Source organism: Neophocaena asiaeorientalis, unplaced genomic scaffold (genome assembly GCF_003031525.2).
Source record: "Neophocaena asiaeorientalis asiaeorientalis breed wild unplaced genomic scaffold, Neophocaena_asiaeorientalis_V1.1 scaffold99, whole genome shotgun sequence".
Classification (NCBI taxonomy): Eukaryota; Metazoa; Chordata; class Mammalia; order Artiodactyla; family Phocoenidae; genus Neophocaena; species Neophocaena asiaeorientalis.
The window spans coordinates 1168059-1240147 of NW_020173022.1; the positions used below are offsets into that span (position 1 = coordinate 1168059).

Genomic DNA, 72089 nt, shown 5'->3' on the forward strand with positions numbered 1-72089 from the left:
ATTAGAGAAGGAACAGCCTCAGAGCGGGTAAGGGGTCTGTACCAGATCTCACCAGCCGAGGGCGCTAGCTCTTGCTTGAAAGCTCGTGCTTTGCCTTATCTCTGGAGGCCTGTGGCCAGTTTGTTCAGACAGCTCCAGTCCGGACACCTCGGCAGCTTGTGGGTGATCCCGCCTTCCAGGATCTTCCAGACTGAAATTTTCCTTCTGCCGCCTTACCCTTTGGTTGCTTCCCTACTTGTTTTTGTCTGCCGGCCTTGTAGGAGTAAGAAATCCATTTCAAATATGCTGAAAGCTGTTACCAAGCAACTGTGCTGGTTAAAAGCAACCTCGTGGGTGAGATGACGAGTGGAGAGTTAGGGTTTTAGGTCCTGTGGTCGGTCGTGGTCTCTGTTTCCCTGCTCCCCTGCCTTCTATCCTACCCCGTTCACTGCTGGGTGAAGGAGAGATCCTTGCGTTTTGGAACGAAGGGAACCCTTGAGGCAGCTCTTTTGTAGACAAGGAATGTGTTTGTGCAAGGCTGTGCTTCCAACAGCTGGGTGGGAGCGCTGGCCTGAACGCTCTTCCCTGGCCGTGTTTGCCTGTGACCGCTGTGTTGGGAGCAGCATTGCTCTCCAGACTTGGAGAACCGGCTTCCAGTGCTCTTGGCCCTCTCTGCCTTCATCCCACCCCTGAGAGACTGGGCGGGTCTGTTTACTAACTCGCTGCTTCCCATCTCCTCCTGTCTCGCTGTCTAAGAGGTCTCCCCTTTTGCCCAATGTGCTCAGGGGAACCTCTGGCTCTCCAGCCCCTCTGCGTGGCTGTGCCTGTGGCCACTGCTGCTGAGACCCGGCCGAGGTTCCTGCTCTCCCTCCCTCCCACAGACGGGCCGTCTTGTCCTTGGGAAGGACCGACCACTCTCCGCAGCTGAGCGTTCTCACCGGCTTCACTGTCTCAGTGCTTGGAGCTCCTGTGCATCACGCCTGTGTGGTGACTGTGGGTTATCCACCTGAGTGCTACCTTCCACCCTAATCGGTACATGCTCAGGGAGCAGGAAATACAATCATGAAATGCCTCTAAATAAAATTACTTTTGGATACTTCTGTTCGAAAAGATAATTAAGAAGTGGGTCATACCTTAAAAAAAACAAAAGGGATGTGGGGATACCGGTTTGGCTGCTTCTGCGTTTGATAGCTCCACGAGAGTGACGTGTTGGAACACGTGTGATGAGACTTGGTAGAATGAATTAGGGAATGGAGCTGCAGCCCTGTGGCTGTGGAGTCCCTTTTTCTATGGGGCCGCCTACACCAGTCTTGCCTTCTCGTCTCTTTCCTTAGATAACTTCTGACTAGAGTCTGCTGTAGGATTACAGATACTTCAGAATCCACAACCCATCCTTCGACTTCATTTTCAGCAAATCAACAACGACAGAAATCAGTGTTTAAGGTTTATAGAGCCATGTTGCTAGATTACAGGCATTGTTCTTTTGGTTTTAAAAATCCAAGACTTTTTAAGATAAGTTTGAAGATGTGCCGTAGCTTCCTAGCAGATAGCATTTTTAATAAAGCGAACAGACCTTCACCTGAAGTTAAATACTGATATCTGTGTAGCTCTCGATAAGATTGACAAAAGAATTTACATTTAGAAGTCTAAATTTTTTAGCAATTTCTATTTAAAAAGTTGGGGGATTGAATCATGTGACTTTCAAGCACCTTCTAATTCATACTTTTATGCAATTCTGAGATCTGGAGGATTTTTTGTCAAGTGGAGAGTGCCGTGCAGTGTTCTTGCCTCCAGTTTACTTGAGATAGGGCGTTTAGTCCCACTTTGCGGTTATTTCCGGTCCTACCCTGAATGCATAGGTGGCACTCCTAAGCCCCTGGTACACTTAAGCTTTGCTGTTGATGGCTCAGATTTCTGTCCCTTGACCTCACAAAGGGCCTCACAAAGCACCGGCAGAGGTCTCACCACAGAGCTTGTGAGCAGAGCCTATGGTCCGTCAGAGCCTTTGTTAATGTAAATTGACTGAATAAAATTATGTCCTTCTTAGCAGGAGCTGATAAACTGACGATGGGCTTGGAAATGTACAAAACATTTTCTATAGACGGGATGAGCTGAAAGCAGGGAAGAGTGTGTTCACTAGACAGGAGGAACATGGCTATTTGGAGTGAAAGGTCAGTCCACAGCATCATAATAAACAATTACTACCGATGTGGATATTCACGACAAAGTAATGACACTACACTTAATAAACAGCACCAAAAAATAGACATAGCATGGACAAAAGTTCCCTGATATAAATGGCTGCCTAGACTTAATATCCTTGTGGATCCTTGGGAGGTATCCTTTGAGACCAAACTGAGACTTGTCAGAGAATGTTGCCCTCTGCCTGTTGAACTACCATACTGCAAGAAGTAATGAGCCTTAAGTACAGATGAACCTTGTGTAATGTCTTAAAGGGGAACCATAGTTTACACGCAATCTTGTGTGGTCTTTGTGCTATGAGAAGTGCTTATTTCGCCTTTTTCAATATTTCTGCTTGACTTTGCCATTTGGAACAAGGAAAACAAAAAAATTAAAACCTCTGATCTTTCACTGCTTTTGTACCTTCTGATTCTGCAGTTAAGGGTAAGGATGCCCAAAAGCCCATGGGGAGTTTATATGCGTTCAGAACGTTGTACCTGTTTTAGTGTGATGAGCTTTTAAAACACTTTGTTAAAACATCAATTTTTGTAATTGTATAGATACTCAGCTAATTTTGAATGCTGCTGGTGGCATACCTAAATTTTCATATCGCAAAATGTATTCTTGTGTGCTGCTTTTCCTACCTTGAGATGCTGTTTCACACAATGAAGATTGTTTTCTTTTTACTAACTCATTTCAGAGAAAGAATTGAGCTGGTTTTTTCCCCCAAGTATCACGAAACAATTCTTTTTTTTGCTTTTTTCCTCCAATAAATGACAGCATTATGATCTTTAGTAAATCTAGTGTTGTCTCTTATTCATGTTTGTTTTTCCAGGAGTCACTGAGCCAAATGAAGATTGCAGGACTATGAGAAAAGACCATGTCTTTAATATGAATCCTTAATGGTAGTGTACATCGTAGGCACTTAAAAGATGTTTTTTGAGATAAATTGATATGTTTAGCCTCTCTTTCAAATGACTTCAGGATAAACACAAGTCTAAGGACAGTTCTGAAGGTTTTTGAAAGGTAAGACGTTTCAAGTGTTTATTTTGGAATATTCCCACACACCTAGCTGGATAAGTCACTTTGTGTAAACTAGGTTGTCAAATTAATTACTAAAAGGTTTTTAATAATATCTCCTTATTCTTTTAATGTCTGTAGCACTTGTAGTTATGCCAGTTTTTCATTGCTGATACTGGTTATTTGTATCTTTCTTTATCTTTATCAGTTTAGCTTGAGGTTTATCAATTGTATTGATAGTTTCAAAGATAACTCAGTTAAAAAAATTTGAACATTTAACTAAAGAAGATATGTGAATGGCAAGCAAACACATCTAATACATACTATGTTATCATTATATGAAGTTTAATAAAAACAGGTAAAACTCAACTCTAGACTTCAAAGACACATTCTTAGGTGGTAAAACTATAATGAAAGCAAGGAAGTTATTTGCATAAAAGTTTGCATAGTGATTGGTTTGAGAGGGACAGAGAGGTTAATGATTGGGAAGGGACAGGATGTGGAGGGAAACCCTGGGTATTGGTTGTGTTTTATTTCTTGATCAAGTGGTACTTACAAGGTGTTCACTGGTAAATCATTGCACTGTGTGTTTTCTGTGTATGTGCACTTTTGTGATGTGTTATATTTTATAATAAAACAACCAGCTTTGGTTTCATTGATTTTCACTATTGGTTGTCTGTTTTCTATTTAATTGATTTCTTTTTGTTTTTGGTCCAATAGCAGTTTATTGTGCTTGCTTTTACAATAATTGATTTCTTTTTATTATTTCTTTTCTTATATTTACTTTAGATTTATCTTTTCCAGCTTTTTAAAATTTATTTACATTTTTCCTGTTTATTCTTATACATCCAGCATTCAAGTTATAAAAATTTAAAACAACATATTTAGTTTAAAAAATGGAGACTTTGGGGATAAAACCCAATGGACTAAGGCTCAGTCTCATTTTTTATTTTCCTTGTTGGTTATTTATTTTAAATATAGCAGTGTGTACATGTCAATCGCAAACTCCCTAACTTTCCCTCTCCCCCCACCCTTCCCCCCAGTAACCATAAGTTCATTCTCTAAGTCTGTGAGTCTGTTTCTGTTTTGTAAATAAGTTCATTTGTATCATTTTTTTTTTTTAGATTCTGCATATAAGTGATATGATATTTCTCTTTTTCTGACTTACTTCACTCAGTATGACAATCTCTGGGTCCATCCATGTTGCTGCAAATGGCGTTATTTCATTCTTTTTAGTGGCTGAGTAATATTCCATTGTATATATGTACTACGACTTCTTTATCCATTCCTCTGTAGATGGACATTTAGGTTGCTTCCATGTCTTGGCTACTGTAAACAGTTCTGCAATGAACATTGGGGTGCAGGTATCCTTTTGAACCATGTTTTTCTCTGGATATATGCCCAGGAGTGGGATTGCAGTATCATACGGTAGCTCTATTTTTAGTTTTTTAAGGAACCTCCATACTGTTCTCCATAGTGGCTGTACCAATTTACATTCCCACCAACAGTGTAGGAGAGTTTCCTTCTCTCCACACCCTCTCTAGGTTTATTGCTTATGGATTTTTTGATGATAGCCATTCTGACTGGTGTGAGGTGATACCTCACTGTAGTTTTGATTTGCATTTCTCTAATAATTAGCAATGCTGGACATCTTTTCATGTGCCTCTTGGCCATCTGTATGTCTCCTTTGGAGAAATGTCCATTTAGGTCTTTTGCCTATTTTTCGATTGGGTTGTTTGTTTCTTTGATATTGAGCTGCATGAGCTGCTTGTATATTTTGGAGACTAATCCTTTGTCAGTCACATCATTTGCAAATATTTTCTCCCATTCTGTGGGTTCTGTTCATTTTGTTTATGGTTTCCTTTGCTGTGCAAAAGCTATTGAGTTTAATTAGGTCCCAGTTGTTTAATTTTGTTTTTATTTCCATTACTCTTGGAGACAGGTCAAAAAAGATATTGCTGTGATTTATGTCAGAAAGTGTTCTGCCTATGTTTTCCTCTAAGAGTTTTATAGTGTCCAGTCTCACATTTAGGTCTTTAATCCATTTTAAGTCTATTTTTGTTTATGGTGTTAGGGAGTGTCCTAATTTCATTTTTTTACATGTAGCTGTCTAGTTTTCCCAGCACCATTTATTGAAGAGATTGTCTTTCCTCCATTGTATAGTCTTGCCTCCTTCATTGTAGATTAATTGACCATAGGTGCATGGGTTTATTTCTGGGCTTTCTAACCTGTTCCGTTGATCTATATTTCTGTTTTTGTGCCAGTAGCATACTGTTTTGATGACTATACCTTTGTAGTATAGTCTGAAGTCCTGATTCTTCCAGCTCCGTTTTCCTTTCTCAAGACTGCTTTGGCTATTTGGGATCTTTTGTGTCTCCATACAGATTTTAAGATTTTTTGTTCTAGTTTTATGAAAAATGCCATTGGTAGTTTGATAGGGATTGCATTGAATCTGTAGATTGCCCTAGGTAGTATAGTCATTTTCACAGTGCTGATTCTCCCCATCCAAGAACATGATATATCTCTCCATCTGTTTGCGTTATCTTCAATTTCTTTTGTCAGCATCTTATAGTTTTCGGAGTACATGTCTTTTGTTTCCTTAGGTAAGTTTATTCCTAGGTATTTTATTCTTTTTGGTTTGATGGTAAATAGGATTGTTTTTTGAATTTCTCTTTCTGATCTTTCATTGTTACTGTATAGGAATGCAAGAGATTTCTGTGCATTTTTTTGGTATCATGCAAATTACCAAATTCATTGATTAGCTCTAGTAGTTTTCTGGAGGCCTCTTTAGGATTATCGATGTATAGGATGATGTCATCTGCACACAGTGACAGCTTTACTTCTTCTTTTCCAGTTTGTATTCCTTTTATTTCTTTTTCTTCTCTGATTGCCATGGCTAGGACTTCCAAAACTATGTTGAGTAATAGCAGCGAGAGTGGACATCCTTGTCTTGTTCCTAATCTTAGAGGAAATGCTTTCAGTTTTTCACCATTGAGTATGATGTTAGCTGTATGTTTGTCATCTATGGCCTTTATTATGTTGAGGTAGGTTCTCTCTGTGCCCCCTTTCTGGAGAGTTTTTATCATAAATTCGTGTTGAATTTTGTCAAAAGCTTTTCTGCGTCTGTTGAGATGATCATATGGTTTTTATTCTTTAATTTGTTGATGTGGTGTGTCACATTGATTGATGTGCAGATACTGAAAAATTCTTGCATCCCTGGGATAAATCCCACTTGATCATTTGTATGATCCTTTTAATGTATTGTTGGATTCGGATTGCTAGTATTTTGTTGAGGATTTTTGTGTTCATCAGTGATATTGGCCTGTAGTTTTCTTTTTTTGTGGTATCTTTGTCTGGTTTTGGTATCAGGGTGATGGTGGCCTCGTAGAATGAGTTTGGGAGTTTTCCTTCCTCGGCAATTTTTTTGGATGAGTTTGAGAAGGATAGGTGTTAGCTCTTCTCTAAATATTTGATAGAATTGTCCTGTGAAGCCACAGTTTCAATTTCAGTACTTGTGATTGGTCTGTTCATATTTTCTACTTCTTCCTGGTTCAGTCTTGGGAGAGTGTACCTTTTTAAGAATTTGTCCATTTCTTCCAGGTTGTCCATTTTATTGGCCTACAGTTGCTTGTAGTAGTCTCTTATGCTCCTTTGTATGTTTGTGGTGTCAGTTGTAACTTCTCCTTTTTCATTTTATTGACTTGAGTCCTCTCTCTTTTTTTCTTAATGAGGCTGGCTAAAGGTTTATCAATTTTGTTTATCTTTTTAAAGAACCAGTTTTTAGTTTCATTGATCTTTGCTATTGTTTTCTTCGTCTCTATTTCATTTATTTCTGCTCTGATCTTTATGCTTTTTTCCCTTCTACTAGCTTTAGGTTTTGCTTGTTCTTCCTTCTCTAGTTGCTTTAGGTATAAGGCTAGGTTGTTTATTTGAGATTTTTCTTGTTTCCTGTATTGCTATAAACTTCCCTCTTAGAACTGCTTTTGTTGCATCCCATAGGTTTTGGATCATTGTGCTTTCGTTTTCATTTGTCTCTAGGAATTTTTTGATTTCCTCTTTGGTTTCTTCAGTGACCCATTGGTTGTTTAGTAGCATAGTGTTTAGTCTCCACGTGTTTGTGTTTTTTACAGTTTTTTTCATGTAGTTTATTTTTAATCTTATAGTGTTACGGTCAGAAATGATGCTTGATATGATTTCAATTTTCTTAAATTTACTGAGGCTCGCTTTGTGGCCCAGCATGTGGTCAGGCCTGGAGTATGTTCCATGTGCACAAGAGAAGAATGTGTATTCTGCTGCTTTTGGATGGAATGCTCTATAAATATCAATTAAGTATAAGTCTATCTGGTCTAGTGTGTCATTTAAGGCCTGTGTTTCCTTATTGATTTTCTGTCTGGATGATCTGTCCATTGATGAAAGTGGGGTGTTAAAGTCCCCCACTATTATTGTGTTACTGTTGATTTCTCCCTTTATGACTTTTAGTACCTGCCTTATGTATTTGAGGTGCTCCTATGTTTGGTGCATATGTTTACAATTGTTATATCTTCTTCTTGGATTGATCCCTTGATCATTAGGTAATGTCCTTCTCTGTCTCTTATAACAGTCTTTATCTAAAAGTCTATTTTGTCTAATATGAGAATTGCTACTCCAGCTTTCTTTTGATTTCCATTTGCATGGAATACCTTTTTTCCATCCCCTCACTTTCAGTCTGTATGTGTCCCTAGGGCTGAAGTGGGTCTCTTGTAGACAGCATATATATGGGTTTTGTTTTTGTATCCATTCAGCCAGTCTGTGTCTTTTGGTTGGAGCATTTAATCCATTTACATTTAAGGTGATTATTAATATGTATGTTCCTGTTGCCATTTTCTTAATTGTTTTGGGTTTGTTTTTGTAGGTATTTTTTCTTCCCTTCCTCTTTTGTTCTCTTGTGGTTTGATGATCCTCTTCAGTGTTGTGTTTGGGTTGCTTTTTCTTTTTTGCATGTGTATCTCTTGTAGTTTTTGGGTTTGCTGCTCCCATGAGGTTTTAATATAGTAGTCTATATATGTACAAGGTTGTTCTAAGTTGCTGGTCTGTCTCCCACCTAGAGAAGTTCCTTTAGCATTTGTTGCAAAGCTGGTCTGGTGGTGCTGAATTTTCTTAGCTTTTACTTGTCTGTAAGGCTTTTTCTTTCTCCATCCAATCCGAATGAGAGCCTGCTGGGTTGAATATTCTTGGTTGTAGGATCTTCACTTTCATCATAAATATATGATGCCACTCCCTTCTGGCCTGCGGAGTTTCTGCTGAGAAATCAGCTGTTAACCTTATGGGAGTTCCCTTGTATGTTATTTGTTGTTTTTCCCTTGTTCCTTTTAATATTTTTCTTTGTCTTTACTTTTTGTCAATTTGATTACTATGTGTCTTGGCATGTACCTTCTTGGTTTATCCTGCCTGGGACTCTCTGCGCTTCCTGGACTTGGGTGACTGTTTCCTTTCGCACGTTAAGAACGTTTTCAGCAATTATCTCTTTGAATATTTTCTCAGGTTCTTCCTCTCTTCTCCTCTGTGACCCCTATACTGTGAATGTTGGTGCATTTAATGTCCCAGAGGTCTCTTAGACTGTCTTCATTTCTTTTCATTCATTTTTCTTTATTCTGTTCCATGGCAGTGATTTCCACCATTCTGTCTTCCAGGTCACTTATCTGTTCTTCTGCTTCAGTTATTCTGCTATTGATTCCTTCTAGCATATTTTTCATTTCAGTTACTTTATTGTTTTATTGTTCATCTCTATTTGTTTGTTCTTTAATTCTTCTAGGTCTTTGTTAAACATTTCTTGCATCTTCTTGATCCTTGCCTCCATTCTTTTTCCAAGATCCTGGATCATCTTCACTATCATTCTTCTGAATTCTTTTTCTGGAAGGTTGCCTATCTCCACTTGACTTAGTTGTTTTTCTGGGGTTTTATCTTGTTCCTTCATCTGGGCCATATACCTCTGCCATTTCATTTTGTCTAATTTTCTGTGATTGTGGTTTCCATTCCACAAGCTGCAGGACTGTAGTCCTTGCTTCTGCTGTCTGCCCTGTGGTGGATGAGGCTGTCTTCAGCTTTTTAAGTTAGATGCTTAAATAATTGATTTTAGATCATTCTTTTCTAATATAATTTCATACTATAAATTTTCTCTAAGCACTGTTTTAGCTGCATCTCACAAATTTTGATACATTGTATTTTCATTTTAATTCAGTTCAGTATATTTTCTTATTCCTCCATGATTTTTTTTCTTTGACCTGTTGATTATATAGAAGTGTGTTTAATTTTCAAATATTGGAGATTTTCTGGATGTCTGTTATTGATTTATAACTTAATTGAATTGTAGTCAGAGAACATATTCTATATTATCTTCATGATTTTAAATATATTGGGACTTGTATTATGGCCCTGCATATAGTCCATCTTGATGGATGTTCCACGTATATTTGAAAAGCATGTATATTAAGCAGTGGCTCTGTGGAGTGCTGTATAGTTATCAGTTTAGATCAGATTGGTTGATAGTACTGTTTACGTTCTAACCTTACTGATTTTGTCTACTTCTATAAATTACTGAGAGAGATGTGTTAATTATAATTTGAATTTAACTATCCATTCAATCAGCTTTTTAATAATTTATTTAAAACATTAAAAAATAAAATATGCATAGAGAAACAAAATAAAATATGAAACAAACAAAAATGTATAGCTCAATGAATTATTACGAAATGATTGTATAACTACCACCCAGGTCAAGAAATAGAACATTGTTAGCATCCCAAAGTTCCCTTATGCTTCCTTCCAGTTATTGCTTCTTGTATTCCTCCTTCACAAAGGTGACCAGTATGCTGATTTTATACTGTCACTTCCTTGGTTTTCTTCAGAGTTTTTTTCTTTCACTTTTGTTGAGATACAATTGACATAACAGTACTTTAAGTTTAAGGCATATAAGTTTAAGGCATATAGCATAATGACTTGACTTATATACATCTTGAATTAATTGCCACAATAAGTAGAGTTAACATGTATCATCTCATTTAGATCCAAAAAAAAAATCAAAGGAAGAAAAATACATTTTTTCCTTTGTGATGAGAACTTTTAGGATTTACTCTCTTAACAACTTTCAGATACACCAATACAGCAGTGTTAACTATAGTTATCATGTTGTACATTACATCCCCAACACTTACTTATCTTATAACTGGAAATTTGTAACTTTTACCCACATTCATCCAGTTTTCATACCTCCCAACCGCTATCTCTGTTAACTCCAAATCTGATCACTTTTTCTGAGGTTTTATTTTTTGTTGTTGTTTGTTTGTCTTTTAAGATTCCACATATAAGTGAGATCATACGGTATTTGTCTTTCTCTGTCTGACTTACTTCACTTAGCATAATGTCCTCAAGGTCAACTATGTTGTCATAAATGGCAGGGTTTCCTTCTTTTTTATGGCTGAATAGTATTCCTGTGTGTGTGTGTGTGTGTGTGTGTGTGTGTGTGTGTGTGTGTGTGTTTCAATATCATACTGAGTTCAGTTTGCTGGTTTTTTCTTTTTGGGGGGGTGGATTTTTGCATCAATGTTCATAAGGGATATTGGCCTCTAGTTTTTTTTTAATGGTTTCTTTGTTCTCATAGAATGAGTTAGGAAGTCTTCCCTCTTCAATTTTTTGGAAAAGTTTGTGAAGGATTAGTTTTTTTCTTTAAATGTTTGGTAGAATTCCAGTGAATCTATCGTGTCCAGGGCTTTTCTTTGTGGAGATATTTTTGATTACTGATTCAACCTCCTTACTAGTTATAGGTCTATTCAGATTTTTTCTTTCTTTGTAATTTAGTCTTGGTAAAGGACTACCAAGCATTGTGTGTCTAGAAATTTGTCCATTTAAAACTAGGTTATCTGACTTTTTGGCATATAATTGTTCATAGAACTCTCTTGTCCTTTTTATTTCTGTAGGATTGGTAGTAATGCCCCCACTTTCATATCTGATTTCAGTAATTCCTGTTGTCTCTCTTGTTTTCTTAGTTCATTTGGCTAAAGGTTTGTTGATCTTATTGATCTTTTTTTGTTGATGATCTTTTTGTTGCTCTTTTCTTCGTAGATCTTGTTGATCTGTTTTGTTTAATTGATGTTTTTCTATTGTTTTCTATTCCCTGTTTTATTTATCTCTGCTCTAACATTTATTATTAGTATTTTTCTACTACTAGCTTTGTGTTTAGTTCTTTTTTTCCCTAGTTCCTTAAGTTGTAAAGTTAGGTTGTTGGTTTTAGATCTTTCTTCCTTCCTTCCTTCCTTCCTTCCTTCCTTCCTTCCTTCCTCCCTCCCTCCCTCCCTCCCTTCCTTTCGTTTTTGGCTGTGTTGGGTCTTAGTGCGACATGCGGGATCTTTCGTTGCTGCGTGTGGGCTCTTCATTGTGGCACGTGGGCTTCTCTAGTTGTGGCACACAGGCTCTGTAGTTGTGGTGAGCGGACTCTGTAGTTGCAGCGCATGAGCTCCAGAGCACGTGGGTTTAGTAGTTGCGGTGCACAGGCTGTCTCTAGTTGTGGTGTGCAGGCTTAGTTGCCCTGCGGCATGTGGGATCTTAGTTCCCCAACCAGGGATAGAACCTGTGTCCCTTGCATTGGAAGGCAGATTCTTAACCACTAGACCACCAGGGAAGTACTGTTTCTTGTTTTTTAATGTAAGCATTTATAGCTGTAAATTTCCCCTAGGACTGCCTTTGCTGCATCTCATAAATTTTGGTATGTTGTGTTTTCATTTTCGTTCATCTGTAAATATTTTCTAATTTCCCTTGTGATTTCTTCTTTAATTCATTGGTTGTTTAACAGTGTGTTGTTTAATTTCCATAATTTTGTGAATTTTCCAGTATTCTTTATGTTATTCATTTCTAACTTAACTTTGTGGTCGGAGAAGATGTTCTGTATGATATATGTATCTTTTAAAATCTGAGACTTAATTGATGGCCTAACATATGGGCTATCTTGGAAAATGTCTCATGTGCATTTGAGAAGAATGTTTATGCTGTTGTTGGTTGGAGTGTTCTGTATGTCTATTAAATCTCATTTGTTTATTGTGTTAAGTCCTCTATTTCCTTACTTTCTGTCTGGTTGTTCCATTCATTATTGTAAGTGGGGTATTAAAGTCTGCAGCTATAACAGTAGAACTGCCTATTCCTGCCTTCAGTTCTGTCAGTTTTTGCTTCGTATATTTCGACGTTCTGTCATTGTGTGCATAAATGTTTATAATAGTTATATCTCTTGCTGTATTGAAACTTTCATTAATATATAATGTACTTCTTTGTCTTTTGTAAACTTTTTTGCTTAAAGTCTGTTTTGTCTGATATAAGTATAGCCATTCCTCCTCTCTTTTTATTACCATTTGCATGAAATATCTTTTTCCATCCTTTTACCTTTGACCTGTTTGTCTTTGGCTCTCAAGTGAGTCTCTTGTAGACAGTATGTAGTTGGACCATGTTTGTTTATCCATTCTGCCAAGTTTTGTCTTTTTTTTTTTTTTGCGGTACATGGGCCTCTCACTGTTGTGGACTCTCCCGTTGCGGAGCACAGGCTCCGGACGCGCAGGCTCAGCGGCCATGGCTCACGGGCCTAGCCACTGCGCAGCATGTGGAGTCTTCCCGCACCGGGGCACGAACCCGTGTCCCCTGCATCGGCAGGCGGACTCTCAACCACTGCACCGCCAGGGAAGCCCCAATTTTTGTCTTTTGATTGGAGAGTTTAATCTATTTACATTTAAAGTAATTACTGATCAGGAGGAACTTATTTTTGTCATTGTGTTATTTGTTTTCTATATGCCCTACAACTTTTTTGCCCCTCATTTCCTGCAGTTTTGTCTTTTGTGTTTAGTTGAATTTTTAGTAGTGAATTATTTAAAAACCTTCACAGTTTCCTTTGGTGCTTTTCTATAGCTATTTTCTTTGTGTTTACCTTGGGAATTATGTTTAACATCCTAAGTTGAATGTATAGCAGCTTATCTTCAGTAACATGTAAAAACTATATTCCTTTACAGCTTTTGTCATCACCTCTTTTGGCTGCTGATGCCATAAAATGCCACCTTTATACATTGTGTGCCTGAAAACATAAACTAATAATTCTTTTAAATGCATTAGTCTCCTAAGTTCTGTAGAAAACAAAATTTGGAGTTACAAACCAAAGTTATAATACAAGCTCTTATACTAATAATTGCTTTTTTTCTTTAAATGTATTAGTCTCTAAAATCGTGTAGAAAACAAAAATACAATTATAAACCATTGTTACAATAAAACAAGTTTTCATCATTGCCTAGGTATTTACCTTTATTGAGATCCTTGTTCTTCCATATGGCTTTGAGGTATTGTTTAGTATCTTTTCATGCCACCTTGCAGGACTCCCTTGAGCATTTTTTGTAGGGCAGGTCTAGTAGTCATGAACTCCCTCAGCTTTTGTTTATCTCTGGGTGTTTTGATTTATTCCTCACTTTTGAAGGACAGTTTTGCTGAATATGACTCTTGGCTGGCAGTTTTTTTCATTTAGCACTTTGAATAGATTGGCCTACTGTCTTCTGGCCTTCAAAGTTTCTGATAAGAAATCTCATTGAGGATATTATTGAGGATCCCCTGTATGTGATGATTAGCTTCTCTCTTGCTGCTTTCAGTATTTGCTCTTTGTTTTTGGCTTTTGAAAGTTTGGTGTGGGTTTCTTTGAATTCACTTTACTTGGAGTTTGTTGGGCTTCTTGGATGTTTATAATCATGTATTTCATGAAATTTGGGAAGTTCTCAGCCATTATTTTTTCAAATATTTTCTCTTTCCCTTTCTCTCTTTTCCTTCTGGGATACCCACAATGCATATGTTGGTGTATTTGCTGGTATCCGAAAGTTTCCTTAGACTGTGTTCACTTTTCTTCAATCTTTTTTTCTTTGTTTCCCAGCATTGATAATTTCCATTGTCTTATATTTAAATCCACTGATTCTTCTACCTGCTTAAATCCACCTTTGAATCCTTTTTACCACCCTAGCTCCCATAAGCTGCGTGCAGGCTGTTCCAGGAGCACTGCATAGCTGCCTTCCAGGTGGCTGGAGATGGGTGATGGGTAGCCATTACTGTGTAAGAGCTGAAATTGACTAAAATCAACCACAATTTATTGTCCAAGCCTTCTCCTCAAAGTTGCAAGCCTTCAACAGACCCCAGAGTTCCAAAATAGTTATATCAGACAGATTCTGCCAGTCCAGTTATTGTCTAGGTGAGGAGACAGATTCCTGGTGCTTTCTACTCTGCCACTTTCTCAGAATTTTCATTATCTTTTACTTGCATTGTTTCTGTTAAGAAATCAGTTTTATGATAGTTGGTGCAACTTTGAAAGCAGTCTTATTTTTTCCCACCTGGCTCTTTTACTCCGTATTTTACTGTGATGTAATTAAATGTCCATTTCTTTTTATTATCTTTTTAGAACTTTTAGGGCGTCATGAACCTTTACCTCAGTGTCTTCCATTAGTTTTGGAAAGGTCTTAGCTGTTATCTCTTACATTAGTTTTCTCCTCTCCTTCTGGGACTCTAATTAATATGATAGACAGTCTCACTTTATACTTTATATCTCTTACCCTATTTTCTGTGTGCTTTAGTTCTTTTATTTCTTTACATTTAATTCTAGGTATTATTTTCTGGCTTCTTCCAGTTCGTTTGCTCTTCAGCTGTGTCTTATATAATGTTGAACCTATCCACATTGAATACTTAATTTCAGTTGTGTTTTTAGTTTTAGAGTTTTCATTTAGTACTTTAAAAAATAGTTTCCAGTTTTCTGCTGAAAGATCCCTATACTATCTTTTATCTCCCTGAAAATGGTCAGCATGTGTCTGTTAAATCCATTTTCTGAAGGCCCTGATAGTTCTGTTTATAGTGTCTTTTGGTTTTTCTGGTTTTCATTCATCATGTCTTGTTCCCTTGTTTGCCTGCCTATTTTTTTTTAATAAATTTATTTATTTTATTTACTTATTTTTGGCTGCGTTGGGTTCGTTGCTGCACGCGGGCTTTCTCTAGTTGCGGTGACTGGGGGCTACTCTTTGTTGCGGTGTGTGGGCTTCTCATTATGGTGGCTTCTCTTGTTGCCGAACATGGGTTCCAGGCACGTGGGCTTCAGTAGTTGTGGCACGCGGGCTCTAGAGCGCAGGCTCGGTAGTTGTGGCGCACGGGCTTAGTTGCTCCGCGGCATGTAAGATCTTCCTGGACCAGGGCTCGAACCCATGTCCCCTGCATTGGCAGGTGGATTCTTAACCACTGCGCCACAAGGGAAGCCCCTGCCTGACTATTTTTATTTTGTGCTAGGTGTTGCATTTGCAGAAAGCTATGTTGAAATAATTTGAAGCCTAGAATCTTCCATAGATGATTTACATTTACTTCTGGCAAGTGGTTGGGAGTACCAGCACTGAGGTTAATTTCAAGGTGATTGGTAGCTAAGTTACTCCTGGTTTACTCTATCTCCTGGTGCACAGCCCTTCAAGGCCAAACCCAAAGATAAGGAGGATCCATCGCTTGTTCCCCTCGTTATGTCCTAGTCTCCTTGCCCCTACCTAGATTCAGGAAGCCTTCAGAAGTGCTTGCTAGACCCTTAGTCTCTTTTGGAATCAGCAAAACCTTCCCAGAAAAAGCACTCCAAACACCCAGATCACTTCCCCAGACTCTGTCTTCTTCCCTATCCTGACTTTATAATTCCTCACCACTTTGTTGCATCTCTGATGCTTTCAAGTAGATAATTATATTTTGTCCAGATTTTGTGTTTGTCCTCAGGATGAGGGTTGGTTCAGATTATTTGGCTTGCTATTAATGGAAGCAAAAATGCCCTCCTATCAACTTTTTGCGATGCCCTCTATCATAGTCACAAATGGCCTTTTCATGCTTTTTATGATGTTTAAGCTTTTGACTAATAAGAGTAATGACCTTATTTAGCCTCCTTCCCTGCCTTTTTTTATTTTATTTGCATTTTTTGTTCAGCTTTCACATTTTCTTTTTTTATTTGGCATCTTTTCTCGAGTTATATCAAAGCTGAATGCAAAAGAAAAAAAATTGTGTTGTGAATATGTCTATATATGCAGGGTAAAATTTGTTTTCATTCTTCCTGTCTTCCTCATAAAAAGAGTAGTTTGTTGGGCCTTAGAAACTTTTTGTTTGGGAATTTAGTATTAGAAGTACTATAATATTTAGTAATTTAGGTAAAATGCTTGAGCTGTACATTTTTTAAAAACTTATCTTTTGGTTATTCATATATATATAATTTTAAAATTCTCATTAGACATATATATTCATAGTGGGTAATTAATAAAAATCTACTTTCAATTTATTTTCATCTGAATTATTTCATGGAACTCATGATTCTGTTTTCTGGAGTTATGTTTATCCTAAAGCTCACTTAGGAAGAAGGGAAGAATGTTGGCCTCTAGGAAGAACATCAGAGAACTTGATTTAAGGTAGATAAGCCAATCAACAAATGGGCAATATCTCCAAAAATCACTAATAAGTTTCTACATAGAAATGTCTTATTTTCTAAACAAGCAAGTAAAACTTTACTCAATTATCATGAGATTGGGGGATTAAAGTAAGAAATAAAGGAATGTGTCAAACCGTGAGGTCCATTGAGGATCAAACTTGAGGTTGCTTCTGTTTCAACATTTTCATAAATATTCCTCCAGAGGAATTACAGGTGAAATTGAGAAATTTGTAGATAATGCAAAATCCATCTGAAAAGTAAAAATTCTGAGCTGATGGGAAAATCCAACCAAATCTTATGAATTGTCACAAAAGTGGTAGATGACTAAGCATACAGTGAAAAGCAACCCAAATTGTGTTTATGATCGTGGGCTCCAACTTGCCATTTGCCACCTAGAAACTCAGGGCCAAATTAATTTTTGAGTGAGGTTTCTGGTGGAAAAATCACAGATATTTGGGGGTCTGACAAATAGATTGCCAGTGGCTTTGTAAAATCTAACCTTTCAGACGTGGAAAAGGGATGAGCTGTTGGCATGGGAGGGTATCTTAAAAAGCTCTTGTGACGTTGATTTGGAACTGACCCCAGACACTAATGAAAGAGTAATCCTCCCTAAATCACCCCAAAGCTAGTAATCCCTAGGGCTGCATGTTGGTGATTAAAAAAGAAAGGTAGGAGCAGCTGTCTTTTTGTTCAGTTTAATTATGACCCAGTACCTGGGTGAGTGTTAATTTCCTGGTGGCACTGTAGGTGGGTGGAGAAAGGTGTTAGGTTTCTGCACGCTGCAAGGACTGAATGTGCAGACATGAATTCTGCCTGGTGTATGGCCAGGGATGTGGACACTTTTCAGGGGAGCTCAAGCTCATGAGCTCAGGTTGCATGGAGTTCAATTTCTGCCCTTTAAGTCTGAGACGTGGGCTGCCGTGTGCCAGAGGACACAGCAGTGCTATCAGGTATCAGCTAGACTGCACACCTTAATTAGTAGACCCCCACCTCCAGCAGGGCAGCTGCTGGGCCTGTGGGGTATAACTCCATTAAGTCATCAGGAAGAAGAGGAACATTTAGCCCCCTTAATCCCTTTAGCAGCATTCAGCACCAGAGGTCACAGAACTGGGCATCTGCTTTCTCAAGTTCCCAGTTCTGAATATTCAAGTGGTGTCTAAGGGTGTGTTCACAGACAGCCTGTGAGCTACTGGCTGTTCTTGGAAATTAATGCCCCAGCTCATGGTGAATGTGGAACACCATTCCTCCCAACTCGTCTCCTCTGTGTTTTCTCTATTTGAGAATGGTCCTATTGTCTGCCCAGTCATCCAGCCAGATGCTTGATATCATTGCATATGCCTTCTACCTCCTAAATAGCTCTCGCATCTACTGCATCTTCTCCTTTTCCATCGCACCTGCCTTGTTCTCCTTCACCACCCCCCTTGAGGGTTTCTGCAGCATTCCCCCTGCCTGCCTAAAATCCCATCACTTTCCTGTCCAGCTTCCACATTGCCACCAAAGCACTCTTCCTAAAGTGTCAATCTCCTCAGGTTGTCTACTTGCTTAAAGTTACACAGTGGCTCCTAATCACCTATAGCTGCTTTTGCTAAACTTCAGTCATCTTCTTACCATCTTTGTGATGTTCAAATTTTACCTTCACTATTGCTTTATTATTTTTTATTTTTTTTTATATATAGCAGGTTCTTATTAGTTATCTATTTTATACATATTAGTGTATACATGTCAATCCCAATCTCCCAATTCATCCCACCACCACCACACCACCACCCCACTTTCCCCCTGTGGTGTCCATACATTTGTCCTCTACATCTGTGTCTCTGTTTCTGCCTTGCAAACAACTTTGCTTTATTATTATTTTAATTTAAACCACATCTCTCCTTTTAGTTTTACTTTTTACTTGTCCTCGGAAATACTATCCTTAAAGGCATGGTTTTCACGTGCTAGTTACAGTTCTCTGCTGTAACTACTATAATAATCAGTGTTAGGCTGCGTGCCACCTAAAATTGTTTCCTTGTGGGAAATACTGAATATCCAAAGCCATTTATCATTTCCTCTCTAGTCTAATATTCCACAGGCTTGACTCCTTGTTATTGTTTGAACATATACAACCTTCCAAAACTGAGTCAAGAAGAAACAGACAATTTGAACAGACCGATCGCTAGTAGTAAAATTGAATTTGTAATAAAAGCTCCCAGCAAACAAAAGTCCAGGACTGGATGGTTTCACAGGGGTATAATACCAAACATATAAAGGAGAACTAATACCTGTCCTTCTCAAACTATTCCAAAAAATTGAAAAGGAGGGAACACTCCCAAATTCATTCTGTGAGACCACCAATACCATGATACCAAAACCAGACAAAGATGCTACAAAAAAAGAAAATGATATCTTTGATGAATATAGGTGCAAAAATCCTCAACAAAATATTAGCAAACCAAATCCAGCAATATATAAAAAGGATCATATGCCATGATCAAGTTGAATTTATTCCAGGGACACAAGGATGGTTCAGCATTCACAATCAATATGATACACCACATTAATAAAAGGAAGAATAAAAATCATATGATCATTTCAATAGATGCAGAAAAAGCATGTGACAAGATTCAACATCCATGATAAAATCTTTCCAGAAAATGAGTATGGAAGGAACATATCTTAACATAATAAAGACCATTTATGACAAACCCACAGCTAACATCATTCTCAATGGTGAAAAGCTGAAAGGCTTTCCTCTAAATTCAGGAATGAGACAAGGATGCCTACTCTCACCAATTTAACATAGTATTGGAAGTCCTAGCTACAGCAGTCAGCCAAGAAAAAGAAATAAAAGGCATCCAAATTAGAAAGGAAGAAGTAAAACTGTCACTACTCACAGATGACTTAATACTTTATATAGAAAACCCTAAAGTCTCCACCCCAAAACTTTTAGAATAAATGAATTCAGCAAAGTTTCAGGATACAGGATTAATATACAGAAATCTGTTGCTTTTCTGTACACTAGTAATGAACTATCAGAAAGAGAATGTAAAGAAAAAAATCGCATTTAAAACCACATCAAAACAATAAAATACCTAGGAATAAATTTAACCAAGGAGGTAAAAGACCTATATTCTAAAAACTGTAAAAAAATTGATGAAATTGAAGATGATGCAGAGAAATGAAAAGATGTCTCATGCTTTTTGATTGGAAGAATTAATATTGTTAAAATGACTGTACTACCCAAAGCAACTGCTATCAAAATAGCCATGACATCTTTCACAGAAGTAGAACAAATAATCCTAAAATTCATACGAAACCACACACACACACACACAAAAGGAGTTATAACCCTCCCACACTTCAGACTATACTACAAACCTACAGTAATCAAAACAGCATGGTACTGGAGCCAAAGCAGACACATAGATCAATGGAACAGAATAGAGAACCCAGAAATAAACCCATGTACCTATGGTCAATTAATCTCTGACAAAGGAGACAAGAATGGAGAAAAGGCAGTCTCTTCAATAAATGGTGCTGGGAAAATTAGATACCTACGTGTAAAACAATGAGATTAGAATATTTCTTCACACCATATGCAAAAATAAACTCAAAATGGATTAAAGACCTAAATGTAAGACCTGAAATCATAAAACTCCTAGAAGAGAACATAGAACAAACACTCTTTGACATAAATCATAGGAATATTTTTTGCAATCTGTCTCCAAGGCAAAATAAATAAAAGCAAAATAAACAAATGGGACCTAATTAAACTTAAAAGCTTTTGCATAGCAAAGGAAGCCATCAACAAAAGAAAAAGACAACCTGCGGAACTGGAGAAAATATTTGCAAATGATGTGACTGACAAGGGGTTAATATCCAAAATATATAAACAGCTCATGTAATACAACATCAAAAAAATTACCCAATCAAAAAAAAAATGGGCAGAAGATCTGAGTAGACATTTTTCCAAAGAAGACATACACATGGCTAATAGGCACATGAAAAGATGCTCAAGATTGCGAATCATCAGAGTAAAGCAAATCAAAACAACAAGGAGAGATCACCTCACACCTGTCAGAATGGCTATTATGAAAAAGCCTCCAAATAAATGTTGGCAAGGATGTGGAGAAAAGGGAACCCTCATACACTATTGGTCGGAATATAAATTGGTGCAGCCATTATGGAAAACAGTATGGGAGTTCCTCAAAATGAAAATAGAACTACCATGTGATCCAGCAATCCCAACCTGGGATATATCCAGAACAAAAGGAAATGCTAATTTGAAAAGATATATGCACCTCAACATTCATAGCGTCACTATTTATAATTGCCAAGATATGGAAGCAACCCAAGTGTCCATCAACAGATGAATGGATAAAGAAGATATATATACATACATACATACATATATATATATATATATATATATATATATACACACAATGGAATATTACTCAGCCATAAAAAGAATGAAATTCTGACATTTGCAGCAATGTGGATGGACCTAGAGAATATTATACTAGTGAAATAAATCAGAGAATGACAAATGCTGTATGATATAATTTGTATGTGGAATCTAAAAAATAATAGAAATGAATGTATATAGCAAAACAGAAACAGACTTACAGATATAAAAAACTAGTTGTTACCAATGCGGAGAGGGAAGGGGGGAGGGGCATGTTATGGGTATGGGATTAAGAAATACAAACTACTATGTATAAAATAGATAAGCAACAAAGATACGTTGTATAGCATAGTGGAATATAGCCATTATCTTGTGATAACTCTTAATGGAGTATAATCTGTAAAAATACTGAATCACTATGCTGTACACCTGAAACTAATATAATATTGTAAATCAACTATACTTTAATAAAAATATGTTATGATGCCTCTAAAAGTATGTCATTAAATAAACACAATGGTTTTTTCTTAATAAACATGAATTTTTACTTCATTGCCTCTGACATATTAAACAATAAATCAATCACTAATTATAGAGGACCTACTATATGCTAGCTACTTGACTTTATGGTTAAAAGTAGTAAGAGCTTATGATATTGGAGGCAAAACAATTTAGTGATTTAATCTTAACATGTAGATATGAACCTCTATTTTAAACTGTCGAAGATATGATACCGAATCACATATTGTCTAAGATTTAACTCTACAGGTAGGCATCGTGCTGTAAAGACACCTGAAGAGAGAAAGAAACGAGTGATTTGTTTTCTAAGAAGCTTGACCAGAACCCCTACTTATAAAATATGCCAGGGACCCACATGTGAGGCTTTTAGAAAATAATTCAGAAAGTGGCAACTCACTGTCATGGAAAGCTGGAATAGCATATTATATCTGAGGAAGAGAAGACTTCCAAGAGGGGTTTTGAGCTTTTTTTTTAAATATGTAAAATAATTGGCTTGCTGCAAGTAGAGAACACCCACATGCAGCAACGAAGATCCAATGCAGCCAAAAAAAAAAAAAAAAAAGGTCCTTTGCTAGTACGTAAAATAACAACAGTTATAGTAGTACCACCAATATGTATCAAAGGGAATGCTAGATTGCTAGAGCTGGGAAACACCTTTGGCATCATTTAGTCCAAGGATTTTGAAATGTATATTTAAAGTTTATATATCTATTCTTAAAACATGAGAACACCTTCCCACCTTTTCTTTAAAAAACAAACAAAAAGTTCCATGGCAGCCCATTATCTAATGTAGAAAAAAATTTCTGTGATTGAAGGATGTTCAGTGGAGCAAGAGGAAGGTGGGGTGAAGATTCCCACCTGCTAGTTTCCTGTTAACTGTCCAGCCTAGCAAGGGGATAGAGGACCACCCATGAGGCATTCCTTGATCCCTAAAAGTGCACTTATTTGTGCACTGGGATGCTCTGTACTCAGGTGGAGATTCACTGGGGGTGGGAGGGTCATTTCTTTTCTAACACTTTCCCTGGTTCACGTCTTATTGGACAAATCATTTTTCCTTCTTTACGTAGTTTTTTCATCTACTATAATATGGAGATGATTAGGATCTCCTGATTTCATCATTAAGTTGCTGAATGAATAAATTCCTGGAGATAGATGGGTTAAAATAAGGTCTATCTATTTGGACTATAAATTGGTACTCAGCCTTCAGAACGAGAATGACCCAGACTGAAATGGATTTACCATTAATTGTTATGTGACATGGGCAGCATACATAATCTCTCAGAGCTGGAGTGCCCTCCTCATTTTAAAAAAAAGGGATGGCAATGATTCTTTACAAGGTTATGAATATTATATGAGGTCACTCATATAACACATAATACAGTGCCTGGTCTATAGTAAATAATCAGTATAATGTAACGGTTAAGAGAATAAACTATCCTTAGGCTCAAATACTGGCCTTACTACTCATTGTCTAGATGCCCATGGACAAGTTACTTGACCACTCTGAGTTTCAACTTTTCTCACCTAAAAAATGGATATAATTATAGCACTTACCTTTATAGACTTGTTATAAGGATTAAATAAGATAATGCATATAACATAATTAGCATATTTTGTTCTTGTCAATTAGCGCTGCTTCTAAAATTACATGTGTAATTTTAGAATGTGTAAGAAAACAATCATGTTTTCCCAAATATTTGTTGTCCAGAATTCTTATCTAATTATTTAAAATGATAAAAAATGGAGAAACAGCATATATGTAAGTATAAAAGATTGGTTAGATAAAACATGACCCATTCATAAGATGGAATAAGTTGCAAGCATTAAAATAACAATATAGGAAGTTATTTGATGATATGGGAAAATATTCTTTATACATTGTTAAAAATAATAAATCTTATAAGTATTTTATTTACTCATATGTTTAAAAACTTATTTTAAGGAAAAACCCAGCATTCATCTGTCCCTCTCTCCAAAAGTAGTCACTTTCCTTTCTTTTTACTCTTTCTTCAGCCATTTATCTCCAGATTTTTAAACATCGTATTTGTACTGCTCTTTCTTGATTTTTCAATTTTAGGCAATATTTACTGTCTTCCTACCATAGAAGATGAGAATTTAGCATCCCCTTCCTCTCACAATACAAGCTTCCCCTTCTCATCATTCAACTGTCATCATTCTACTAAATCAACATTTAATATTTACTTTTTTACAATTTTGGTTCCAGCTGACCTGTTATATACTGTGATTACATTTCCTTACTTGGACAACTTGTTTTTTCTCTTGTAGTTCATAGTTGCTTCAGTTTATTTCATTTGTTTTCTTGCTTGTTGGTTTTTAATATACTCTGGTAGGCAGAATTCGAAGATGGCTCCCTGGTGGACATGCCCTGTGTAATCCCCTCCCCTTGGGTGTTGGCAGGACCTCTAAATATGAGGAAACATCACTCCTAAGATTATGCTAATTATACGGCAAAAAGGACTTTGCATATGTAATTAAGAATCCTAATCAGTTTACTCTAAGTTAATATAAGGAAGATCATCTTAGGTGGGTCTGGCCTAATCAGGTGAACACTTAAAAGAAGTTACCTAGCAACTTCTGAGCAAAAGGGCATGGGAAGTATTGTAAAATTTTTGATACCTTGGTCTGAAAATGTATTTATTCTAGTCTCACACTGGATAGTTTGAATGGGTATAGAATTCTGAATGAATAATAATTTTCCATCACAATTCTGAGAGCATTAATTAATTTTCTTGTAGCTTTCAGGTTATTGAGAAGGCTGATGGCATTATAATTTATGATTTATTGTATATGACCTGTTTTTTTTCTCTATAAAGGTTTTTATGTTTTTTTTCTCTTTATCACCAGTGTTTAAAGTTTCATAATGATGTATGTGTTTTGGAGCAGATATATATTTTGTTCATTGTGCTGGGCCCTCCATGGACTTTTCATTCTGGAAACCTATGTTCTTCAATTCTGGGAACTTTTTCTGTATTATTTATTGGAGAATTTCTGCCCCTTTGTCTTCTCTGTTCTTTCTTTTTGGAACTCATTGTCACTTTGTTTGACTTTCTTAGAGATTTCATCAACTCTATCTTCCAAGCTCTTATTGAATTTTAAATTCATGTTTTGATGTCTTTAATTTTCAAGAGCTCTATTTTGTCCTCCAGTTCTTCCTTCCCTTCCTTTCTGACCCCTTTTCTCTTCCTTCCTTCCTTCTCTCCTCTCCTCCACAATTCCTCCCTCCCTCCCTCCCTTCCTTCCTTCCTTCCTTCCTTCCCTCCTTCCTTCCTTCCTTTCTTTCTCCCTTCCTCCCTTCCTTCCTTCCTTCCTTCCTTCCTTCCTTCCTTCCTTCCTTCCTCCCTTCCTTCCTCCCTTCCTCCCTCTTTGTCTTATTTCATGAATGCAAGATTTTCTTTTATGTTTAACTGGAAAATAGTTATAGTTTTCTTTTGTTATATTTTGCTCCCTGCATGGTCTCTGTTTACTCAGAATTCCTTTTTAAATTTATTTATTGCTTTGGTCTCTGGCTTCCGCATCTGATGTCTGATGGTCTCTTACTGTCATATTTAAGGCTGAGGCACATGCAGGCATACCTGGTTTATTGCACTTCACAGATAGTGGGTTCTTTTTACAAATCGAAGGTTTGTGGCAACCCTGTGTCGAGCAAGTCTATCAGTGCCATTTTTCCAAAAGCATTTGCTCATTTCATGTTTCTGTGTTACATTTTAGTAATTCTCACCATATTTCAAGCTTTTTCATTATTATTATATTTGTTGTGATCTGTGTGATGTAACTATTGCAAAAAGATTATAACTTTCTGAAGGCTAGTATTTTCTAAATTCACTCTTTTTTTTTTTCGGTATGCGGGCCTCTCACTGTCTTGGCCTTTCCCGTTGTGGAGCACAGGCTCCGGACGTGCAGGCTCAGTGGCCATGGCTCACGGGCCCAGCCACTCCGCGGCATGTGGGATCTCCCGGACCGGGGCACGAACCCGTGTCCCCTGCATCGGCAGGCGGACTCTCAACCACTGCGCCACCAGGGAAGCCCCCACTCTTTTTTTAAAAAAAAATTATTTATTTGGCTGCTCCAGGTCTTAGTTGCGGCATGTGGGATCTTTCAGTTGTGGCATGTGGGATCTTTTAGTTGTGGCATGTGAACCCTTAGTTGCGGCATGTGGGATCTAGTTCCCTGATGAGGGATCAAGCCCGGGCCCCCTGCATTGGGAGCGTGGAGTCTTAGCCACTGGACCACCAGGCAAGTCCATGAAGGCTAGCATTTTCTGATGGGTAGCATTTTTTAGCAATAAAGTATTTTTTTTAGCAATAAAGCATTTTTAGCAATAAAGAATTTTTTATTTAAGGTATGTACATTGTTTTTTAGACATAATGCTATCTCACACTTAATAGACTACAGTATAGTGTAAACATAACTTTTATATGCACTGGGAAACCAAAAAAATTTATGTGACTCTCTTTGTTGCAATATTTGCTTCGTTGTGGTGGTTTAGAACTGAACCCACAATATCTCTGAGGTGTGCCTGTAAATGCCAGTGGAATGCCTATGTGCATGGGCAGAGTTTTACAAAGGTTGGCTTTTCCCATTTGATTGGGGTTGGTGATCATTGGGGATGGGTCATTGCATTGAGGAATCACCAAGTCTATTATCTAAGGAGTGTGTCATAATACTCTGTTTTCAGTATGTTCCTCACCACTACCCCCACCAGCGACTGCTGTTCTTTGAGTACAAATCCTCTCAAATCCCGTCTCTTCTGAAAGTCATTCTCTTGTTTTCTGCTGCGATGGGGAGGCACAATTGCCTGGCTGAGGGGTAAAGATCTCAAAAGTTAACTGTTTCTTAAATAAAATTTCAAGAAATTTTCCTATTTGGTCCTAGCCAGAACTACCTGCCCACTCTTCCTTTCAGAGGTATATGATGCACCAAATCCCTGAGATATTTCAGAGTTTTGTGGCACAATTGGCTTGCTTCTTATTGGCTTCTTCACCTTGAAACTTAGATTTCAACTTTCTCTGATCTGCCTCGTCAGTTACCACTCAGCCGTTTGTTTTGTCAGTTTCCAAAATTTTGTTGACATCTCTTATCTGCTGTTGTTTCCTCTCTTGTACTCCTCAACTTTGTGGGTTTACATTTCATTTGACCTTAGTACCATTTCAGAGCTGTTTGGAGAGCAGATAGAAAAGAATGTGTTCCATCTGCCATGCCTACTCAGAAGCATTTAAAAATTCCATTTTTAAAGGAAAAAGTATGCATATATTGTAAATAAAAAATATCTACACCAAACCTGTTAGCAGAGGTCATCTCTGGGTGTTGCGATTATGGGTAGTTTTTCTTTACTTGCTTATATTTTTCAAAATTATCTATAGCAAGATACTTAGTAACTAGAAAACAATGATCTAAGTAAAATGATATTATTAGATAGCTGTCTCAGTCAAAGCATTTTATATTAGTTTCAAATCTAATGATTAGTTGAATCATATGAAATTGCTATTTTTTCAAATAAAACAGAGGTTGAATAACAGTAATTTCATATGGTTCAATCTAAACTATCTAATATAGTACAGACCTTAGAGGTGACATAGCCTGGAAAGTGAAGCCATTGTCTACTCAGGTCAGATTAAAAGTCAAGAGAATGTAAACCATCTTTTATTGCTAGGTGACTCTTGGGGTTCACCCCAGAGCCATTGCCTGTGCTATTCTCCAAGGGCCATTCTTTACTGGGCCCACTGGTTGAAGATATTCATGTGCTAACCTAGTTCTCAGCAGCACACTGATTTGGATATAACTGATGAGAAAAATAGTATTATTTCCTTCTTTTCTCCCTTACTGGTATGCTTCACACATATCTGTATTGGAATTCCCTGGGCATATGCCTTTTTCTCTCTTCTAGATTGTTACAGTCTTTGAAGGTAGGGATCCTCATCTTACTGGTATTTATGGATTGTTTGAGGAAACACTGCTCAGTGTATCACACAGTGTTTTCCTCTAAAGATTCATAGGAGAAATTTCTCTTGGGCAAATGGCTTGTTTTTAGTCTAGGAGCACAGTGTAATGTATGCCAGATTGTATTTCCCCCACCTTGCATGGGCTGCTAGGAAGCTCAGAGCCACACTTGTGCCATAGTTCTAAGCAGTTCCTTCTTGAAATCTCTGCTTAGATGTCTTGTGGTTTTTCTATTAGTTTCTTGTTGCTGCTGTAACGATTACCATAAACTCAGTGGCTTAAAGCAACACAAAGTTATCACCTTACAGTTCTGGAGCTCAGGAATCTTAAATCAGTTTCACTGGACTAAAATCCAGGTGTTGGCAGGTGTTTCTTCTGGAGACTGTAGGGGAGAATCCATTTCCTTATCTTTTACAACTTCCTGGGCTTGTTACCCCTTCCTCCGTTTTCAAAGCCAGCAGCACGTTATCTTCTCTTCTCTCTGACTTCTGCTTCTGTGCCTACATCTTTTCTGACTCTGATCCTTTTTCCTCCTTCTTATAAAGACCCTTGTGATTACCTTGAGCCTACCCTGATAATCCAGGATAAAATCTCCCCATCTCAAATTTTTAACTTAGTCATACCTGCAAAGCCTCCTCCCCCCGCCCCTTTAATAGATTTTAGTTTTTAGAACAGTTTTAGGTTCACAGGAAAATTGAGCAGAAAGTACAGAGATTTCCCATATACTTTCTACCCCCATACATGCATAGCCTCCTCCACTCTCAATATCCTGCACCAGAGTGGTACGTTTGCCACATTGATGAACCTGCATTGACATGTCATCATCACCCAAAGTCCGTTGTTTACATTCTTGGTGTTGTACCCTTTTGGTGTTGTACATTCTAGGGGTTTGGACAAATGTATAATGGCAGGTATTCATTATTGTGACATCATACAGAGTATGTTCACTGCCCTAAAAGTCCTCTGTGCTCTGCCTATTCATCTCTTTCTCCCAACCCCTGGCAGCCACTGTTCTTTTCATTGTCTCCATAGTTTTGCCTCTTCCAGAGGGTCATATAGTTGGAATTATACAGTATGTAGCCTTTTTTGGATTGGCTTTTTTTCACTTAGCAATATACATTTAAATTTCCTCCAAGTATTTTCATGGCTTGATAGCTCATTTCTTTTTAGCACTGAATAATATTCCATTGTTGGGATGTACCACAGTTTATTAATTCATTCACCTACTGAAGGACTTCTTGGTAACTTCCAAGTTTTGGCAGTTATAAATAAAGCTGCTGTTAACATGTGTGCAGGATTTTGTGTGGACGTAAGTTTTCAACTTATTTGAGTAAATACCATGGAGTGTGATTGTTGGATCGTGTGTTAAGAGTATGTTTAGTTTCGTAAGAAACCACCAAACTGTCTTTCGAAGTGGGTGTACCGTTTCGCGTTCCCACCAGTGGTGAGTGAGAATTCCTATTGTGCTGCGTCCTTATCAGCATTTGGTGTCGTCAGTGTTTGGGGTTTCGGTCATTCTAATAGTCACGTAGTGTTAACTCATCTTTGGTTTAACCTGCGTTTCCCTGATGACATACGATGTCGAGCAGCAGAGTTCCTTTTTATCACGTGAGGTAACGTATTCACAGGTTCTGGGGATTAGGGCATGGTCATCTTATTCAGACTGTCACAATCTTCTCAATATTAATTCCGTGAAAATGAAAATTTTTCTTTCCCTAACTAAAGCAGTACCTCTGTAAACCCCTCTCCCTGCGTCCTTCCCCATCTCAGTAAATGGCCCTCGCATCTACTAGTCATTCACCGCAGACACTCCCTCCCTCCCCCCACATCCAGTCCCTCATGTGGTTCTGCCATATCCACTTCTAAGATGTATCTAGAGTCCAATCATGTGTCTTTGTGGCCACAGCCACCACCCTAGGCTAAGCCACCACCATCTCTCGCCTGAACCACCATAACAGCTCTCTAATTTTTCTCTTCAACTCTTGCCTTTTACTATATTCTCTATAAATCATCCAGATTAAAAAAAAAACGAAAACCACAAAGCAAAACATGCCATCTTCCTACTTTAATACACACTAATACAGTAGTTTCCTTTCTCATATGGAATAAAATCCAAACTCCCTCCTATAGCTCATAAGGCCCCTCTTAAAGCACATCTCACTCTGCTCTCTTCACCACCATATTCTTGCCACGCCAGCCCCCCTCATTTTTCTCTAAATGGCCCAAGCCATGCTTCTTGCATGTGGTTCCTCTGCTTGAACTCTTCCCCCAACTCTTTCCTGACTATATCCTTGTCATCTTTTTGGTCTCAGCTGAAATGTCTCCTCCTCAGAGATGACTGTCCATACAAACCCACATTGCTTTGCACCCGCTTTTCTCCACCACCTCACCCCTTTACATAGTCTTCATAGACTTATCACTATTGGTAACTACTCAGCTGCTTACTTTATGTCATTCATCTTCTCTCTCAGGTTGTTAATTCCACGAAGGCAGGGCCATTTCTGCTTCATTCATCATTGGATGCTTCATTGGTATTTGGCACTTAGGAGGCACTGAATGCATTTTGTATATTATCCTCACCCTGACTTTATCTTACCTTTTTGCTTTTATTTTCCTTTTTTAAGGAAAAATACATTTTTTAAAAAAATTTCCTTTGTGGGAGTATAGTTGACTTACACTGTTGTGTTTGTTTCTGCTGTACAGCAAAGTGAGTCAGTTATACTGTTTTCCTTTTGTTTGGATCTTCTATAGCTTTCTGCTGTAGCAAGAGAAAAACTCACAAAGTCCCAGGATCTACTCAGAGTTGAGGAGGTAGAGCACACAGAGTACCTTCCTTCATTCTGCGACACAGTTGTATTCCTTGGCACAGTGCCCTTGGCCTTCCATATATGTTGTTCTATTCAGAGCTAGCGAACAGCTTATGGATTTAGGTTCTCGACTGGGTCAGGAAAGCCTGTATTGGCATCAAGTTTGTCGATCCTCCCCAGGACCTCTTTCCCTATAGGTGCCACATGCCATGATTTATACACAAACATGATTTGCCTGATAGTTGCAGTCTGGGCCCAGAACAATTTTAATTAACAGGAAAATGGTCCTCAATACACCGATTAGACCTCTTCAGGTACAGCAAGATAAAAGCCTGATAATTTGGATGGAGTACTCTTCTTAAATGTCTACTCTATACACAGCAGCCAATGGGAAAGCCAGGCTGTCTCCCACCTGATCCAATGAGTAATTAAGAGAGGGCTTTTTCTTCCCCATCTCTACCCTCCCTCCACCCCCCACCCCAACTAAAGCTTAACAGGTTGGTGTTATAATTTGGAGACTTTCAGGGGTGTCATGCTAGGAGCTTGGGCGAGAGACAGGGCGTCTCTTCCCCAGCTCCCCAGGCATGTCCGGCTGGATTTGAAAAGCAGGCAAGTGACAGGAGGAAAGAGGTGGAAGCGGGCAAAGTAGGTAACGTTTCTCAGCAAAGTTTGAGAGGGGCCTGTGGCCATGAGTGAGCTGGGCACACAGAAGACCAGTGATGGCACTGTCTCTCGCCTGCTCAATGTGGTGGAAAGTGAGCTTCAGGCAGGGAGGGAAAAAGGCGACCCTACGGAGAAGCAACTTCAGATCATCCTGGAGGATGCCCCTCTCTGGCAGAGGTTCAAGGAAGTCACTAATGAAATGATCGTGACCAAGAACGGCAGGTGAGTTTATCCACGGCCCTGCTTGGGCTGGCGGGGCTTGGCAAGGGAAGCGAAGCCCCTTGAGGATTGCAGAGGCTGCCGCTCTTAACTCAGAGGCAGCGGGGTCTGATTAAACATGCTCCCGAGAAGGACAGTCTCCCACGGCTTTCCCCCAGCCAACTTAATTAATTTCTCTGAGATCATCAGAGAAGTGGAGGGTGAAGCCACCTGTCCTGCGTGCATTTTAAATGAAGAAATTCTGGGAAATTATTATAAAGGGGGGCATGTCCCATGGGTTTGGGAAATGCACTCAAATGTCAGAAAATAATGTTAATTTTTGACTGACTGTCTATCCTGGAGCAGATTATTATTCTTTGAGCCCCAACTCTGTTCAGATAAGGTAAAAGGCAACATTATTTGGAAGCTGGATGGTTTCCTCTGAAGTGTAGCGAACTTGCCAGATATTTCTGACTAGTTGAAGATTCAGAGGCAAAAAGGCAAATTTAATCTCACTGCCTATCCCTGCATCTGCTTCTTCCTGTGTTTGTGGTGAGTGTTCATTTGAGATTGTGTGTGTTTATGACGATGTGAGAGTTGTTGCAGTAATAGTTAATGAAACCGTAATATACTGACCTGAGAAAAGAGAAGATGCCTTCCTTTTTTTTTTTCATTGCAACAAATTAGGGATTAACTGAAATGGATCTCTGTTGGCATTTCTTGGGTTCTATTAAATCTAGCCCTGCCAAGTGACGTCTAGGTAATATTAGGAGCTTCTATTTAGTAGAGGAGATAAAAATATTTAGAAAGAAAATCTCAGTGCTCCCAGCTTGGCCAAACAGGTCCCAACATTCAGTTGACACTGATCTTTCTGTTCACATGGTCACAAAAGTACAAAACGTCGAAAGGCATTTTCAATATGGTTAGTTTCAGCAGAACTTTGATTATGACCTTGAGAGAAATTCTGTTCTCCAATGACAGAAAAGTCCAAGCTAGTTGAACTTCTGGCAGGCTTTTGTCCTTGTGAAAAGTGCTTCCATTGCTGATGTCTCACTTTTCCATTTCTGCATAAAATGCACGGTATAGAGAATGAACCATTCCCATCTATCCGGGAAAATTATGAACTCGAATGTTGTTGTGTGACATTAAAGTGCTTGGTAAGTAAAACGTGTTCCAGAAATAAGGGCGTTTCAATAAATTGTGATTATTAATAGTAGCAGGAATATCAACCTTGCTTGACGCTTCTATTTTCTCTTTCTAAATGGGTCCCCTATTTATTTCATATATAGGATTTATTATTTTTAATATTTGTAATTATAATTACACCTGTTCCTACTCTTGATCTGCATTGACACATTATTTTTGGTAGAAAGAAATAGAAAACATGTTTTTAGTTTCAAAGAATCACTCCCAATTCCTAATTGGATTTACTTTCTTCCCTTTCAAAGATGAGTGATGACACAATGGTAAAAATTTTATGATGTCTGATGACAGGTAGAACTTTCTGTTCATTACTCTTTCTAGTTACACTAATACTTAGCCTCATACTATCTGTTTGGCTGTCAAAGCAGTCATATATGGAAGTAAAATAAGTACAACCGTCAAAAAAAAATATATAGTTAATCTGTTTCAATGAGGAATAAATAAGTTTCTAAAACCATTATAAAATTCAATTTAATAATATGTCACATTGGTATGTACTTTTATAATTTCAGAAGAGCTTTCTCTTGCCTTTTTGCGCCTATATAATTTTTCCTTCATATTTAAAACTGAAAAGTCTTCACATGTTTAAAGTCATTAACTATGTGAAAATTATTCTTTGTAGAAAGAGTCTAATTATGGTCAACATGGTTATTCTTATTTTCTGTGGAGGTCCTGGTGACGTTTCACCTCCTTAGTGAACTGAATCTTTTCTTAGGGTTTCTGAACCCCTTAGCGTCTAGATTTTGCCAGGAGACAGAAAGTTCCCTTTGTACTTCAGATAAAGAAGGGAAGACAAATCTCTAAGAAATTGATGTGGTTGATAATGAATGAGCGTGGTTTGGAATTACTCTCAATTTCTTAGCTTCTCAGAATAAATTGTTAACAACACTTTCCTGCTCTGGATATAGACACATCTTTCTTGTTTCATTGTTTTCTTTACTCTCATCTTCATCTCTTTCCCCCCCACTTTTTTTCTCCTCACCATCTATTCCTGTATCTCTCCATTTTACCCATTTTCCTCTGGCTGTAGAATGATGTCTACTCTAGATGCAGCATCCCTGCCTTTCACACAAACTCCTGAGCCTGAGGTAGATGGATTTGTGGCCCTTCTTTGGGGAGAAAAACATTCCTGGTTGTTAACACCCAGTCCTCGCCCTTTTCATTCGCGTTACTCGCCTGCCCCTGCAGGCAGTTGACTTTCTGACTTTTCTAAAGCTTCAGTGAGCTTTAGAGGGTAAAGGCTCTTGAGGGTAATCAGATAGCTCTTGCACACTTGAGTGTAATTGTTTTGTGTAATAGCAAGTTTTAAAACAGCATAGGGGCTTCCCTGGTGGCGCAGTGGTTGAGAGTCCGCCTGCCGATGCAGGGGACGCGGGTTCGTGCCCCGGTCCGGGAGGATCCCACATGCCGCGGAGCGGCTGGGCCCGTGAGCCATGGCCGCTGAGCATGCGCTTCCGGAGCCTGTGCTCCGCAACGGGAGAGGCCACAACAGTGAGAGGCCCGCGTACCGCAAAAAACCCCAAAAAAGCAAAAAAAAACCCAGCATAGGACGGGCTGATGAATTAAAAGAGTCATTTTCAAATGGAGACTTATTTATGTGTATAAATAGGAGGCTTGCTTCTGACATTGATCAGAAGTAGTAAACAGAGATTTTCCCTGAAAATCATTGAATTATCCCCAGAAACTGGGATTATGATGGTTCTTCATTCCTCCCACTCCTGTCCCTCCCCCCGCCCCGTTTTACTATTTCTTTTCCCATTCTTCTTTCTTTTTTATTTAAAATGCTTACTTATTCATAGTCAATAGTCTTTCAGAACTAACAATAACAATTAAAATACTCCCCTAGAGCTCATTTGAATCACCACTAGTGCATCCAGCTTGTAAGTGCTTCCTTTTATCTCCATCCTTTAAGTTAGGAACTTATATTTTAGGTTGCAGAAAAAAATTTATTTCAGCTTTCAGTGGCAAGTAAGTGAAATCTTTTGCACCTTTTGTTTTCTCTATGGTAATATCTTCACCTTAGGGGAAACAGCTGTATTTCATGTGTATTTCCATGCAGTTAAATTATTTAATTTCATTTGGATTAAATATGCCTTGAGGAGATTTTAAGAAATTGGAAGGATTTCTGATGTAATTGGTGTATCCATTTGTTGTCATAAAATAAGTGCTAGGATCATTAAGTTGAACTTGCCAGTGATTAAGTGATGTTAGTGCAGTGAGCTGATGTTCATAGTTTCCAGGGATGGAGTTGCAAGAGGAGAGAAAACCAAGGTTGCACATCAGGAAATAATTTTCCATGTCCCTGTAGTCCATGGATATTTTTCTCTGAAGTTTACAATTGCGGTTTATGAGGATCATATGTATTTGTGTGATCGGCCTCTAACCAGGCTACTTTGGTTTCTTGCTGCTCTCCCCATAAGCCTCAACATCCATGTCCTATGGGAACACAAGCATGTGCACTCCAAAAGCTCTGGTGAGTGTTTCAGGATTATTAATAGTTCTGTGGGGAAATGGAAGAAGGAGTTTACAAGTGAAACTTCCTGAATTTTGCCTTTAACCGTCTCTGCTGTTTTTTCCCACCTAGAAAATCTGCTTTATCTCTGCCCTCTTTCTTTTTTTTTTTTCTTTTTTTTTTTTTTTGCGGTACGTGGGCCTCTCACTGTTGTGGCCTCTTCCGTTGCAGAGCACAGGCTCCGGACGCGCAGGCCCAGCGGCCATGGCTCACGGGCACAGCCGCTCCGCGGCATGTGGGATCTTCCCGGACCGGGGCATGAATCTGTGTCCCCTGCATCGGCAGGCGGACTCTCAACCACTGTGCCACCACGGAAGCCCTCTGCCCTCTTTCTTCCTTCCCACAGACCTCACTCCTCAGAGCCTTCTCCGGCAGTGCTGGCTCTCAAGATCCTCTGTTAGAGAAATGCAAACTGGAAAACTAGCCTCACAGCAAATCAACACAGAGTTCACTGGCCAAGCCTAAGCATGTGTGGTTCCTCAAGCCTGGTTTTGGGGAGTGCTTATATGCCCTGCCACATTTGCTTCTCTCTCTCTCTCTCTCTGATATGGGGTCTGATTTACATATTTCTTAGCTTCTCAAAGACTCTTGGCCATCTCTGTGGTTAGCCACACCTTGGGAAGAAAAGGGAAAAAAGATCAAATTGATAAGAAGTGCAGTTTATCCCTGAAAGCATAGCCTGGTCATGAGTGCTGCCCATAAGTAAATAGATAACACATCCCGGTCCTTGTGAGGCCAGAGAAAGAGGCAGGGGGGAGGCAGGAGGAACTGAACTTGGCTTAGAGGCAGGATGAGTTCCATTGCCAGTTACAAGACTTTTGGCTGGTTGACTGACTTATATTTACTCCTCAGTGGCATAATGGAGATAAAAATATATAGCATCTCTTAGTTCATTTGTGTTGTGATAAAAAATAAAAATCGTAAAATCCTTGGCAAATGAAGTACTAGAGAATAAAGCAACAAATGGTTCTACCACGTTTTGGATGTGTCCTTCTAAGAGCCAGGACACCATGGCTTCTTTACTTCTTTACTTTTCTTTTGTTAACAGCTTTATTGTGATAATTTACATACCATACAATTCACCGATTTAAAGTATAGCATAATGTCTTCAAGGTTCATCCATGTTATAGCATTTTTATTGACAAACTACACTTCATTGTATAAATATACCTCGTTTTATTTATTCACTCATCAATGGACACGTGTTTCCATTTTTTGACTGTAATGAATAATGCTGCTATGACTGTCTGTATACAAGTTTTTATGGGTGTATGTTTTCATTTCTCTTGCATATACACCTAGGAATGGAATTGCTGGGTCACATGACAACTCTGTATTTTAACAGAGGAAACGGCAAGACTTTTTTCCAAAGTGGCTGGACCATTTTCTATTCCCACCAGCAATGTATGTGGGTTCCAATTTCTCCACATCCTTACCTGTGTTTGCTGTTGTTCACCTTTTTTATTATAGCCATCCTAGTGAGTGTGAAGAATGATTTCAAGGGTAGGTCCTGGTTCAGTTTGTTTGGTTTCAACTCCCACCCTTCCTGAATATATGGACTTAAGCTAGTTTACTTAAACTTACCAAGCTTCAATTTCATTATCTCAGTCACCCACCCTCTAGTACTCAAAGGTACTATCTATTAAATGCTTGCTAAGCGCCATACCAGGGGTATGAAACTTGGTTGGTATAAAATCCTCCAGGCTCTTTGTATTCTGCCATGAGATTAGAAGTGGTCTCTAAGGTAAGACATTTAGAAAAGAGGGGGTGCTGAAAACAGATCCCCATTATGCATCCACAACTGGAGGACTAAGTTGGAAGAGGATCCAGCAAAGGAGTTGGAAAGGAAGTATTGATGAGGTGGGCGAACCAAAGGGAAAAAAATCCTTTCTGTCCAGAGAGCTCAGGGAGCCCATGTAATTTGAACTCAGGAGACTGAGAAGCCTGGATGGGTCGAGTCCATCTCTAGATCCATCCTTTGTCATCTGTCAGTTTCATCACTTAACATATGTACCAATTCCCATTGTACCTCACCTCAAAACCAGGAACCTCTGGACACAGGAGGTGCTCTTTGTGACCCTCCAGTTCCTGGCCATTCTGCTTTTAACACTTCCGCTCCTGGCAACCCCTTCTCTTAGCAGTGGACACATTCCAGTTTCCCCCTTTTCATTCTCCTCCCAGCCTCACCAGAAGCACAAATCCTCAGAGTGACTCCCCCTTATTCCCTTGGCTATCTCCTTAGTTATTGTCTTAAAAGCTAAAGATTCCCTAGACCAGTACCTTTTAAGCTCTAATGTTCCAATGACTCACCTGGGGATTTTGTAAAAGCACAGATCCTGACTGAGTAGGTCTGGAGTGCTACTTGAGGTTCTGCATTTCTGATAAATTTCCAGCTGATACTGATGCCGCTGATTCATGGACCACTCTGAGTAGCACATGTCTAGACCCTAGATTGTTAGCTTCTCAACTTGGGGATTCAGATTTTAAAAGATGTATTGACAAATAAGACAGCCTCTGGGGCAATTGCAAGGTGGTGAGGGTCTGTCTGGAAACTAGGTCTTTTGAGGAGATTGGAGCAACTTAGAAAGTTTGGTGAAGGGAAAGGCAACTAAAGAGAATCAGAAGCCAGGTGAGATAGCTTCTCCAAATATTTGTGAGAGTAATGGAGCAAAGTTTGGTGAAGGGAAAGGCAACTAAAGAGAATCAGAAGCCAGGTGAGATAGCTTCTCCAAATATTTGTGAGAGTAAGCTTGCTGGTGTTGCCCTAGAGGGTGGGAGAAGGGACCAGCAAATCCAGATCAGCGTGTCTCAAAGTGTATTTTTTGAATGCACATTCCCGCAAGATGATAGGTGAGAAGGTAGCACTGGTACATAAGTGCAGACTGTGCACAACCCCGAACCTCCTTTCCAAAGGTTCACGGTGCACATTAAAGCCTCTGACAAGTCCTGCAGGAAAGGAAGTGGTCTGAATTGATGTATAGCCAAGTGTTCCCTTCACTCACTTTACCAAAAAACCATGTTTTCCCTATAACGCTATTACTATTATTCAGAACTGGTGTTCTTTGTGAGATGGAGAAGGGCTGCTTTGTGTCATTAGCATGAGAATCTGACGTAGGCTGGGAGGAAACCTCTGGAGAAAGCTCTGTGAGAACCTGGCATCTGACTATATACCTTAAGCTTCAGGAGGTACTTCATTTTAGTCAAATGACTAGATCAGTGGTTTTCAGACTTTAAAGTGGAGCACAACATTTAAAAGTAAAATCCCAATATAAAATACATTGGTAAAAAGAGGCTTAGCTGGACTTGGGGCCGCTGGCCTGGCCCCTCTTTGTTTGGCCTCCCCCGGGGCATTTTCTGCACCCCTGGGACAGAAAATGCAAGGTCTCCTCTGAGTGGAGAGAGGGCTGAACAAGCAGGGAGATGTCCCTAACACTCTAACATCCTTCCTGTGGCTCAATTTCTGCCTTTTCTTTTAGACGGATGTTCCCGGTCCTAAAGATTAGTGTCACGGGGCTGGACCCCAATGCCATGTACTCGCTCTTGCTGGACTTTGTCCCAACGGACAGTCACCGCTGGAAGTACGTCAATGGGGAATGGGTGCCCGCGGGCAAGCCAGAGGTCTCCAGCCACAGCTGTGTCTACATCCACCCAGACTCCCCCAACTTCGGGGCCCACTGGATGAAGGCGCCCATCTCTTTCAGCAAAGTGAAGCTGACCAACAAGCTCAACGGAGGTGGGCAGGTACGACTGCTGCCCGGCCACCCTAACCCCACTACACCAATCAAGAAATTTCAAGGGTGCATTTAGGCAATTAGGGGGTCCTCACCGACCTCTTCTCTCACGGAAGCCAATTATTCCCCGGAGTCCAAATGTGAACAGGAATAAACAGCTCTTAATTGGTGCTTTCAGTTTTTAATGGACTTCCTGATGTTAAGAGAGAGTGAGAGAGCGCAGTAGTTTACTTAATCATCACCGGGGGGCCTTTCAGAGTTTTGTCTTGTGTGTGGTGCTTTTTACCCAGCTGGGGAGGAGGGAGATGTTTGTGGGTACCAGGGTTTTGTTATTCCCTCTCCCCTCTTTTTGGTGTAAGTGGCATGTTGGCAAGAGACAACTACCTTAATAAAAAGCTGCTCCGAAATGAAATAATTGCTCCCTCCACTTGGGCATTGTGATAATTATCAATAGAATATTGAATCAGCTTTGGGTTTGCAGAAAAAAATATCCAAACAAACCTTAAATAAGGAAGGTTTTATTTAAGGTCTCCAATTAGAGTAAACAAGATTTTGAGGCTTTTTATTCTTTTGTTTTCTCTGGTAGGATTGTGAACACTAGTGTACTGTGCGAGGTTGTTATTTGCTTTATAAAATGTGGACTGTTTTGGGGGATTAGAGACACAGCTGGGAGGAAGAGGTCTCATTCCCCCAGATTTCCCTTTGGTCAGCCTCTTAGCCCTCAGAGTTTTCACCCCTTCTCTGATCTCTCTAGCTGGGACATAGGGGTTCTTGTTTTAAGAGCAGAAGTCATCCACCTAAGTCTTTGCAATATTCAGAAGGTTCCAGTTATTTATTAAAACAGGAAATTGAAAAGTAAACTATTATCCCCCCCCAGATTTCACAACATGAGATTTTCAATAAACCTCTGGTTTGAATCACAAAGAGTGGATTTTATGTAGCCAGCAGATGTCAAGCTGTCATTATACTTTAGGTAATGCAGCCCGTGTCAGGATTTTGAGATATTAGGATTCTTTATAGGAAGAAAAACAGTATGTTTTAACAGAGCAAAATCCACATCATTGTGCTGAAAATGGGAGAGAAAAAAAAGGAAGCCAGGATTTTGGCAGAAAACTGAACACTCTTTAGACCAGCTCTTCCCTGGCAACCCACCCCTCACCCTCCTATAAGCAGCTCCAAAGTTATGCTCCCTGAGAGCTTCTAAAAAATGTCCCCTCAGTAATTTCTCAGAGAGGTGGAGGCAGCTCGGGCGACCGGGGATTCGGTGTGTGTAGCCTTAATGGAGGTGCGTGCTGAGCTTGGGACTAACCAAAGACGCTGGGTCATCTGTCACTTGTGCTGCCCCAGGCTTTGCATGTCCTCTCTCTCCTTCCACCTCAACAGATAATGTTGAATTCTCTGCATAAATATGAACCCCAGGTTCACATAGTGCGTGTTGGAGGTGCCCATCGAATGGTGATGAACTGCTCCTTCCCTGAAACCCAGTTCATAGCTGTGACTGCCTATCAGAACGAGGAGGTGAGTGCGTGTGTGTGTGTGTGTGCGTGTGTGTGTGTGTGTGTGTGTGTGTGTGTGTGTGTGTGTATGTAGATGTCACCTGGGAGAATGTGGTAGGACTGGGTGGTGGTGCTTTTATTGCCATGACCAAGCTTGGACGAAAGGTAGGTTTTCCAGGACTCAGATACACTCAGCAGAGATGAAGTTAAACAGTGCGGTAGTCGCTTTCCACGCTCTCCTCCTTGTTTGCCAAAGGCCCGCCAGCGCTTCTTTTCCTGGTGCCAATAAGGCACAGCTGTGCATTGTAATACAATTAGCAGAAACGCAGAAGTCTTTGTTTCCAGGCCCTTAGCCTACAAAGAGCTGCGTGTCTCTCCTATTTTAAAGCAATTCTGCGGGAATTGATCCAATCGCGCACCTTCTTTGCGTTTGTGTTATGCTATCTGTCCCATTTGTTAGCTTTTTTGGGGCACACGTAGGTCTTTTCCTGCTTAACTTGAGCGGCTCTGGTGGTTAGAGCAGAGTAGCCAGAATCTGGTCTCCGTGAACTCTGTGGGAGCAGGATTTTTTGGTCCATCCACATACTTTAGGAGTTTCCAGGCCTGCCGGTCACCAGGACACCTGATGGGTTGGATTCTTTTTGATTAAACTTAAAAATTTGTTTTACTGGAGTGTAGTTGATTTACAATGTTGTTAATTTCTGCTCTACAGCAAAGTGATTCAGTTATACATATACATTCTTTTTTATATTCTTTTCCATTATGGTTTATCTCAGCTTATTGAACATAGTTCCCTGTGCTCTACAGTAGGACCTTGTTGTTTATCCATTCTATATGTAATAGTTTGCATCTAACCCCAAACTCCCAGTCTATTCCTCCCCCACCCCTAAACATTTTTTTTTTTTTTTTGGTGGTACGCGGGCCTCTCACTGCCGTGGCCTCTCCCGTTGTGGAGCACAGGCTCCGGACGCGCAGGCCCAGCGGCCATGGCTCACGGGCCCAGCCGCTCCGCGGCATGTGGGATCTTCCCGGACCGGGGCACGAATCCGTGTCCCCTGCATCGGCAGGCGGACTCTCAACCACTGCGCCACCAGGGAAGCCCTATTTGGAAGCTTTAAAAGATTTTTGGCATCCCACCCAGCCAACTGAGTCAGAATCTCCAGTGACGGTGCCCAGAATCTGTAGTTTTAAGAGTCCCCTTAAAGGATTCTGATAATCATCCAGGTTTGGAAACTGCTGCCTTAGTGCCTACAGGTGAAATTAGTTGCAGATTTAACTCACTACAGATGCGCAGAGAAATGTAATTTCTCTTCTATAGGTAATCTGGCCTCTTAGCTGAGCCCCTCTAGCAGGTCAGTGGGAAGAGAAATTAACTAAATACCTGATCATTTAAATAGGCCCTCAAGTACTGTTCAGTTTTTATAGGCTGAACCACTTTGTTCATCAGATTGCCCTCCTCCCTCTGCTACTCTCTGTAGGATGGAGTCTGGGTCTATGAGGGGAGGGTGGGCTTTTGCGATTTTGGAAAGTAGGGAGGAGTTGGGGACCCCATCCTGGCCTCCTCTGGCCTCCGGGCAATGCCCCTTATCCACTTACATGCTGCCTGCTCTCTTATGCTTGGCTGGTGGAACCTGTCATCTGGTTGCCCTCTGGGTAAGTGCTCAGAAGCTTTTCCTAGACGTGGGCTGGACAGTTCCCTCTGAACTACAGGCAGGGCTAAGGCCACACCTCCAGCAAGCTACCAGCCTGATGCTGTAATTCTGGTCTTGAACGTGACTCAGGGGAATCAAGCTCAGGAAAATCTAACCTCAGAGCCTCTGTCTCCTGGTGATGTATCCCTGCCAATTTGATGTAGATGCACCCTGAGAGGAGAGTGGCCACAGGGGTGGATAAGGGAGCCAAAATCTTCCTTTATTCAGCAAATATTTGCTGAGTATTACTACATGCTGGTAATACTGCACTGTCCTCAAGGCACTTAAATCCCAGTGGAGACAGATGAAAACCAAACATATATATATATTTGGTCAGATGGCTCTGAAGAAAAATGAAGCAGGCTAAGGCCAGGGAGGATAAAGAGTGACAGTGGTTGGAAGTGATAGTTTGTTTTTTGTGTTAACATGGCCCAAAGGGTAAGTGATTATTTAAGAGTTAGGGAGTTGATACTAGTCTGTCCTCAAGACTCTGGAGGCAGGTTCTCACCCGTACAACTCTCCTCTCTGTCTCAGTGACTGGAAAACTAACTGACAGATGGTAGGTGTTCAATTGTTGTTGAAAAGAATGAATGAGTAATGGAATGAATGCTGGGTTTGACACATAAGGCTTGTGCATGTCTAATGCTTTGTCCTTTCTTTGCTCACTTTATACTATATTTGGCATTTTTACCACATGTGACAATAAAACGTTTCTTGTTGGACAGTGCAATAGTGATTTTGTGCAGAAGTAAGCAAAGAGACATGGAAAGGGAGAAAAAAAGAGAAAGGAGAATTATTCTGATTTTACAGAAATTCACAGGTGAAGATAAAGGGTTCTGTCTGCCCGTGCATGTTCTACTTTCACTAACACTTCTTGTCTTTGTAAACACAAGATAACAGCTCTCAAAATCAAGTACAACCCTTTTGCCAAAGCCTTCTTGGATGCTAAGGAAAGGTGAGTAGAGAAATTTCAGTGAAATCTTATGATTTCTGTAAATGTGAAATTTATAATCATCTTAAAAGGAACTAACTAGGGCTTCCCTGGTGGCGCAGTGGTTGGGAGTCCGCCTGCCGATGCAGGGGACGCGGGTTCGTGCCCCGGTGTGGGAGGATCCCGCATGCCGCGGAGCGGCTGGGCCCGTGGGAGTAGCACTTGCATTACCTTTGATAGAAGCATGTTTTTAATATTCAATTCAATGTCCAACAAAATCAGCAAAATAGAACAAAGTCATAATTACCTGTCCCTTATAATATGGGTCCAGGAGATCCCGGAACTGGCCATGTTTCATTAGCCCTGTTTTACTACAGATTCTTAAAAGTAGTACAATCCCATTAAAAAAAATAAGTGATTTAAATTTTTAAGAATTCACTCTGTCTTTCCTACAATTATCTGAATAATATGATTTCAATAAGCTTTTTTTTAAAAAAACTAGATTTCACCTAGGAAAGGTGAGTAATTCATATGAGATATTCGTAAAGGTGAGAGGCTCATGTCTTTCAGGTCTGAGAGAAGAGAAGTCAGAGACTTTTGGGGGTGTGAATGATTTCCTTTAAAGTGTTCAGATTTTATTGTCTGTCTCAAATCTTTACACTAACTCCTATAACTGTCTAATTTTTCCTTTTCATCTTAAAGGCTCTAGATTAATAGACAGATATTTACAGTGATGTGTTACAGAGGTCTGTGCTGTCAATACTTGATTTAATTTTGACGATGTAGAAGAAATAACTTTTTCAGATAAGAAAAGTAGTATAATAAAAAAAAATTAGGACTTTGAGTGAGAGATCGTAGCTTTGAGTCCTGGCTTTGCCATTTCCTGGCTTGCATAAGTCAGTTTACTTTTCTGGGACCCATTTTTTAAATCTGCGAAACGGGCATAGTGATACTCTCTCACGGGATCATTGGAGGATCTAGCGTATCACAGATGTGATTGTGCCCTGAAGTCCTATGCAAATCTTAGCTATTGTTATTGTTGCTTGAATTTTGTCAGCAGGAGCACTGATCACAAATCAGTAAGATCAAGCTAAATAGGGATAGGTGTAAATAAGGTAAACTGGAGTGACTATAAAATTGCAATTCAAATAGCAATTGCACAAGTAGATAAAGTAGGAGAAGGATATTGTGGGAAAGATAATAGCTTTGAGGGGAGAAAAAGGTGTTTGATTTTCTTGTTCCAAGAAATGTATTGCTCTCCGAAGAGAATCTTGGGTGCACTTGATACTAGACTTGTATAATAAGCTGGACAGCCATGGTGCACTCTCATTGCTCTTTCAGGAACCACCTCAAAGACGTTCCGGAAGCTATGTCTGAGAGCCAGCATGTGGCCTATTCTCACTGTGAGTTGGGTGAACACTGGGTGGGAGAGGCCTGGGGCTACACAAGGAGCATCTCCACCGCACTCAGACTTTTTACCTCTCGTGACTGCTTCAGGCTTGTTCCAAATCTTCTATCAAGACCCAACAGGTTATTTCTTCCACTCAAGACAAGTATATTCCCTTGCAAGAATTCCTAGAGAGAACCAGTGCTCATGGGGGGCTTACTCAAATCCTAGGCAGGAGAGAAGAATGGAAATAGTAAATTTCTTAGACTCTCGTTTTTGTGTCAGTGTGGCTAAAGAGCTCATAAAAATGCATTCTGGGTGTACCTCCTACCCTTACACTCTGCTCTCGCCTCTCTGTTTTGGATTTCCCTTGTTCTTAGTGCTTGCTAGTTTTTGAGTTGGTCACTGTTGCAATGCCTCAGGAAGGCCATCGCTTTGCATATGAGGAAGCTTCTACATTTGTTGACTGGAAAGCTGCAGTATTAGTGGAGTAATATACCTGGGATTCTGCAGGTAGGTTGGATGTTCCTGACAGGGTGCCACTCTCTCCATGTCTCAGATCAGAGAGAAGGTCCCATGGTGGAGCAGGCCCTCTAAACCTGCAACAGTAACACACAGTCAGTGGCATCAGTGTCTGAGATACTCTTTAATTTAGATGATAGTGGCTTGCTAGGATTCCTTCTGCAGTTTTCCAGCTATGGTATTCCTCACTCTCTCCTTCCCCTAAACCTCAGTGCATTTTTCATTGCAGAAGTGGCAGTATAGCCACATGAAGAGAAGCAGCTCTCAGAAAAGCATTTAAAAAAACTTTTCTCAGGAGTCCTTTTTTGTCTACTTACCATCTGTCACCATAGAAAATTATTACAGTATTATTGACTATATTCCCTATGCTGTACATTTCATCCTCATGACTCATTTGTGACTGGAAGTTTGTACCTCCTAATCTCCCTCACCTATTTATTTCCTCCCCACCCCCCTCTTCTCTGGTAACCACCTGTTTGTTCTCTGTATCTGAGTCCGTTCTGCTTTGTTATGTTTGCTCATTTATTTTGTTTTTTAGATTCCACGTGTAAGTGAAATCATATGGTATTTAACTTTTTTAATCTGACTTATTTCACTTAGCATAATACCCTGTAGGTCCTTCCATGTTGTTGCAAGATTTCATTCTTTTTTATGGCTGAGTAATATTTCATTATATCTCTATCTATCTATCTATCTATAGATATAGATAGTTCTAGATATATCTATATCTGTATCTCTTCTTTATCCATTCATTTCTTGATGGTCACTTAAGTTGCTTCCATATCTTAGCTATTGGAAATAATGCTGCAATGAACATAAGGGTGCATATATCTTTTCCAATTAGTGTTTTTGTTTTCCTTGGAAAAATACTGAGAAGTGGAATTGCTGGATTGTACAGTAGTTCTATTTTTTATTTTTTAACTTAATTTTTAAAAAAAATATTTATTTGGCTGTGTCAGGTCTTAGTTATGGCACACAGGATCTTCGCTGCAGCATGCAGGATCTTTCATTGTGGCACACGGGCTTCTCTCTAGCTGTGACGTGCAGGCGGTAGGGTGTGCGGGCTCAGCAGTTGTGGTGCATGATCTTAGTTGCCCTGCGGCATGTGGGATCTTAGTTCCCCAACCAGGGATTGAACCCACGTCCCCTGCATTGGAGGGTGGATTCTTAACCACTGGACCACCAGGGAAGTCCCTATTTTTAATTTTTTGAGGAAACTCCATACTATTTTCCATAGTGGCTATACCAGTTTACATTCCTGCCAACCACTCACAAGGGTTCCATTTTCTCCACATCCTCACAAACGCTTATTATTTTTTTGAAAATAGCCATTCTGACAGGTGTGAGCTAATATCTCATTGTGGTTTTGATTTGTATTAATCTGATAATTAATGATGTTGAGCATCTTTTCATGTGTCTGTTGCCCATCTGTAGGTCTGCTTTGGAAAAATGTCACTTCAGTTCCTCTTCCAATTTTTCAGTTGGCTTGTTTGCTTTTTTGATGATTAGTTGTATGAGTTCTTTGTATATTTTGGATATTAACCAGATATATAATTTTCAAATATCTTCTCTCATTCAGTAGGTGGCCTTTTTGTTTTTTCTCTGTGCAAAGGCTTTTTAGCTTGATGTAGTCTCATTTGTTTATTTTTGCTTTTGTTTCCCTTTCCTGAAAAGACAGATCCAAAAATATATATATATATATATATATATATTGCTAAGACCGATGTCAAAAGAGTTTACTGCCTATGTTTTTTCCTATGAATTTTATGCTTTCAGGCCTTACATTTAAGTCTTTAATCCATTTTGAGTTTATTTTTGTATATGATATGAGAAAGTAGTCCAGTTTGATTCTTTTTCATGTAGCTGTCTAGTTTTCCCAGCACCACTTTTTGAAAAGGCTATCTTTTCCCCATTGTATATTCTTGCCTCTTTTGTCATAGATTAATTGATCATGTAAGTGTAGGTTTATCTCTGGGCTCTCTATTCTGTTTCATTGATGTATGTGTCTGTTTTTGTGCCAGTGCCATACTGTTTTGATTATTGTAGCTTTGCAGTTTAGTTTGAAATCAGGAAGCATGATACCTCCAGCTTTGTTCATCTTTCTCAAGATTGCTTTGGCTATTCAAGGTTTTTTGTGTTTCCATAAAAATTTTAGAATTATTTGTTTTAGTTCTGTGAAAATTATCTTTGGTATTTTGACAGGGATTGCACTGAATCTGTAGATTGCCTTGGGTTGCATGGTCATTTAAACAATATTAATTACTTCAATCCATGAACATGGTGTGTCTTTCCATTTGTTTGTGTTTTCTTCACTATCTTTCATCAGTGTCTTACAATTTTCCAAGTACAGGTCTTTTACCTCCTTGGTTAGATTTATTCCTAGATATTTTATTCTTTTTGATACAATTATAAATGGAATTGTTTTCTTTATTTCTCTTTCTGATAGTTCACTGTTAGTGTATAGAAATAACAGATTTCAGTATATTATTTTTGTATCCGGCAACTGTACTGAATTCATTTATTAGTTCTAGTAATTTTTTGGTGGTGTCTTTAGAATTTTCATTATATAGTATCATCTGCAAACAGTGACAGTTTTACTTCTTCCTTTCAAATTTGGATTCCTTTTTTTTCTTTTTCTGGTCTGATTGCTGTGGCTATGGACTTCCAATAATATGGTGAATAAAAGTGGCAAGGGTGGGCACACTTGTCTTGTTCCTGATCTTAGAGAAAATGCTTTCAGCTTTTCATCATTGAGTATGATGTTAGCTGTGGGCTTGTCAATATATGGTCTTTATATGTTGAGGTATGTTCCCACTATGCCCACTTTGTTAAAAGTTATTATCATAAATGGACGTTATATTTTGTCAAAAGCTTTTTTTTTTACCTCTATGCAGATGATCATATGATTTTTATTTTTCAGTTTATTAATGTGTATCACATTCATTGATGTATAGATATCAAACCATCCTTGCATCTCTGGGATAAATCCTACTTGATCATGATATATAATCCTTTTTATATACTGTTGAATTTAGTTTGCTAATTTTTTGGAGCATTTTTACATCTATGTTCATCAGAGATATTGGCCTGTAATTTTGTTTTTTCCTTTTTGTTTTGTTTTGTAATTTTCTTGTTTGTGGTGCTTTTGTCTGGTTTTGGTATCAGGGTGATGCTGGACTCATAGAATGAGTTCAGAAGCATTCCTTCCTCTTCAGCTTTTGGGATAGTTGAGAAGGATAGGTGTTAACTTTTTAAAATATTTGGGAGAATTAAACTGTAAAGTGGTCTGGTCCTGGACTTTTGTTTGTTGGGAGTTTTTTGATTACTGATTCAATTTCATTACTGGTAATCAATTTGTTCATATTTTCTATTTCTTCCTGATTCAGTCTTGGGAGATTGTACATTTCTAGAAATTTATCCATAGAAAAAGCACTTTTTAAGTGACCTGGAATAAAAAGCATTTTTGTATAGGATAGGATCACATGTGGAACCATACCTTTTCAAAGTTCATATGTTGCAGTCTTCTTAGTAAGCTTCTTAAGGTATATACCTTATATGCGGCAAACTACATGGACAAAAGTCCAGTTCTGTGGGACCACTTGCCTAGCTTTCCTCTCTGGACACCTGAATCTTGATCTATTGTTCAGGTAGGGATCCCTTGGGCCACGTGTCTATACAAAAATGAGAAAATGAAGATAACAAAAGGATTTGTTGAGAATGACTGACATACATTTTGTAATATGAATTCTGTACAATTTGCTTACTTATACTTAAAAAGTATTAAGCAAATGGTTTTTAATAAAAGTTCCATTTCCATATTACTGAAGCCCTGGTGACAATCCCTAGTCATTATTTTTAAGGAACATCTCTGGTGTGTCTGAATCCTTATCTGTGGTCCCCTCAGTTGAAAGCTAGTTGGTGAAAGTATGTGCTTCTTGTTCCAGGGCCTGTATTACTAAGTCTCAATCTTTTCCCATGAATTCACTTGAAGTAGAGCCTTCTATTCAGAATGTTCACTAAATTTTTTTATTGTGGCAAAAAACCATGACATAAAATGCACCCTCACAACAATTTCCACATGTACAGTATAATATTGTTAACCACAGGCACATTTTAGTGCAACAGATTCCCAGAACCACCTGCCCGCCCCCCGCCCCCATTCCTGCATGACTGAAACTACATATATTCACCAAACTACATCTCTTCACATCTCCTGCTCCACAAAGCCCCTGGCTACCACTGTTCTACTTTCTATCTCTATTTGCATATCCTTTAGATACCTAGTGTAAGAGGAATCATGCAATATTTGTTTTTTTGTGACTGGCTTCTTTTGCTTAGCCTAATGTCCCTCAAGGCTCATCCCTGTTGTATCATATGACAGGATTTTCTTCTTTTTTAAGGCTGAAATAATATTTACTTGCATGTATATACCAATTTGCTTATCCAATAACCTGTTGTTGGTCATTTAGATTACTTCTACCTCTTGGCTACTGTGAATAATGCTGCAGTGAACACAGGTTGCAAATGTCTTTAATTCTCTTGGATATATACCCAGAAATGGGATTGGTGGATCATGCAGTACTTCTGTTTTTAATTTTTTAAGGAAACTCCATAGTGTTTTCCATGATAGCTGCACCATTCTGCATTCCCACCAGCAGTTCACAAGGGTTCTAATTTCTGCACATTCTCACCAACACTTGTTGTTTCCTATTTTGTTTTTTTTGTTTCTGGATAATGGCCATCTTAATAGTATGATGTGATATCTAGTTTTGATTTGCATTTCGCTGATGAATAGTGATGCTGAACATCTTTTCATATACTTATTGGTCATTTGTATATCTTTGGAGAAATGTCTATTCGAGTCCTTTTCTCATTTTTAATTGGAGTTTTGTTGTTGTTTTTATTGTTGAGTTGTAGGAGTTCTTTATATATTCTAGACATTAATCCCTTATCAGGTATATAGTTTGCCACTATTTTCTTCCATTCGGTAGATTTCCTTTTCACTCTGTTGATTGCTTCTTTTGCTGTGCAGAAGTTTTAAAGTTTGACATAGTTTGTCTATTTTTGCTTTTGTTGTCTGTGTTTTGGTGTCATATCCAAGATATCATTGCCAAATCCAATTTCATGAAGTTTTCTCCTGTGTTTTCTTCTAGGAGTTTTATAGGTCTTACATTTTTTTATTTATTTGTTTTAAGTTAAGTTAAATTTTTTTATATGGTGTAATATAAGAGTTAAACTTCTTTCTTTTGCATGTGGATATCACCGGATACTAAAATTCATATAGACTCTCAAAGAACCCCAAATAGCCAAAACAATCCTGAGAAATAAGAACAAAGCTAGAGGCCTCACACTTCCTGATTTCAAAACACATTACAAAGCTACAATACTCCAAATAGTATGGTACTGGCATAAAGACATATAGACCAATGGAAGAATAGAGAGCCTAGAAATAAACCCTGCTTATATGGTCAAATAATTTTCAACAAGGGTACCAAGATTACATGATGGGGAAAGGATAGTCTCTTCAGCAAATGGTGTTGGGAATCTGTTGCACTAAAATGTGCCTGTGGTTAGCAGTATTATACTGTACATGTGGAAATTGTTGTGAGGGTGCATTTTATGTCATGGTTTTTTGCCACAATAAAAAAATTTAGTGAACATTCTGAATAGAAGGCTCTACTTCAAGTGAATTCATGGGAAAAGATTGAGACTTGGTAATACAGGCCCTGGAACAAGAAGTACATACTTTCACTGACTAGCTAGAATACTAGAATTTTAGTATTGCTTTACGTTTCTGAAAAAAATGCCATTGGGATTTTGATAAAGATTGCTTTGGGTAGTATGAACATTTTAATAATATTAAGTCTTCCAATCCATGAACATAGGATGTCTTTCCATTTATTTGTATCTTCTTTAATTTCTTTCATCAATGTTTAGTAGTTTTCAGTGTACAAGTCTTTTGCCTCTTTGGTAGAGTTTATTCCAAAGTACTTTCCTCTTTTCAATGCTATTCTAAATGGAATTGTTTTCTTAGTTTACTTTTCAGATCGTTCATGGTTAGTGTGTAGAAATGCAACTGATTTTTGTGTGTTGATTTTGTATCCTGCAACTTTGCTGAATTTGTTTGTTAGTTCCAAAAGTTTTTTTTTGTGTGTGAAATATTTAGGGTTTTCTACATATAAGATTGTGTCATCTGTGAACAGAGATAATTTTATTCTTCCTTTCCAATTCGGATGCTTTTTCTTTCTTTCTTTTCCTTTTTTCCGGTTTGCTCCAGTACTATGTTGAATGGAAGTGGTGAGAGTGGATATTCTTGTCTTGTTCATGATCTTAGAGGAAAAGCTTTCAGGTTTTTACCATTGAGTATAATGTTAGCTGTGGGCTTGTCCCATATGGCCTATATTATGTTGAGGCAATTTCCTTGTATTCTATGTTTGTTGAGTGTTTTTATTATGATAGGGTGTTAACTTTTGTCATATGCTTTTTCTGCATCTATTGAGATGGTCATTCACAAACACATTTCTGTGAAATATTTTGCAGTTTCCCAAAATGTGCCACAAGATTCTTGTCAAGTTGTCTAGCCAGCTCTCTTTTTGCTTTCAGAATCCTCTTTGTGAGGTGGTGATGGGAGGGATCATGTCTCCTCATGCTTGGAGTGAGAACTAAAGATACCTTCCCACTGGGTAGAAACAGAGAGGCCTTCACTCTTTCTGGGTAACCAAATTAAACATTCGGTAGCTGTAGATCAGTGAGTAGGATATACATATAACACCTCCTTCTTAGATTGACTTTTAATTTAATCCAATTAAGTCAGAAGCAACTTAACTTTTGCAATTCTATTGACTTATACATTCAAATAATATTTTATATAGCCGTGATTCCACAGTATTTCTTAAGAGGTTTTGCAAACTTTGATAGGACCTGTCATCCACTTCCAAAGAAGCCAACTTTGCTTCTTCATCCACTTCCAAAGAAGCCAACTTTGCTGCTAACATAGAAGGGGAGTGGCACTTGGGGTGGTGGTATGTAACTCCACGTGGACAGACATTGTGTCATTCACTCAGAAACATAACTATGCAAAGTGGCTGGTAACCTGATTTTGGTGTGGAAGTTCACAGAGTCATTCTCTATGTCTTCCTCTTGTCTCTTCTAGTGGGAGGCTGGATCTTCTCCAATCCGGATGGAGTATGCACAGCAGGAAACGCCAATTACCAGTATGCTACTCCTTTGCCTCTATCTGCTCCCCACACCCACCATGGCTGTGAGCACTATTCCGGCCTCCGAGGACACCACCGGCAGGCTCCATACCCTTCTGCGTACATGCACAGAAACCATTCTCCCTCAGGTGTGTGACTCTGCTAATTAAACCCTTGGGGGTGTGGGTGTGGGTGGTGGTGGTGAGAAATGGATAAACAGCTAGAAATGGGGAAATATCTGAAGATAGAATCCCTTTCATCTAATATATGTAAAATTATTGTGTATTAATATTTTAATTTTTTATACTAATAGTTGATTATATAGTTACAACATTATTAGTGTTTTGTAATTACTTCAAATAATTACAAAAACTGGGAGACACCCAGTTTCGAATGGTTGTGAAAGTCCTCCTCCCAGGGCGCTGGTGTACTGAGCAGTTTCAGGCTGCATCTCTAAAAGCCAAGTTAAGTCGTGGGACTCTGAGACCCTCAGCTCATTGCCCTCACATGGCTCTTCTCTACATTTGTAGTGTATGGCTCAGTCCAGGGAATACTGGGCCCAGTATTGGAGAGCTATTAAGAAGGTCTCTGGGAAGATGGATGACTCAACATCATTGCTTTGGTCTGATTCAGTTGGAGGCGTGCAAGTTCAACCTTGATAATTTTTGCAGTCTGATTATTTTTTAAGCTGATGCTGTTGTTTGTGTAGTTTCTTCCTCATTGACTGCTGCCTTGTCTGCTTTGGCCTTGTGTAAGCCCAGATCTTGCCTGGTTATTAGGTTTGTATGAAGGAAGGGAGACATGAAGCCAAGGGTTGATTTCTCATTCGGTTATTCATGCAGCAAATATTTATTGAGGGCTGACTATGAGCCAGGTTTTGTCCATGAACAAAATAAATTAATACCTACCTCTCAAAGAGATTCTATTCTCATATGGGGAGACTGACACTAAATGAAACAAATAGGTAAAGTTCATGGCATGGGAGATGGAGGAGAGTGTTAAAGTTCCAGCCTCAGGGACACTCTGAGCTCTGTACCTGCAGAGGGCTTTGCTGGTCACCAGGTACCTGTCCCTGTGCCCCATCGCCTGCTACTCTCGGCAGCCTTGACAGCTGCTGCCAGGAAGGGAGAAAATGTAGGTTAATGGATCAGAAACTGAGCAGGGTTCTCATCTACTTTCTGGTTCTTTCCCATGGTCAGCACACAAAACACATCTTCTGAGCAAATGCTATGCACCAGGCACTCTTCTAGGCAGTGGGGCTAGGAAGGTGATTAAGGTCTAATTTCTTCCCTGAAGGAGCTCAGTGCTACACGAATACATAAATGATTAATCCTAATACAATGTAGTGAGAGCTCTAATGTGGTCCTCGGACCTGCAGCATCTCCTGGGAACTTGTTAGAAATGCAGACTCTCAGGTTCTCCTTCTGAAAGAGTCTTCAGTTTAACAAGATCCCCAGGTGATTCCTATGCACATTAAAGTTTGAGAAACATTCTATAGAACACACAAGTCAAGGTGCTATGGGAATGAAGGAAAAAGAGCAGCTAGATCTACCCAGACGGCTTAACGTTGAAGTCGAGATTTGAAGAATAAATAGAAAAGGGCAGGGGTGGGAGTGGGCAGATGTGAAAGAGGGATGATGTGGGACACAGGCAGAGGTGAAGGGCATTCCAGGTGAGAGAGTGGTTGAGCAAAGACACAGAAGGAGGAGAGAACCTAGGTTGTCTGGGGAATAGTTTGGGAAAAGAGTGTAGAGGGAGGGGGTGGCGAGGTGGTGGATGAAAGAGCTGAAGCTGAGGAAGTTGCAAGGGCCACATCATGAAAAGGAGTGACGTGGCCAGGGATATACATGGAATCCTCTTCCTCTCTTTCCTTTGTCCCCTCCTTCCTCCCCTCCTTCTTTTCCTTCTTCCTCTCTATTGTATAGGCACTATTTATGCAAATGGCGATTCAAAGACAGAAGGCACTATTCTTGAGATGTTTAAATCTCCTTGGGGTTGCTGAGAAGATAGGTCCTGGTCCTCAGAATCTCATCTGGGACACTGGTGGTCCTTAGGCTTGTCCTGAGATGATGACATGGCCCGCTTTAAAGGGGAGGTGAGTGTGGTGACACGGGCTAGATCTGTGTCGTAAAGAACAGATCCTCCCACCTATCTGAGCCTCATCTATAAAATGGCGATGAGTAGTCATTGTTGTGAACATTAAGAGATGAATGGTACGTGACATATGGCTGACACTGAATTAACCTAAGCTCCTCACTCCTTTCTGTGGCCTTCAGAAAGGACGAACAACTGTTGGCACATGTGGCACAGGCCATGGTTATATTTTGACCTAGGATAATGTCATTGGTCACCATCTTTATGTTTTCCATGCTCCATCAATTGATCTGTTGTTATTTCCCAAAAGTGAATTTGATAGAAAGCTCCAGCAATAATCTGCAAGTTTTCTCTGGAGCTGACAGCTGGACTTCCTTACCCTCCACACCCCACGCCAGCATCCTGTCTGTACCTCACACCAGCGGACCAATCAATCCAGGGCCTAGGTAAGCCCAACACAAGCAACTTGCTCAATTGGTCTTGAGGGTTGACTTTAGCACTGGGGACTCGAGTTCATTCTTTTTCCTGGGGTAGCTTGGTCTAAGCTATTGTCCTGACTTCTAAGCCACTAGGAAGTGAAAGTAACGACAGGATCAACCTTTCATCCCTGGAGAAAGGGTGGTGGGAAAGCACGTGCTCAGTCATGTACTCTTTTCTTTGTAGCTTCCGTATTTTATTTTTAAAAGGGAAAAGATATTATGGCCTGGAATCATTTATCTCGAACCAGGAAGAAATACTGTGAACTGTGGTGGTAGCAGATAGATACCGAATATTGGGAAACTGAAGGGGAAAAGTGTAAATACACACTGAGAATTCAAGACCCTTGATTGTCCATATCCTTACAAGCTGTTCATTCTAACAGGGGGACAGATTTTGGGTGTCCGGGCCTCAACCCAGGCAATAGGGCTGAGTGCAGCTTGTAGGACCCATGGCATACCTCTCACACTAGAGACCTGCATTCAGTTCTGACTGGAAATCCGCGTGGTGGAGGGGAAAGGGAAGGGGCCTGGGGTCTGACAAATGTGGGCTTGAGCCCCAGTTTTACTCCTTATTGACTTTGTGACTTTGGGCAATTTTCTTAGCCTCACTGAGCTTCAGCTTTCTTATCTGTAACATGGCAATAATGTGAGCTACCCTGTAGAGTATGGTGAGCGCCAAAATTAGAAAAAGCATTATAATGCGTTGTAAGCAGTAACATTCTATCAGTATATACATGTCAGCTGTTACGTTCAATGTAAGTATGCAGAATTTTGAGAAGGTCCAAAAAGGGATTCAAAATTAAAAGATGTCCCCATCCTTTTTTTTTGGCGGTGGAGGGGGCAGATGGTAGATGACTTATGACTTGCAGGTCTAGAAAAAGTTTGGGGAAGGTAGAACTTTGATCCACAGCGGTGCTTCTCACACTTTAATGTGTATTAGAATCACCTGGGATGTTGTTCAACTGTACAGTCTGATTAATAGGTTTGGGTTGAGGCCTGAGATTCTGCATTTTTAACCAGCTTCCAGGTTAAAATGGTTAAAGCTGGTTAAAACCAGCTTCCAGGTTTAACCAGCTTCCATACAGCTGATGTTGCTGTAAACCGTGATCTTGATTTTGATGTTAATGTTGCTGGGGCCCCCGAGGGTCTAGTGTTGTACAGCAGCCCCCAGCCGCCTCTGGCTCTGGACCCTTGAAATGCAGCTGTTCCGAACTGAGATGTGCTGTAAGTGTAACACACAGAATTTTGAAGACTTAGTACAAAACAAAGAATAAAAATCTCAACAATTTTTTTATACTGAATGCATGTAGAAATGATGTTTTGAATATTCTCAGTTACATAAAATATTATTAACAGTAAGTTCATGGTTTTCTTTTCATTCTTTTTCTCTTTAAAATGTGGCTACTCAAAAATTTAGCCTATTGGACAGTGCTTGACAGGAGGACCTCAGGGAAATGTACTGACTGGGACTGTGTAGAAAGTGAGGGAAAGAGTGTCTTTGAAGATATTAAACAACCATGTGCTAAGTTTTGTACTAGATCCTTTATGTAAGTCATTTATAGGATTCAAAGACATCCATAAGGCTGCTGTTAAAATTCCTATTTTCCTGATGGAGAAACTAAAGCTCGGAGGCATTAAAAAACTGCCTGAAGGTCATACAGTAAGTAATGTAACTCAGAGCCCATGGTTTTCCCACCGGCCCAGGAAGCATCAGAAAGGGGCTCTGACCGATATCGTAGAAGAGTCTCTTCTGGAAACTGGGGAATTGGGGTCAGAATCCCAGCAAGCTGAGCTGGCTAAAAAACAAAAACAAAAACACCAACACCCCAAAGCTTGGGTTCCTGCAGGTTTCATACGGTCCAGTGAGGTCTGCGGTATCTGAAATATAGCAGCGAGTGCAGGGTGGCATTGCCACCTCTGGCTTCATCAGTGGCATGTTTAACCCGCTGCTGATGCTATAAAGGTTTTGCTAGAGAGAAACAAATGTGTTCAGTACTGACATTAGGTAATGAGCCTATTTTCAAGCAATACAGTATCAGGCAAAATGGAGACTCTGAAAGGTCAGAGCACGGTGAGGACTAAAGCACTGGAGGTTATTCTGCCTGTGTCACCTGTAGTCATTTTCATCTAGGTTCTATGTGAAGGCACAAAACAGGCTGCACGTGACAGTCATCAGAAAAGCTTTAAAAACTTCTGATACCGCATGCCAGACTAATTAGATGAGAATCTCGGGGGATAGAACCCAGGCATCGGTATTTTTTTTTTTTTTTTAATTCACTAAGTGATTCCCGTGTGCAGTCAAGTTTGTGAACCAGTGACATAGGATCAGAGAAGTCCAAGATAGTGGTACAGCTCCCCAGCCTTTCTACCAGGGACCAGAGCTGACAGGTAGAAACCTGGAATGGAAGAATTAATTATAAGAACCATCATTTACTGAGTCCTGTGTGTTAGACATCACATACTCATTTTTTAATTTAATCCTCAAAGCAACATCTGTAAGGTATGTCTAATTTATCACTCCAGATCTTGAGGATGAGGAAATTGAGGCTCATACATTAAATAATTTGATCAAAGTCACGGAGCTAATAAGTGGTAGTGCGAGGGTTCAAACCTAGGTTTTCTGACAACAATGTGTCCTGGCTATTAGGCCACATCAGCTCTCTTGGTCAGTGAGGGATCTTACTCACAGATCATACTGCCCAAATATCATCCTTTCACTTCCCTGTCCATTTACACAGGTGGCAAGTGAGACCTAGAGAAATAAAATGCCATGTTCAAAACTGAACAACTTGCTAGAGGTAGGGCCAGCATCAAAATGCGGGTCTCAGGACACCTAATCATATGCTTATTCTACTACATCCTGCTGCTTCTCTGCAGAAACTGGGCCAGTGTGTGTCAGAGCTAGAAATAACGCCATGGTCCGATGCCCTCTTCCTAGACCTGTGCCCCGCTCAGCACTGCGCGCGTGCTTGCCAGGTGGCAATCATTCCTGGGTGTGTCGACAAGCATTTTCTCTCTCTCTCTCTCTCTTTCTGTTTCTCTGCAGCCCCTACCCGTGCCTGTGGACCATCAGTAACGGTGGCGGGGGCCCTTCCGGGTCGGGCTCAGAGGTGCACGCCGGCTCCCCGGGAGCGTTTCTCCTGGGTAATCCAGCTGTGACTTCGCCCCTCTCCACCCAGGCTCCTGCTTCGGCTGGTGTGGAGGTTCTGGGGGAGCCCTCGCTGACCAGCATCGCTGTGTCTACCTGGACGGCAGTGACCTCGCATCCCTTCTCAGGCTGTGGTAGCCCGGGTCGGGGTGGGCGCCAGTCTCCCTCCTCCCTGGATAGTTAAGCAGGATCCTAGGAAAGTTGTCAGCAGAGAACCTGCTAGGTGTAGAGCTCTTAGAAGTCTCACCTACTAATCCCAGTGAGTCAGACTGCAGAGTCTCCCCACCCAGTGAACGGGGTTATACCGGAAGCCTACAGGGAGATGGTTTAGTTTGGATAATGCTAATTTTGTCACCTGCATCTCTCCACCATTTTTGCGCTCCCATTTTCTCTGCAGCTTATCCGTGCTAAGCTCAGGCAACAAAAGTTCGCTGAGTATTTTCCTCGTGCCCTGCCCCTTACTGTCAAGTGATTCTAGACGGCTGTCCTTCTTGTTCTGTGGAGGTGATGCAAGGCTGTTAAGTGAGCTCAAAATTTACTTAGCCTAAGGCCACTGCTTTGGAGCTCTGTGCAGTCCTGAAAGTATGTGTGGCCACAGAGCCTCTGCTTTGAGACCAAGAAAGGCTGTAAGTCCGTGGAGTGAAGTTAACAAAAACAGAGCTAATCACATATTACAGCGTAGAGAGTTGAGGAAATGAGATCATGTCACTCCCTGGTTTAGAAACCTTCGATGGCTCACCATTGCCTACAGATTGAAGTCGATCTCTGCCATCTGCCCTCAAACCACTTTTCCAGCTTTAGCTACCTGTTTTCCCTTTAGCATCCTATATTTCAGTCAAGGCATACATTCTGCCCCTGTCTTTTGAACATTCAGTGTACTCTCCCAGCTCTATACCTACTCCTGTACCTGAAATATCCTTCTCTGTTCAGCCCTACCTGTACAAATCCTGCCCATCTCCCAGGGACTGGCCAGAGCACCACCCACTGCATCAAGCATCTGATCTGCTGGGCTCCCTGACCTCCCACTGGTTTTGCCTCTGTTCTAGAGCTCACCTCAATCTGCCTTGTATTTTTAGTACCTGTGCGTGTGTCTCTCTCCCACTAGACTGTGAGCCCCTCGAGGGTGAGGCCCAGCCTTCTTGTCTCTGTTCCCCATAGCAGCATCTGGTTCTGTGCCTTGCCTGTAGTAGGTGCCCAATAAACACTGGTTGAGTTGAGTGCGTGTGAAGTGCATGTGCTAGATGGACAGTTGTGGAGCTCACTAGGGGGGCAGAGCTCAGAGACACGTGTCCCGAGATAGGGCAGCAGGTCAGAGTGGGATCCCGGGGTCATGCTTGGTGTTGCATATGAGATGCAGCCCATTCTCAGTGACTGATGATATAAGGAGTCGGTGTGGACTAGAGCGGTTATTCTCAAACACTGGTCCTTGGATCCCCTGTGCCAGCATCACCTGGAACACCTGTTAGAAACAGATTCCTGGGCGTACTGCGTACCTCTTGGGTCAGAATCTTTGGGGCTGGAGTCCAGGAATCTGTGTTTTGTACAAGTGCTCCAGACAATGACCTCAGAGCCAAACTTGGAAACAGCTTGCCTGGAATAGAGAAAGAGAATGATAAATACTCCAGGAACCTCATCAGATAAGAGTTTCAACCTCTGCCCCAGCCTAGGCCATTGCTGTGGCCAGTGGGCAGAATCACGGTTTCATTGGTTTCCCTTTTCCTTTTCTATCCACCACTGCATGTGCTGATTGCCGCAGGAGTGAGGTTTCCGGACCTGGGTGATGGGCGGTTCTCCCATCATCAACATCACGCTGCACTGACTGGTGGCCTTCTTGGGTCATCCCTGAGGGAGTCTGAGGGTCCACTCGGGGCCTGGCAATGGCTCAGCTGCTCCCACCGCTATTCCATCAGTGGAGCCCATGCAAACCCACGCAGGCCAAGCCTTAGCCTGGGATGTCCTGTTGAGTCTATGGCTCTTTCTGCAGAGAAGGTTCTTTTAACATGTTGTGGTTACCCTGATACTTTGGTGCCATTCCATTTTTGGACCTGGATCTCTAGAAACGACGCCAGTCCCACCACATGGTGTCCTGGGAAGCCACTTGACCACACTTAGGGTTGCCTGGCCAGAGCTCTGGGTCCCTAACTGGTGTGTGAGTGACCGAGGCACAATGTACCTACACGACTGCTCTTTGAAAAGCTCCCTGAGGCAGGACTGTTTTTGGTTCCCTGGTCCCTCTGTGATATCATTAGAGGCCATTAAGATATTAATACACTAGCATTTCTGCAAGATGGTATTTTGGTAAATCAGAAGTTTAGGCCTCTTTACCAGTCACTGCGGTGATTGGTCACACACCTAAGTGCTTAGCAAGTACAATTAGGTCTATGAAAACCTACGTTTAGTCTCACCTTCCTGCACCTCCCCCCGGCCTGGAGGAGCCAGAAGATGTGGCCCAGAGGCACAGAGCAGAAAGAAGCCAATAACCTCCTTCCTTTCTTCATTTATATTGCTCAGGTGAATTGGGGTCTCTGTGAAGCAATAATGTAAGTGTTAGCTGAGTTTGGGGCAATTATACCTTATCAGTCTTACTGGATGCTCAGCTTGGAACCTGCGATGATTTTTAAACACAACGTGATAGTGGGTTCCACATGGAGGATCTCTATTTGGTGTTAGCCATGCAGCTAGAGTCATTTACTTGCTGGTGTTTTCTCCAGATTGTCCAGGACTAATTTCTGATTAATTGCTTACATCAGTTTAATAAATGATAGAGTCTCTGACATATTAGACAAACTTTGAAGCCTTTTACATCCTTTCCTTACTCATGCACCTTCTTTATCTGACTCAAAAACGGTGCCACTTCAGAGTTTTAGGCGTCTACACCTCTTCTATCACATGACATTTAAAAGAAATTTAAATCCCACTTGGATAGAAAGAGTTAATACAATTCCTTTAGCCAGGTGGTAGAGATTTTAACGCTCCTGAAGGCCTGGTCTATTTGGAAGCGTCTCCCCTTGTGGGACCTCACGTCATCTCCGTGGCTCTCCCGTGTCCTGCTGAGCCACACTTATCATCAAACACTTCTGCCCACCGGATTTAGGCCAGGAGTTTGCAGCCACTGCTCACTCCCTTCGGTACCTCCTAGACCTGGGATGGAGGGGTGGGGAGGTGTGATATGAGGAGAGTGAGAACACTAGGTTATTAAGAAAAAAACTCAATAAAAGATATCTGAAGTCTGGTAGATGTTTGTCACGTTTCCCCAAGACTGGAATAACTTTGGGTGAATAATAGCATCTCACATTTGTGAAGACTATTAGTCTTTGTCTTATGGAACCATAGGTTATTCAAAGTTGGGGAAGGGCAACTGGGACATTCCAGTGGCACTTGTTTCAACTCCCTCCCTTTTATTTTCTCCACTCATTGAGCCACTCATTGGCTCCTGGCCAGGTTGGTAAACAGAATATGGGCATCTGGGAGCAGAGGTCAGGGAAGGTGTATGCAGTGCTGGAAAAGGCATAAGGGAAGAGCCTCTGGGGTCTGAAGATTCCAAACCCTTCCCATTACCGTCGCTGTAGAGACAGTCACGATGTCTGCCACGTACCCCAACCTTCTGGGTACAAATTCCCACACCCCTCCCACGCACTTGGGGGAACTACCTCCCCTCCACCTGCTCTCTACATCTGCAGTGGGGGCTGCCATGTCCATACTCCATCCTGCCGAGCTGGTTGGGTTGGAGGGACTCGCTGCCAGAGTCCCATCTGCTATGGGATGAACAAGCCACCCAACACGGGCAAACACGCACAGGCTCATTAATTCCAAGCTTCACTACGTTACAGGCTATGTTAGGCCTGTGAAGATGCTTTAAAAATGGAAAAAGTGGAGCTTGCATTTATCGTAAACAAAATGGAATTGGAAATACCTGTTAAGGCCAGTGGTTAAAAGTTGTGGCAATTAGCAAGCTTCGTTAGTACATGTGACTAGTCTCGCCTAGAAAAGGGACTGAGACGCTCCTTTTAAGTGAAGTTTCTCCCATTGGGGCATCCGACACATGGTTTCTGCAGATCTGTACTGGCTGGATTCTGTGCTAAGCACTAGTTACACAGCTACTTGGGCAAATGCACCTCTTTCTTGTTGACTAGTGGAGATCACCTCCGTGATGTGGCTGGGTCCCAGTGGGTGTGTTCTAATCACCTCCGTCTGCAGGTCAGCGTGTCTGCCTGGCAACATCACCGACATCTTGGTTCTCAGGCTGTGGTTAGGATCCTGGATCATGATTACAAACATACAGAAGGGGCTGCAAGGAAAACCACGGTTACCAAAGTGAACCCAGATCCTCCTCAGCTGGCAATGGAGGGAGAATATTCTGTGAGAGGGGCAGTTAGATTTTGCAGCTTCTAGATTCCTGGGGAATCTCTCAGAATCACTACAGTCTCCACTGCAAAGGGCTCTATCACTGCCTCAGCTGTGGACCCACGATCACCCCACTTGGATGCACCAGCCAAGTCGTACTGTCTTTTTTTCTAGAGGCTTATGGAGGGAAACTCGATAACAGAAAGGATTATATTATATATATCTGCATAACTTGGCTTTCAAGTTAATCATCTTCAATTTACTAGCATCGATTTTAACATTTTTATTTGTATTGAGATGGACATATATGATAGGAAGCCCACAAATCTTAATGTTTAAAGCTTGATGAATATTTACATATGTACATACTTGTAAAACTCCTAATAAGATCAAAATATAGAATATTTCCAGCACCCTAGAGGGCTCCGTGTGCCCCTTCCCAGGCAATACTCGCCCCCAAGATAAATACTACTCTGACCACCATCACCGCATGTTAGTTTAACCTGTTCCTGACCTTCATATAAATGGAATCAAATAGTAGGAACTCTGTCTCTGGCACCCTGTCTACCTCCCATCTAGCCCTCCAATCAGATCATCTTTTCAGCTTTTAGTACAAATACTCTCAGTATATTAATTCGATTCTTTGATGTTCAAACCAAGAGACTGATGCCCAGAAAAACGTAGGAGTTTCTTTTCTGAGGTTTCCCACCTTCTCTCTGGTTGACTGGTAGAGGCAATGTCTACCTTCTTGTAGTAGATTCTCACTTTTCCCCCACCTCCACAAGACACTTACACCAGAATGCAGCTTAGTAAATTCAGCCTCTGAACACTTCGAGCAGTTAAAGGACTGTTTTGTTGCAAGGACCTTAGAAAGCGTTGATTGCTGTCCGTTCAGTTTAGGGATGACAAAACACTGGTTTAACATTATCCATGAATGGAGTAGGTCACAGTGTATGCGACAGGATTTGAAAGGCACTGACTTAGGATCCCCTAAGAATTTATCTCCTGGTGCCTGACCTACCCCAACTTATTTTTCCAGTTTGTGTTTCTTTTGGATTGAGACAAGAAAAATCATTTTACTGTGTAAATATTATCTGTGAAGAATAGCTGTTTGACCTGTTTGTTGCCTACATTACCACAGGCGATATAAATTATCAAATTATTTAGCTAGTAATTGAGTTCCTGAGAGAAGGACATCAGAGGTAAGTTTTATTGAGGTGAAGAGATTATTACTATTTAAAAAAAATTCTCTCATTGAAGTACAGTTGGTTTACAATGTTGTGTTAGTTTCTGCTGTACAGCAAAGTGATTCAGTTATACACATACATACGTACTTTTTCATATTCTTTTCCATTTTGGTTGATCACAGGATACTGAATACAGTTCCCTATGATTAATACAATCAGACCTTGTTGTTTATCCATTCTATATATAATAGTTTGCATCTGCTAACCCCAAACTCCCAATCTTTTCCTCCCCCACACCCCCTCCTCCTTGGCAACCACAAGTCTGTTCTCTATGTCTGTGAGTCTGGTTCTGTTTCGTAGAGAAGTTCATTTGTGTTCTATTTTAGATTCTACATATAAGTGATATCGTATGGTATTTGTCTGTCTCTTTCTGACTTACTGAGGTGAAGAGACCATTGATGACTGTATAAAAAGTCGCTGATGTCAGCCAAGAGACGATAAGAAAGCATAGAGTGTATGTGGCAGGGCAGAGTGAGGAGAAAATCAGCAGATATGGAAGGCATTTTATAGCAATCATTTTTTTTCAAAAAACCACTGCTTCTCACTCCTCTGCAGTGGTGGTGATGGCAGAGAGGAGCTGGTAAGTGAGCAGGTAGCCAACTCCTAATTTCTAAATTACTATCAACACCCCCCAAATACCTGGAATTGCATTGGGAGCAATAGGCTGCCTTTGACACTGCAACTCCGTAGGGCTTTTGGCATTGACAGGTAGGTATCTGGGCCTGTGCAGAAGATTTTGACGTTTAATGCTACAAAAAGTAGGGATTCTCTGTAGTGAAGATCTTGCAGACCAATACAGTGTCACTTCTCATGGACGACAGTCTAAAAACTACAGAGGAAAGAGCCTTGAGAGCAATGGGCACAGAGGAAGAAACCTGAAATTTACATGTCAGTTCTGCCACCGGCATTGAGCAAGTTCCTACACCTTACTGGACTTCAGTTTCCACATCTATAAAACAATGTTCTGTAGTAGCAGATTTTTTTTTTTTTTTTTTTTTTTTCCTTCGGTACGCGGGCCTCTCACAGGCGGGGCACGAACCCCTGTCCCCCACATCGGCAGGCGGACTCTCAACCACTGCGCCACCAGGGAAGCCCCTGGCCTCACCGTTTTTAACACAGACTCTAGAGTGAGTTTCCTTTGGTGGTAGTGGCGGTGGGTGTCTTCTTTCTTTCCCTTCAGCCAGAAGGGGTAAGAACATGGACAGATGTGTAAAGATGGTTCTTATCAGTGAGAGGTGGAAATAGCGCATACCACTTCCTCTCATATTCCATTAGAAATCTGTCACAGGCCACAGCGGAGGATGGGAAATGTCTAGATCTGTGACTATGAAGAAAAGGAAATAAGTTTGCGAGCAAACTCATTGGGTGGCTGGTTTCTTCACAGAATGCTACAATTTCCCTCCTTCTTTAGTGTTCCATCATCGCTCTTAAAGAACCAAACTCAGGCAATATTTCTTTCCCCTAAGAGCTCTGGGGGAAAAAGATTCTGCCACCTCTCCACTCTTCACTTGCTTTTCCCCACGAGAGGCGAAATAGCTCATCTTATTAGGGAGATCAGTGACAATCAGACACCCCTGGGCCAGGTTAACTAGAGTACAGGTTGCAGGACAGACTCAAGTTGTGTAGTACCTGAATATGAACAATGTTGGGAATACAAAATTGTGAGTACAAAATTAATAGTGCCCCCAGGGCTTTGGAAAGGCTTTTGCAAGTGAGGGCTCTAAAACTTAAACTTCACTAGCTTCCTGATAAGCCCCAGGGCAGGCCACCATGTTGGCAAAGCAGCCTGGATCCCCTGTCCAGAGTTCTCCATTCTGCCATCCACCAGGATGTGACGTAGGCCCCTCCCCTCACTGTCATTCTCTAGACCAGGGCTGCCCAGACCTGCCCCAAGGTCTGCGTTGAGACAAGTGTCTTGTTTTGGCTTCAGGTCTAAGACGCATTCTCCAGCCCAGTGTGGTGGCTTTGTAATGTGTGAATTTAGGTAGACTGTACCATATTTCCCAGAATTTCTTTTCCTATGTATTTCTAGTAAGGATAGGCCATGAGAGAGATTCTTATGGGCAGAGGTAAAGAGCAGCCACTCTGCAACTCACAGATGTTTTTGCTTATCCACTGGATGACCTGGGTGAGTGAGGCAGTAGTAGGACCTGCATCTGCTCTATCCTCCCTGACCCTCCTTCAACTTCTCTGGTTCCTGGGCAGGGTGCTGGGCTTAGTTCCATGATGAAGGGCCCCGGCTTCAGCAGGACACTCATGTCATCAGCGTCAAGGCAATAAGAACTGAAACGGACACTGGTTTCAGTCCATCTTCATGGGCTCTGGCTCGTAATTGTGATTTCCAGCTTGTCCCTGCTCTCCACTTCCCTTCCGAACTGCCTGCCCTGAGGACTTCGAGCTCCAGCATGAGATGTGAAGACGACAGACTTGTAGAGACTGCTTAACCTGCTCCCACAATTGCGTCGTCAAATTTGTATAACAAATCTCTCTCTCTCTCTTTCCCTCTTACCCACCTATCTTTGTCATAGTGTACCTCCTTCTATTTTGAAACCTGCTTGCTACACCCAACTTTACTAATCCTTCAACCTTTATCTGCTTACCTGTTCTTTGTATTTATACTCCTCTATTTTGACCCAGAGGCATGGGTGTTGAGGGACTGGACCCCCCAAATTCTAACACTTTGTAAGTTCATTTTGGGAAAGAATAAAGTGTTAGTAGACACTCAGTAAATAAACCAGATGGGAAAGAATAAAGCAGAGAGGCAGAAACACACGTGTTGCTGGGTCTCAAGGAGAAAGCCCACGATGGAAGTAAGGAAGCCAGCCCTGCTCTAGTTGGATATGACACGTTGTTTCTCATCGGGGCCACACTGGCATTTTGGGTAGCACAAGTGCTTCTTCGCGTGGGACTGTTTGCTCCTTGCAGGGTGTACAGCGTCCCGCTCAGTAGTGGTCCCAGGCACTGAAGCAACCAAAAGCACCCTTGGATTTTACAGTGGCCATGGGTGCGTGGTATTGTGCCGGTTGAGAACCATTTCACCTCACTGAGTTTCTCATGAAATCCTTCCCAGTCCCCCTGAAGAGGTCAGTCCCCTGTTATATTATCTCACACCCACTTACCAGAATTTACATTAAACATGTGTGAGTATAGAGTTAATATCTGTCTCCCCTCTAGATTTAAGCTCTATGAGGGTGGATGCACTTTTCAGGTTCTGGTTCCAGTCTCTTGCTGAAGATCAGCCACCATCAGGAGAGTTCCCTGAATCCTTGCCGTAAATCCTCTTTTAGCTTAATACAGCTTGCTTTGGTTTCTTTTGCAGTCAGCTGTCTGTATCTGTGGGGTCTGCATCCTCAGATTCAACCAACTGTGGATTGAAAATATTTGGGAGAAAAATTCCAGAAGTTTCCAAGAAACAAAACTTGAATTTGCCATGTTCTGGCAACTATTTACACAGCATTTACATTGTATTAGGTATTGTAAGTAATCTAGAGATGATTTAAATTATACGGGAGAACGTGCATAGGTTATATGCAAATACGATACCCTTTTATATAAGTGACTTGAGTATCCATGGATTTTGGTATCCGCAAGGGACAGGGGGCTGGTCCTGGAACAAATCCCCCAGGATACCGAGGAATGACTGTACTTGTCACCAAAGATTCCTAACTAATCCAGTGGGTCAAACCACTTTATAGAGTACTTACACATACCAGGTATTCTTCTAAGCACTTTACATATATTAACTCATTTATTCTCACAACAAACCCATGAAGTAAGGACTGTTATGATACTTATTTTACAGATGAAGAAATGGAGAAACAGAAGTTAAGTTATTTAAGTGGTGGAATTGGGCATGATATCCAGGGAATCTGGCTCGTGAGTCTATGATCTGCCCCACTGTGTTGCATTTTCCTCTCCATAGCTAATGGGGAAATTCAGATCATTAACTCTCAGAGTTGATGTAAGAGGTAACATCTGTTGAACACTTGCTAATGTACCAAGAATTAGATGCCGTACATTTGTTATCTCCTTTAGTTCTTACAACCATTCTATGACATGGGCACCATTATTTTCTCATAGAAAAGGAAACAAGCTCAGAGAGGTTAAGATGTTTTCTTAAGTTCACACAGGTGGTTAAGTAGTTGAGTCAGGAAGAGACTTCAGTGTGTGTGTGTGTGTGTGTGTGTGTGTGTGTGAGTGACCAAGTCCTGTCCAGGACAGGAATTATTTCTATGACATCTCTCACAGTGGTTAGACTGTGAATTATTGTGTTGGCCAAAAAGTTCGTTCGGGTTTTTCTGTAAGATGTTAACCAAAAACCCGAGTGACCTTTTTTGTTTTTAATTTTATTTATTTATTTATTTATGGCTGCATTGGGTCCTTGTTGCTGGGTGCGGGCTTTCTCTAGTTGTGGTGTGTGGGCTTCTCAACGTGGTGGCCTCTGTTGTTGCAGAACATGGGCTCTAGGCACGTGGGCTTCAGCAATTGTAGCATGTGGGCTCAGTAGTTGCGGCTCACGGGCTCCAGAGCGCAGGCCCAGTAGTTGTGGTGCATGGGCTTAGCTGCTCCACGGCATGTGGGATCCTCCCAGACCAGGGCTTGAACCCGTGTCCCCTGCATTGGCAGGCGGACTCCCAACCACTGCGCCACCAGGGAAGTCCCCCAAGTGTACTTTTTGGCCAAACCAATATATGGTGGTTTTGCTGAGCCAGGTCCATTTGCCCAATGCACAGCAGACCAAATACTGAGACAGCGAGGTTTGCAGCCAAGAAAGAGTTTATTTACAAGGCAGCCAAGTGAGGTGATAGGAGAACAAGTCTCAGATCTGCCTCCCCGAAGGTGAGGGGCTTGGGATATTTATGGGATAAAGAAGCAGGGTGGTCTTAGGCCTGGAGAAAGGTGATGGGAGGTAGGGAAAAGGTGAGGTAGGTGGTGTTCTTTGCAGGCATATCTGAGTTGTATGCTTCTTCATAGGCTGCACATTAAAAAATGGTGACATTTAGCACTAGAGTTTTTGGCCCTCTGACTTCGAGGTCATTCATTAGACACTTGTGCAGGTCCAGTTTTAGGGTCAGTGGTCCTGTCCAGTTTTACCTGGCTCAGCTCGAACTAGACACAGGTGACTCCAAGCTTCTGGAAAACAACTGCGGCAAACATCTTATTGTTTAGGCTAAGTGTTGTTTGGAGGACATGCAAGTTTTTTGTAGCAACAATTAAAACGACCTTGGTCAGTGAAGGCAGGTTACAGGTGTAATGGATTTAACTGATGTTTACCCGTGGTTTCAGTGGGAGCCCCATTTTCTCACAATTCAGTTTACTTGATTGTTCTAAACAATTCTGTTAGAAAGCTTTTAATTCTGTTCCCCCTTCCCCACAGCTCTTTAGTTTTCTCCTGGGTCTTCCGTTCTAAACATCCTCAGCAGCTTCAGATTTTCCCCATGTGACATGATTTCTGGAACTTTCATCATCCCGGTCCCCTTTCCATTTTGTATTGTGGTGGGCAGAACGGAATGCAGGACTGCAGGCATGATCCTAGCATTGCAGTAATCAGTAGAACTCCTATCTTCTCTGTTCCAAACACTACCTCTGACAAAAATTCTCTCCTTGACCAAACTGTAGCTGGACTCCTCTGAGCCCTTTCTCAACTAGACCTTAACTTTGGCCTATAAAGATTTAAAGGAAACACGAATATGATTTCTAACAGCTCAGGGGCATATCCCTAGGATGACTTTAGCTCCACTAAAGTACCTGCCAAAGAAAACAAGGCTGCCAAAGAATCGACTGTTTGTTCCAGCCAACACCTGAAGATAGAGTCTCTGTTTCCCAGCCTCTGTGGGATGTTGGAGTTTAACTTCGGTAAGCGCCACTTAGCAAACCCAGATGGGTTTCACATGGATCAACTCTCTTCCTGTTTTTTTTCACTTTCCTGACTCTACTGAGCCCCTGCGCGTGCCCTCCCTCCCTATTCCCTTATTCTCCCTTTAAAACACCCGGTCACCTCTGTGCAAGTCAAAGTTGAGTCAAATTCACACTGGACCCTTTTCCCTATTGCAATAGTATACTACTGGTTAAAATCTGTCCTTTAACTAGCGTCTGGTTTTGTTTATCTTTGACACCTCTATCAGTGCTGCCTGAGGCTGTTTTGCCATTTTGGGCCGCTGTATCAGGCAACTAAAACACCTGGGTTTCCCCACACTGACTGCTATAAAGTCAAATTTGTACATCCTGTATCTGTGTGGTCAACTTAAAAAAAAAAAACCCCACCTATTTGCAGGACTTTAGTCTTATCTCTTATAAGAGAAGTCTGTTGAATTCTAGCCTGTTGAATTATTTTTCGATGGAATTTTGCCATATAATGCACCATCAATCCTCCACACTCTATGCTGTATCAAATTTGATCAGCATGTCTCAAAGTTTTCTGTGTTAAGAGAAATACTGAATAGAGCACAGATGTGTGAGAGTTGCAACTATGTACCAGCAACCATTTTCTTGGTATAAGAGACGCAATTTCTTCATTAATTCTCAGTTAACTAGAAAAATGAATTCAACCTTCTGGTACCTGACCCTTCTGATTAGTTGAAGTTCGCAGTATTTTTGTTAAAGGTGTGAAGAAGTCTTGTGTGAGTTTTCCCAAATTGGGGCATACATAAATACACACCAGGTTCTGCAACTGGGGCTTTGAACTTGCCGATGAACCACAGACATATTAAGTTAGGTTGAAGCTATTTTTCCTGAGTGTTTGTTTCTAGCTGACTCGCAGGGTCCTCTCCAGCCCTCCCTGGTGAGAAGCCACTTGTATCACCGTGATAGCTTGCCTCTCCTGGAGATTTCAGTGCATGGACTCAAGATCACTTTCTCTCTCTCAACAGTCATGGTTTTAGTGCTCTGAATTCTCTCTGTAGGGGACTGAGGAACCCAGAGAAAATCACACTGCTATGTTTCTCTGCCTCCTTCTCTTCTGTCTTTCCACTTATTCACCAGGGAAGGACACCAAGGGGGAAGCCTACTGGATTCAAGTGGGAGGGAGAATTCACCAGAAGGAGACTGAAAAGTTCTGTTGTTAGTGGAGGAAAGTGCTGGTCACACCAACTTTGCCCTGGTGATGGGATAGGAGGTCAGGTGCCAGCCTCGTTTTCTGTCTGTGGGTGTGTGTGGTCAGCCTTCTTAAATCAGGGCCTAGCAACTGAACGGTTCAGAAACAACCATGTGACCCAACACTCTGCACGAACGTCACCCCCACCGCCATGCCGCATTAGGCCCAGAGCCGGTAGGCAAATCTTCCATCTGTGGACCACTGACTGAGAACGTCTGAAGATCCACCCACGTCCATTAGCTGTCCCTGCTTCTTTACCGCGTCAATCTCGCATGCCGACACTAGGTGGCAGCAAAGCACCGGTTCACCAACGGCCCCTCACTGCGTCCTGGCTGTCTTCTGACGCAGAACTTAAAAAAAGAAGTGATACTGCAGATTTTCCTTTCAGAGAAAGAGCTACCCATGCAAAACTATCAGTTTTAAAGGGAGCCATGGCGATACCTGAAACGTCATCAGGATGACAGCTGCCTTCTGAATAGGATAGTCAAACAATCAAAACAGAGAAACAAACAAAAACCCCTAAACCAAGTCATCACGTATGAAACACCTCTGAGAATACAATGCAATTTTGTTCTTGATGCTTAGGGCCTGACAATCCGATACTGCAGGTGTGCAAGGAGACAGAGCTTGTGGTTTTCTGAGGCCCTTTTTCTGGGTCGCATGACAGTTAAAAGGTGAAGGTTTCCTGAAAGGTTGCTGTCTCTAGAGGAGGTAGTTCTACATGCTTTAGGGATCTCCAGCTTCTGATCCATGCCTGCAGTATTAGTGAGTGTCTTGTAGATAATATACGGACCCCAGGCAGATGTCAGGATGGGGCTTTCTAATCGACAAGGATTAGCTCAGGAGGAAAAATCCGTCTGCTTTTAAGGCAGAGCCTTCAGGGAGTGGATGATTCAGCCTATCACGTGACACAACCTTGTTGCAAGCTGCATCCCAGAGGAAGGAAAAGGACTAATGGGGAGAGAGGAGACAGTGAAGACTAGAGCACCCTGCTAGGGTCCAGAACACCTGAGTCCTGTCCGCCAAAGACCAAATGGTCCTTAGAATTTAGTGCACCCACCCCATCATCCCTGCTCCCCACTCCCACCCCCATACGCTGCTGCTTCAACAGAACTTTTTTAAAGAGGGCCGTCAAAGTCCTTTAAGAAGCCAGCCTGTTTCAGCTGAGGCTGTGACACCTGCAGAGGCCATGTTCTTGCTGAAGATGAGGTTTTCAGCTTGTTTGAAAGCTATTCATGGGGCTCTAGAGATGGCATGCTGATGCCAAAAGGCCAGAGAGAGGAAGCCCGAATCAGAGCAAGGGCGATAGCTCTCAGATACCTTTTCTCTTTCTGTTTCGCCATCATCTAAGTTGCCCTGAATTTCAATGCAGTTGAGACTGCAACTCTGTAAGTTTACAGAGGGTAAGAAACTCGATCTTGCCCAAGGCCTGCTTAAGGTGCATACGGCTTCTGGAGCGCAGCAGTTCAGGGGATACAAGAGCAGGGAACAGGACGAGGGTCTGCTGAAGCCAGGCCACAGGAAGTCATCTACTCTATTCCATCCCTAACCTATTCAAGTGCCCATGTTCCCCCTGCAGGCAGAGCTGTAGGCCACTGCACTGCCTTGCCAGGGCAGGGACTGCCAGGCTAAGGGGATATCCATCAGTAAGAGACACTTGAGACCCCTGGTTGACACAGGAGCCCAGGGCTCCAACTGGCAGCTAGTCCTAGTGGGAACTGACACTCGACTGTTGGCAGCTGCCACCTCAGACTGATGTGTGTCGGGCTCCCTCCTCCCCTGGATGCTATGAAAGTGACTGGGGTGGGCCCTAGCTCTACAGACCTTGA

The 72089-nt window shown here is 40.8% G+C and overlaps 2 protein-coding genes across 2 annotated transcripts in view; both read left to right on the top strand.

Moving 5' to 3' along the window:
* The window catches only part of SFT2D2 (SFT2 domain containing 2), a 27327-nt gene extending 23492 nt beyond the window's left edge, over positions 1–3835 (top strand). The window contains exon 9 of the mRNA XM_024742432.1: positions 1–3835. This exon is cut by the window's left edge and continues 2571 nt beyond it. The gene's annotated coding sequence lies outside the window, so the exon portion shown is untranslated.
* A 27075-nt stretch (positions 3836–30910) lies between these two features.
* Positions 30911–58757, top strand: TBX19 (T-box transcription factor 19). Its single transcript, XM_024742420.1, has 8 exons — positions 30911–31210; positions 38378–38642; positions 40016–40150; positions 42713–42774; positions 44092–44153; positions 51813–52004; positions 54260–54395; positions 57475–58757. The coding sequence occupies exons 1-8, from the start codon at positions 31014–31016 to the stop codon at positions 57758–57760; spliced, it is 1335 nt and encodes a 444-aa protein (XP_024598188.1). The 5' UTR covers positions 30911–31013; the 3' UTR covers positions 57761–58757.
* The last annotated feature ends 13332 nt before the right edge of the window (positions 58758–72089 follow it).

What these genes read in the sequence shown, in the direction of transcription:
- TBX19 (XM_024742420.1), top strand. Translation starts at nt 31,014, where the DNA reads ATGAGTGAGCTGGGCACACAGAAGACCAGTGATGGCACTGTCTCTCGC. An exon ending in ATCGTGACCAAGAACGGCAG is followed by an intron (nt 31,211 to 38,377) that starts GTGAGTTTATCC and finishes CTTTTCTTTTAG; the next exon opens with ACGGATGTTCCCGGTCCTAA. An exon ending in AGCTCAACGGAGGTGGGCAG is followed by an intron (nt 38,643 to 40,015) that starts GTACGACTGCTG and finishes CCACCTCAACAG; the next exon opens with ATAATGTTGAATTCTCTGCA.